This window comes from Malania oleifera, chromosome 9 (genome assembly GCF_029873635.1).
Source record: "Malania oleifera isolate guangnan ecotype guangnan chromosome 9, ASM2987363v1, whole genome shotgun sequence".
Taxonomy (NCBI): Eukaryota; Viridiplantae; Streptophyta; class Magnoliopsida; order Santalales; family Ximeniaceae; genus Malania; species Malania oleifera.
In genome coordinates this window covers 12,004,326-12,076,414 of record NC_080425.1, presented here as the reverse complement: position 1 = coordinate 12,076,414, position 72,089 = coordinate 12,004,326, and the positions used below count along the sequence as shown (strand labels likewise).

The window sequence follows — 72,089 nt, the reverse complement described above, 5'->3', positions numbered from 1 at the left end:
CATATATGTTTTACTTTAATTCTTATGTGTGTACATATATATATATATATATATAGATATCTTATCCTATTATTTATTTTATGAGCTCAATTTAGTAACATTTAATTAATTCAATTTAATAATATTTAATTAATTATAATTAATCTTAATTTAATTTATTTTATTTTTTTATACTATTCCTTTTATTTGTTTATTTAATTAATTGATTTAATAATGTTTAATTAATTAATTGATTAATAATAATGATTAATTTTTTCCCGATTACTACACATAGTCTTATGGTGGTTTATACGAATACACCATTCTCTTTGTATAACCCTATCCCACTTCGGTTCCTTAATATGTGCAGTTCGCATGATTTGTTTTTTTCGTGCGTTAAAGATGCCTGGATCAGGAATAACTCGGCCTCAGGTCTTTTGAAACTTACTATTTGTCTTAAGAGTCTAAAGTTGCTTTACACGCATGGAATAAAAATGTCTTTGGGAGAGTGGGAGAAAACCTACAAGTTCTCAAGGAAAGGATGAAATCTCTAAAAAATCAGCTGTAATTAGGTTTTTCCGAGGAGGTTGAAACTAATGACTTGACTACAAAGTTAGAGATTCAGGTGTGGGAGAATAGGGAAGCATCTCGCCTAGGACAAATTACGAAAAAAAAAAATGGTTGATTGAGGGGGATCAAAACTCTAAATTCTTCCATTCAGTTATCAATCAGAGGCGGAATAAGGGCCGTATAGGTCATATGGTTCTAAATGATGGGAGGATATTGGAGGGTGCGGAAGGAATTCATAATGAAGCAGCTACTTTTTTTTTTTTCATAATTTTCTCTCAGAGGCTTCAGTCGTTGAACTTTGTGATCTCTCTGGGTTAATTCAAAGGTAGATTTCAGATGCTAATAATAATTTTCTTTGCACCGATCCGATGGAAGAAGAAGTTAAAAGAGCAGCGTTCTCTATTCCCAAAGAAAGCAATTCGGGACCAGATGGGTTTGGCTATGAATTTTATATTTCTTGCTAGGACATTTTTAAAAAATATGTCTTTGATGCGGCAAAGAATTTTTTTTAGGGCACTCCTCTTTCCAGGTTCTTTTTCTCTTCATTTATTGTTTTAATTCTGAAGGTGGACAATCCTTCTAACTTTGATAAATTCTAGCCTATTAGTTCGTGCTCTGTGGTTTACAAAATTTTTTCCAAGATTATTGTTTTTAGGCTAACTGAGATTGTTGATAAGTTGGTCTCGCATGGGTAAGGTGCTTTCATTCCCGAATGTAGTATTTTTGAGAATATTACGTTTGCTCAAGAAATGGTTCATTCTTTGCACACAAAAATAGCTGGTGGCAATGTGATGGTAAAACTGGATATGACTAAGGCTTATGACATAGTGAATTGGAATTTTCTTCTAGAGATTCTCAAGGTTTTTGGTTTCTCTGAGAGGTTTTGCAAGCTCATAAGAAATTGTGTGGAGTCCCCGCGGTTTTCCATTATGATGAACGAAACTTTTAAAGAGTTTTTTCAATCGACTAGAGGCTTGAGGCAAGGTGATCCACTTTCTCCTTATTTATTCATCATAATGGAGGAGGTTTTGACAAGGTTGCTTAGGAAAAATTATGAGACATGTCATATTGGATAATTTAATCATCCAATTAGGGTCCCTTTGGTTTCGCATTTGATTTATGTGGATGATATTCTTATTTTTGCAAATGGTGGGAAAAAGCCTATGAGAAATTTGGTTTACACTTTAGAGATGTATGAGAAGTGGTCAGGTAAAAAAATCAATAAGACAAAGTCTGCATTATTCCTTTCGAAATACATTACTCTTGCTTGGAAACGTGGTTTATTAAGAATCACGGGTTTCATGGAAGGTAAATTCCCAGTTATGTATTTGGGTGCACCTTTGGTTTTTGGAAAATTGTCTTCCAGGATCTTAGAGCCTCTTGTGGAGAAAATTAGGAAGAAAATTGTAAGGTAGAAATTTAAGTTGTTCTCACAAGGTGGAAGATTGATTTTATTAAGACATGTGTTGTCTGACATGCCAATACATTTGATGTTGGTTATTAATGTTTTGTAGGTCACATTTTCTCGCATCAACTCTCTTCTTATTAATTTTTGATGGGGAGAGGTGAAAGGTAAAAGGAAGATTCATTGGCGCTCTTGGGAGAAAATTTGTAAACATACCTCGAAAGGGGGTATGGGTTTGAGAGGTCTTAAAGAATTCTAAAAATTGCTTCTCATGAAATTTGCCTTCAGACTGCTCACTTCTAAAAATCTATGGTCAGGTTTTTTCAGGGTTAAATATTGTATAAATGATCATTTATTAATAAGGAAGAGGAGGCCAAATGACTCTCGGTTCTAGAAATCAATGATGGCCACCATTCCAAAAGTTATGGATAATGTTAAAATTTTAGTGAGAGGTAGGAACTCTAATTTTTGGTTCAATAGATGGCTTACATCAGGCCCGTTAGCTATGAGCACTGAGGATATTTCGAACAAGAAGCCATGTATTAAGGATTGCTGACTGAATAACAACTGGAACTCTGATTTATTAATGGAATTGGTTGGGGTCGACAGAACAATGGAAATCTTGCATAATGTGCCAGCTAGTAAAAGTGGTCAGGATATATTCATCTGGAAGCCTGCCTCTGAAGGCAATTTCTCTACAAAAATGGCATGGGAGGCAGTGAGGAGAAGAAGTGATAATTTTGAGTAGAATGACTGGTTTTGACATTCTCTATTGCCTAGAAGAATCTCAATGTGTTTATGAAAAGCCTAGTTTAGATGCTTGGCAGTAGATGATAGAATTTAGACCAAAAGAATATCGATGGCTTCTTTCATGCCCCGAACCCGAAAATAGGACCTGAGGGTGAAAATATAATCTAACCTGTCCTTGTATCATACAAATCATCACAAATACAGTACAAAAGATAAGGGTCCGACCCCGTGGGGTTTCCAGGCACCCTAAACACATCCAATCATAATCATATACACAGCGGAAAAAGTCATTCTATATCAACATATGCAGCACCATACCAGAATCTATACAAGAGCAGAACATGGCTCTAACAAAACGTACAAACAGGGTGCCGAAATACAACTCAAAATGGCAACCCAACAAAACTACAGTCCTAACACTTACCCAAGTGCTAACGCAGTACACCGGTCACTATGCTTCCTACATCAGGACGCTAGTTCCGGTTACCCGAAGGACCTATAAAAATGTACGTACAGTAGGGGTGAGACACCTCTCAGTAAGGAAGAACACAGGTTATATCGGTGTGTGGCATTTGAGTGTTATCATGATAAAACATACACGCAGTTAAATGCATTCCAGTACTAATTTACACAGTGCATACACGCACACATACGGTGGCCATTTATATGCAGCCCTGTCACAATACATACACATGATCAGTAATCCTTAGTGTCGTCACACTCTTCGGCCCGAAGCCTACCCGCGACATACGGTGTTGGCCTGTAGCCAACCCGCGAACACGGTGCCACTGGCACATGGCTAGTCCCCAACTCCTATGGCATCGTACCGGCGCTAAACTAGTGGATCCACACCCTTTGGCCTGATCTGCCGGAATAGGCTTATGCCCTCGGATATAGAGCCAAACACTCTTGCCTACATGGCAGGCAATAACACGCCCTCGGATATAAAGCCGAACACTCTCAGTAGCTGGGACAATTTCGGAACCGCGTTCCTACTAGCATTTCAACATATCACACACACATACATGCTCATATAACCAAACAAACCACACTCATTTGGTAATCTAAATCATGGTTTTCCAAACAAATACAGTTTAAAAAAAGTAAAGGCACGGTCATCCCAATATCACAGTATAAATCACACATATACTCGATTTTCAACAAAACTCGGGATTTAGCCCGTCGCCCTCTTTTCCCCAAAACTCTAATAATGAAAAACCCATAGTTTTCCCCGTTAGATCCCCCCAAATGAGTAGCCAAAACACACACAGGACCGTGGACCACAGTTCCACCGAGTCTGATTTCAAAAATAACCAATGTAAACATAGTTCCCCTTACCTTAACCCTGTAAGCAAATCCCGAACTCCAAGGTCCCTAAACAGTGAACCGAGTTTCAAAACCTACAAATCATAGTATGGAATATGTTCACAAGACAGTTACCTACAAATCTACCATATCAAAATTAAAAACCGAGCCTTACCTCAATTTTACGCAGAAACCCGAAAATCTTTGAAACAAGATTCCGATACGTAGAAGTTGTAGAGAATCCTTCCATGATCCTCGTGGTAGCTTCCGTTTTCCGATTCCGTCAACGATCGGCAAAGAATTTTAGAGAGAAGGAGTAGGGAGAGGTTTAGAGAGAGAGAGAGAGATAAAATTCTAAGTTTGCTTAGCTTGGAAGAAATGAGAATTTCCTTTTATAGCCCTTTGACTCGGGCAATTTCCAATTTTGCCCCTCTTTTAATATTTAACCAATTTTTCATATTTCGGGTTCTTACAATCTCCTCTCCTTACAAAAATTTCGTCGTCGAAATTTGTCATCTCATATTCCTAGATTCATACATATAATCAAATACATAGACACAACTCAAGAGCGAACTGGCGATCATCACAGCGCAGTCCCATTATACACATACACATAGACACAACTCAAGAGCGAACTGGCAATCATCACAGCGCAGTCCCATTATACACTTACACATACATACCCTCACTTATGGCGAAGGAATACCATGGTTACATATACAACAATCTCAGGAGTTCACAATACTCACACTCCCGACGACAAACCACCTATCCTAACCCATAGTAGGATCATGTACAAGTGCTCAAAATAACTGTGGATACTTCTGGCGTATTTCTATTTCTAGTTCCCAAGAAGCTTCCTCAACCTCGTGGTTTCACCACAATACCTTCACTAATGGTATCTCTCTGGTATGAAGCTTCTGAACTTTACGGTCCAGAATCTGAACAGGTATCTCCTCACACGCTAAAGTATCCCCAATTTCCAATTCATCATAACTAATAACATGTGAAGGATCCAACACGTACCTCCTCAACATAGAGACGTGAAACACATCATGGACCCTCGAAAGTGTTGGAGGTATTGCAACTCTGTAGGCTACCGGACCCACTCGCTCAAGTACCTCGAATGGTCCGATATATCTCGGGCTCAACTTGCCCTTCCTGCCGAATCTCATCACTCATTTCATCGGAGCAATACACAAAAATACCTTACCTCCCACTTCGAACTCTAAATCATGGCGGCGAACATCTGCATAACTCTTCTGCCGACTTTGAGCTGATCTAATCCTCTCCCGGATCAAACCCACCTTCTCAGACACCTGCTGCACAAGTTCAGGTCCTAACACTTGGCGTTCACCAACTTCATCCCAACACAAAGGAGATTGACACCTTTGATCATACAAAGCCTCGAATGGTGCCATCCCGATACTAGATTGGAAGTTGTTGTTATAAGTGAACTCCACAAGTGACATAAACTATATCTAGCTACCACCAAAGTCTAACACACAAGCTCGCAACATATCCCCCAATATATGTATCGTCCTCTTCGACTGTCCATCAGTCTGGGGGTGGAATGTTGTACTGAAAGTAAGCTTCGTCCCCAATGCCTCCTACAAACTCCTCCAGAATCGAGAGGTAAATTTCGGATCTCGATTTGATACAATGGACACCAGTACTCCGTGCATTCTCACAATCTCATGCACAGAAAAATTTGCTAGCCTACTCAAAAGATAGCTAACCTTCATCGGTATGAAATGAGCAGATTTCGTCAATCTATCCATGATCACTCAGATAACATTCTGCCCGTGAAGCATTGGTGGCAATTTGGTCACAAAATCCATGGAAATATGCTCCCATTTCCACACCGGAATAGGCAAAGGCTACAACGGCCTTGCCGGCCTCTGATGTTCAGCTTTCACCTGCTGACACATTAGACACTACTCCACGAACTGAGCAATCTACCTCTTCATACCAGACCACCAGAAAGTCTTGCGCAAGTCCCGATACATCTTTGTACTACTAGGATGTATCGTATACATAGAATGATATGCCTCCTTTAGAATCGTCCTTCTGATCTCATCATCGTTCAGAACACACAAACTGGTCCCAAACCTCAACACACCTCCTTCAGAGATGTTAAACTCTGTAGTCAATCCCTGTTGTACCTTTTCCATAGCCTCTGCCAACTCTGCATCACTAGCCCGTGCGGCTTTTATACGCTCAAATAGGGTCAGTTAGACCACCAAACCAGCAAAATAAACCTGATGATCACCAACCACCAACTTTATACCTGAGCTCTCCAAATCCCGTCTGATGTGACACTGAGTTACAACGGCAAATACAGCTGTAGGTCCTGACTTCTGACTCAACGCATCTGCCACTACATTTGCCTTCCCCGGGTGATAACTGATCATGCAATCGTAGTCCTTGATCAACTCTAGCCATCGCCTCTGACTCATATTCAACTTCTTTTGCGTAAAAAAATACCTGAGGCTCTTATGGTCAGTGAAGATCTCACACTGCACCCCGTACAAATAGTGTCGCCAGATCTTCAGCGCATACACAATAGCAGCCAACTCCAAATCATGCGTAAGGTAGTTCTTCTCATATTTTTTCAATTGCCGAGAAGCATACGCCACTACCTTACCTTGCTGCATAAGCACACATCCCAGGCCTTTTAAAGATGCGTCGCTATAAATCACAAACCCACCATCCCCCGAAGGAATGGTAAACACTGGAGCAATAACCAGCCTGTGCTTCAACTCCTAAAAGCACTGCTCGCAATCACTGGTCCACTCAAACTGTACTCCTTTCTTGGTCAAATGTGTTAGAGGTCCAGACAGTTTAGAGAAACCCTCTACGAACCGACGATAGTAACCCGCCAGTCCCAGAAAACTCCAAACCTCCTGTGCATTCTTCTGCCTTACCCAGTCAACTACAGCTTCAATCTTGCTAGGATCAACTAATATACCATCCCCAGTAACCACATGGCCTAGGAATGCAATCTGACTCAACCAGAATTCACACTTATTCAATTTAGCATACAACCTCTTCTCCCGCAGAATCTGTAATACTAACCTCAAATGTTCAACGTGCTCTTCCGTACTCCTCGAGTATACCAGAATGTCATTAATGAATACCACTACCAATCGATCTAGGTACTCATGGAAAACCTTGTTCATTAGATCCATGAACACTGCCGGTGCATTCGTTAACCCAAAAGGCATGACTAAAAACTCGTAGTGGCCATATCTGGTTCGAAAAGCCGTCTTCACTACAACCTCCGCTCTAACCCTCACCTGATGATATCCTAACCAAAAATCGATCTTCAAAAAGACCCGCGTCCCTTGCAACTGATCAAAGAGATCATCTATACGAGATAAAGGATAACGATTCTTCACAGTTACCTTGTTAATCTCACAGTAATCAATGCACATCTGCATCGACCCGTCCTTCTTCTTCACAAATAGTACTGGAGCTCCCTAGGGCGAAATACTAGGTCGAATGAATCCCATGTCCAGTGATTCCTACAACTGCTCCTTTAACTCCCGAAGTTCTACTAGAGCCATCTGGTACGGAGTTTTAGAGATCGGCGCCTTACCAGGAAGCAACTCTATCACAATCTCCACCTTACGATCTGAAGGTAAACGGGTAAATCATCTGGGAACACATCCGGGAATTCACTGACTACCCGAATATCCTTGAGTCTCAACTCATCCCGCGGTGGTTCCTCCACACAAGCTAAGTACCCCTGACATCTGTCCAAGAGTAGCCTCCTCGCCTGTAGTGCCGACAAAATCTATGGCGCTGAACACACACACGATCCCACGAACTCATACTCCTACTCCCCAAGAGGTCTGAAAACTACCACTTTTCTACGACAGTCGATCACGGCATAACTGGAGAACAACCAGTCCATCCCCAGAATGACGCGAACCCTAACATGTCATATACCACAAGATTCACCGGTAACAGCTTTTCCTGAATTTCCACTGGCAGTCTATCAACATCTTTCTACAGAAAGATACACTCCCAGATGGCGTAGTAACAACTAATACCTCATTCATGTCTCGGGTCTCAATCCCACATCGTCCCACAAAATTTACAAATACAAAAGAATGGGTTGCACCCGAATCAAACAGAACAGAAGCTTTATTCGAAAGCAATAATAAGGTACCTGTCACCAAGTTACCTAACGCTCAGTGTCCGTTGGAGTAAGAGGGTATACTCTAGCTGGAGCTGTATTTGTCTAAGCGGTTCCCTGAGGTATCTGATTACTCCCTCGGTCCCCACTAACTGCAGGCATGTCTGGCCTCAGTGCTTGACAATCACGAGACATATGGCCTAGTTGGCCACAGTTGTAGCAACTACCCCCAAATGACCAGCACTCTCCCTCGTGCCACCTTTGACATCTGGTACAATGACCACTGGTCTGGCTCATCTGAGAGTCCTGGCTCTCAGTATTCTAGCAGTAACATGAGCCCTTGCTCCTCTTCTTCCACAATCCCTGACGAGATCCTATCTGAGAACCAGAAAGTACCGTCCTCTTCCTCGATTCCTGATCCACCTCGTCCTCTCAGATACCAGTCTCGATCACCATGGCTTTATCCACCAACACCGAGAGACTTGTGGATCTGAAGCATATCCACTAGCCTGCGGATATCCTTCTTTAAACCCTTCTCGAACCTCCGAGTCTTCTCATACTCGCTTGAGATCATACATGGTGCAAAGCGGGACAGCTTGATGTATCGAGCCGCATACCCTTGCACCGTCATAATCCCCTAAGTCAGCGCAGAAAACTCATCTGCCTTCGCATCTCGTATGGAAGTCGGGAAGTATCTGTCAAAGAACACCTCCTTGAATCGGCTCCACGTCATCTCCTCAGGACTAGCTCTCTGCTTCTCTAATAGATTCACCATAGTCCACCATCGACTTGCTTCCCCAGACAGCTGGAAGGTAGCATAAAGAACTCGTTGCCATTCCGTGCAATGCAGGACCTCCAAGATCCTCTCAGTTTTTTCCATCCAGTCCTCTGCTGTCGTCGAGTTAGGTCCTCTAGAGAACGTCGGAGGATGCATGCGTGTGAACCTCTCAATGGTGCACCCCATAGTAGTAGGAGAGTGCTCGTGTCTCCTCATACTCAGCCCGATCTCCCGCAATAGCTATCTCGTCAAACGTCGAGGCACAAAAGGAGACTCATCACTCGCAGTCTCCTCGAAGCCACTTCCTAGGTTATTATCCTTAGGCTCCATTCTACAACACAATAGGAATCTATCAGTATCCCTATAACACATACAGTTAATACAATGATCTACACTAATCGTGTTAACTACTTCCTACCAGATCTAGGTCTGTCCTATCACACCAACACGAAAGTCATCAATGATCTGCCTTACTTTTACTGGAATCGTCATCCCAGGAAAAACACGGAATACCGTCGACAATTCCTGGTCTAGCAACTGAACAACCCTCAACCAACTCTACCCATATCCACATCCTATACTCTGGTATGTACTTATAACTAAGCCTAACCAAGTCTACAAGATCTAGTAACCTGGTTAGCTCTGATACCAAGTTGTCACGCCCCGAACTCGAAAATGAGACCCGAGGTGAAAATATAATCTAACATGTCCTTGTATCATACAAATCATCACAGATACAGTACAAAGGATGAGGGTCTGGCCCCGTGGGGTTCCCAGGCACCCTAAACACATCCAATCATAATCATATATGCAGCAGAAAAAGTCATTCTATATCAACATATGCAGTACCATACCAGAGTCTATACAAGAGCAGAACATGACTCTAACAAAACGTATAAACTGGGTGCCCAAATACAACTCAAAATGGCAACCCAACAAAACTACAGTCTTAACACTTACCCAAGCGCTAACGCAGTACACCAGCCACTACGCTTCCTACACCAAGATGCTAATTCCGGTTACTCGAAAGACCTGTAAAAATGTACGTACAGTAGGGGTGAGACACCTCTTAGTAAGGAAGAATACAAGTTATATCGGTGTGTGGCATTTGAGTGTTATCATGATATAACATACACGCAGTTAAATGCATTCCAGTACTAATTTACACAGTGCATACACGCACACATATGATGGCCATTTATACACAGTCCCGTCACAATACATACACATGATCACTAATCCTCAGTGTCGTCACACTCTTTGGCCCGAAGCCGGCCCACGACATACGGTGTTGGCCCGTAGCCAACCCGCGAACACGGCGCCACCGGCACATGGCTAGTCCCCGACTCCCATGGCATCGTATCGACGCTAAACTGGTGGATCCACACCCTTTGGCCTGATCTGCTAGAATAGGCTCACGCCCTCGGATATAAAGCTGAAAACTCTGGCCTACATGGGAGGTGATAACACGCCCTCGGATATAGAGTCAGACACTCTCAGTACCTGGAACAATTTCGGAACCGCGTTCCTACTAGCATTTCAACATATCACACATACATACATGCTCATATAACCAAACAAACCACACTCATTTGGTAATATAAATCATGGTTTTCCAAACAAATACAATTTAAACAAAGTAAAGGCACGGTCATCCCAATATCACAGTATAAATCACACATATACTCGGTTTTCAACAAAACCCGGGATTCAGCCCGTCGCCCCCTTTTTTCCAAAACTGTAATAATGAAAAACCCATAGTTTTCCTCGTTAGATCCTCCTAAATGAGTAGCCAAAACACACACAGGACTGTGGACCACAGTTCCACCGAGTCTGATTTCAAAAATAACCAATATAAACATAGTTCCCCTTACCTTAACCCCGTAAGCAAATCCCGAACTCCAAGGTCCCTAAACAGTGAACTGAGTTTCAAAACCTACAAATCACAGTACAAAATATGTTCACAAGACAGTTACCTACAAATCTACTGGATCAGAATTGAAGAACGAGCCTTACCTCGATTTTACACAGAAACCCAAAAATCTCCGAAATGAGATTTCGATCCATAGAAGTTGTAGAGAATCCTTCCACGATCCTCATGGTAGCTTCCGTTTTTCGATTCCGTCAACGATCGGGGAAGAATTCTAGAGAGAAGGAGTAGGGAGAGGTTTAGAGAGAGAGAGAGAGAGAGAGAGAGAGAGAGAGAGATAAAAATCTTAGTTTGCTTAGCTTGGAAGAAATGAGAATTTCCTTTTATAGCCCTTTGACTCGGGCAATTTCCGATTTTGCCCCTCTCTTAATATTTAACCCATTTTTCATATTTCGAGTTCTTACAGCTTTGGCTTGTAATTGCTATGTGAAGAGAAGTCAAGAAAACATTGATCACATTCTTTCTTTAGGTGAGGTGGTTTCAGAAGTTTGGCGTTGGGCTAGTGTGGTGTTGGGGATTCCTTTCCAACGGTTTCTTCCCTAAAAAAATAGAATTGTAAACTAGTTCCACTATGGTCAAAAATAATCTATTAAAGGTATTTTAATCGGTCTAATTCCGTGTTTGATTATGTGGTGCCTCTGGAATCGAAGATGCAAAGCGAGAATGGAAGGTGTTTATCAAAGTTCGAATTAGACATGGAGAAGTGTTCAATACTAGGTTAGTTCTTTAGCTAAGAACTCTAATTTTTTTCGAAAATTGAAGATATTGGACATTACGATTTTGAAAGAGTTTCAATTCAGCATCAGGGAGTTTGTGCCAGGCCTTGAAAAATTATTTCGTGGGTTAAACCCCCAGCAGGGTGGATAAAACTTAATTATGATGGGAGATGTAGGGGCAATCTAGGTACTTCAGGAGGTGGAAGAATTATTCGGGACTACCATGGCATGGTGAAAGTGGATTTTTCAAGCTATTTTGGCAATGTTACGAATAATAATGCGGAATTAAAAGCAATTCTGGAAGGAATTCGTTTATGCAAATGACTTCATTATTTTAATGTGATTATTAAAAGTGACTCGCGAATTGTTGATTGACTTCGAAAAGATAGATGTACCTTGTGGTATCTTTGAGATTTTTTGGAGGATCTCGTGGCGGAACTACAAGGAGTGAACTTCATGGTGGTCCATCAATATAGGGAAGACAATAGTGCAATTGATTTTCTTGCTAGAGAAAGAGAAATGGGAAATAATGTCATCTACGAAGAACAATATCTTTTACTACGTTCTTTGAAAGGTATCATTTTGATGGATAAGTTGGGTCTCACTTCCTTTCGCCATTAGTTTATCCTCTCGATTTTTATTTGGTTGGTTTAAATTTTTTTATTTTAGTTTATTTTATTATTTTTATTTTTGATAGACTTGTTTAGATTTGTTTCTTATTTAACTTTGTTTGAATTTATAGTCCTGTTTTGGATGGTTGGTTGTTGTTGTTTTTGGGAGGCCTTTAATTTTTTTATTTGTAATCTCTCAATGCTTATCTTATAACCATGATATTTCTTCGTCAAAAGTGAAGGTATATCAATAAATAATCAGGAGGTGTCGCCCTTCTTTAGTTTTTTTTAAAAAAGTACTCTCTTTTTGACACTGTTGGGCTTTTGTGGAGTTTAGTTGTATTTTAATTTGAATGCTGACCCGACCCTTATTTAATTAGAGATTTTTATCCTAAGGTTTAGTACATGGAGTGAAGGCTTGGGCCGTACAAGCCGTACTCGTGGTTGCCCCAGGGAAAATTTTTGGAGCCCATTCGGAACGGAACCCTAGGCGCAACATATAAAAAGGATTGCTTTCGGATGATTAGGTTTTGTGTGGTCGTACTTGCGAGAGCGCGAGAGGGAGAGCATTGTATCGCCGCACTCTCTGTGTTTTCTTTCTGATAATATTAAAATCTCTACAACTCTGTGGACGTAGGCAAAAATTGCCGAACCATGTAAATATTGTCTTGTGCGTGTGATTGATTTTTCTTTGACGTTATTTTTCTCTATTTTGTTTCTTATAGGTTTCGGGAATTTGTTCTTTATTCCCAACAGACACATTATCCAAATTTCGTTTAATTACTTAAGGATAAATTAAAGGACAGGAATAGGTGATCCTAAAATCAAGCAATCAATCAGGAGTTTTGTGACATTTTCTAAAATATCAAGCATTATTCATATGTTTTCAACAAATCTTATGAGAAGTTACTACATTTTATACTATCTAGATATTTACTCTTGTATTTTTGTGACTTAGGGGTCTCTGTTTCTGTTTTGAAATCTCTGAATAGAGATTGAGACTTTAATGATCCAAAATTCTGTGAATTTGGGTTGTTTAGTTATCCTTTAAAATATTATTAAAGTGTTGGTAGGAGAATCATGGATATCTCTAACGCTAATTTGGTAAACCACAATTTAAAAACTTTCCTGACATTTTTGTCTCTTAACACAAATTATAAAAGCCCATCTCTCCTACAATGAATGACCGAAATCAGTCTACTCAAAACTCTTACTTCTCTTGCCTCTTCATTGCTACAACAGCACCGGTAATGTTATAATTGTTCTTCCTATATTTTCTTTGCCCCTCCGATACAGGTATTGACTTTTTAAAAAAAAAAATGATCAATGATGAGACTTTGTCTTAGATTTTTTAATAAGCCCAATGTCTTAATCTGCTTAATATTGTTACTGCCCTTGAAGTCCACCCTTTATTTAATGGCCTAACTAAGCTGGCAACCTCCACCTCTCAACTACATTTTCATGCTCTCATTATGCCCATTTATTTGTCTTCATGCCAATTTCAATTTCGATTCAATTGTATCTTTGTAGACATTATTTATTAGAGTGTGACATTGATTTTTTCTTTTAGCCAAATGAAAAGATGTATTGTTTTGAAATGAAGCAAAATTTAAATGCAGAAACTTGAAATCCAATTCAACGTTACCTACTTTTATTTCTTGCAAAAACTCTAGACTTCAACTCTTGAAATGTTAGGAACAATCTTTCATAATTTTCTTTTTGTTATAATATGGAATTGCCAAATTATTTTGATAGTCTTTAAATTAATTAAATTTTATTATATTGTATTTGAAAATATGAAATTAAATTTGTAAAACAAAATTTGCAGTATTTTATTAAATAAATACAACCTTGAATTTCAAACTCAAACAATACCAATCCCATCATACTAGGCTGAAGGTTGACAAATTACATTAAAATTGTTGTTAATTTTAATTTTTATAATTCAATTTTTTTTTTTTTTTAGGAAAAGGAAAGGAAATTTTCAAAGGATTTATATTTTCATTTTGGTTATAAAGGAAAGTGAGAAAGAAAATAAAAATATACCAAATTTATGAACAAAATTTTGATTTTACATATTATTAATATTTAATTTTTTAATTTTTTTTCATACAAAAATAAACTTTCATTTTTGTTTGTATGTAATAGAGAAGGAAAATATAAGCGAAAATGAGTTTTTTCCTTATTTTCTTTTACTTTTTTTTCTCAAATAAAATTCTTGATCCAAAACGAATTGGTTCGTTTGTATCATGAATTTTTATGGAAGAAAGAAAAGGAAAGGAAGACAAGTAGGAAATTTATTTTCCAGTATATTTTTTTAATTTACTAACTAGTATTAAAAATGAGAATTTGTTCTAATATAATTAAAAATTAAGAAAAATTAAATGTTTATGATGCTTCAAATAAAAATTTTATTAATTGATTTGGTATTTATGATTTTTTTTTAACTTTTCTTGACAACTAAACATTAAAAAAAAAAATTCTACCATATTTTCCTATCCTTTTCCTCAGATTTTTCAAGTTCCAAGGAAACATTTAGATTAAAAGTCAGAATTCTGTATTTCAAATAAATATTTCGAATTGATAACTATTTTTTGGTGTAGGAATTTTATATCACGGGAGTAAGAGTCAAGTACATTTTGTTCCAGTCTGAAAAATCTAAAATAAATCATGGTCCTCGCCGTACAGTGAATTTAGAAAGACGAAGTAATATTATTGGAATTTTTATATTAGTGGAAAAGTTATTGGCGACGGCTCAAATGGGGAGTTAGGATGTGCCTAAAAATATTTACCTCAAGCAAAGTCACGGACGCAGACAAATTCAATAAAGCCCAGCCGATCCGGATAACGACAGCCGTCAGATCATTAAAATCTTTCGTCGTATAAAGGGGTAAATTGCCATCATTGATTCGCACCGCAGCAACAGACAACAATTTTCACTGCGTCCCTGCGGTGGCCAAGTCTGCCACACAAAATTACTGTGGTAATTTTTGCAATTTGCATCCCCTGTACTTAGAGCGTTAATTCTTGAAGCCAGCATTCACATAAGGTAGTAGCACTTGAACTTGGCACTAGAAAAAACTAGGTATAAGCTTGAACAATGTGAAATTCTTCGCCTTTGATGGTAAAACTCTAAAAAATCCAACACTCTACGGGTCATTAGTCGGAGTCTTGTCTATTACACTATTACTCATCCTAACATAGTCTATGTTTTTCACATTATTAGTTAATTTACTTTTTCTCTTTACAAACATTATGCAGTCGTTCTTCATATCCTTTGCTATATTTGAGAGACTATGTTTTATGGTCTTCACTTTCATACTACTCCTCTATTGTTGGAGCCGAGGAGCCTCGTCAGAGCCCTAGCAGAACTCGTGACCCCCGTCGAACCACTCTCCTAGCCGTCAAGCCTCCCAACCTTGTTCATCGGACATATCAGGCCTGCTCAACAACAACATTGGAAGCATCTCCTTCGTCGAAGCAGCCTATTCTTCGTTGAAGGGTCGACTTGAAGCTCTTCTCCAAAGCTCTGCGTGGGTGATGACGAAGCCGCGACGGCGACGATGATGACGACGAAGAAGCTGCGATGGTGACGGTGACGACGACGAAGAATCTGCAATGGTGATGGGGACGACGACGTAGCGCGAACAACGACGTCTTTGTGAACTGCTAGGAAGCTCTCGCGAAGGCATCTTCATTACTGTGCTGCCGAGAAGCTCTCGCGAAGGAGGGTTAGGGTACCAAACGAAGCGGCGACTGTGACGGAGACAACAATGACGAGCAAACCTGTGACGGTGACGATGACGTAGCCCAACGGCGTCTTCGTTACTGTGAACAATGGGGAAGCTCTTGAGTTTCTTCTTTCGCGAAAGAGGGTTAGGGTACCAGCGTCAGCTGTCGCGATGTCTCGGAGCGCTGGTACCCCAGGGTCAGCGAAATAAAATGCATATGTTTAAATTTTCGGGAAAAATAGGAATGGAATTGCCACTAACCTTTTAGTGTGGTTAGAACACATGATTTCTGCCCAATTAATGGTAGAATCGATTTGCATTACCAAAGCAGGGATCGAGAGTTCAGTTACGTGAGGGGAAGGTATTAGTACCCCCTACACGTCCGTTCTTATGAACGGTACCTAATTAATTAAAAATTATCCCATAAATTAAATTCAAGAAGCCTTTGAAATTATTCCCTTTGTGAATTTATAAAATGCGCATGCAAACAAATAAATCACACAAATATTTATATAATATACATATTCCCTCAGAACTAAGGTACGTGAAGCCCGAAAGCTCATACCCCTTTTTGAAATTATAGGGATTAAAATCAAGAAAATATTTTATAAAAATAAAACATAGCGATATAGATATAATAAAAATATAAAAAGTTAATGCAAATATATGATACTAAAAATAGCTCAATTCATAATATTAAATATAAACATATGATATAAACCAAAATAATAATAATGATAATAATATGTATTTATACCGTAATAATTAATATTATATATACTAAAATATCAATAATAATAAAATGCTATAATACCATATATAAAAAAAATACCCTAATAAATACTACCATATTAACATACCAAATATATAATATAATATATAATACTAAGAAAACCATAATAAATAATATCATACATACTAATATACTGAAAAGAAAACCATGATAAGTTATATAATACCATAATACTATATATATATATATATATATATATATATATATATATATATATATATATATATATATTAAAATATTAAAAATACTATAATAAGAAACACCACAATAAACATATAATACTGTTAGAGTATATGTAAGAGTGTGTGCTTGAGTGTGTGTAAATGAGTGTTTTAGCTTGTGTTAGTGTGTGTATCTGTGTGTGTGTGTTAGTGTGTGCTGTGTGCGTGAGTTAGTGTGTGTAACAGGTGTGTGTGTGTGTGTGTGTTAGTGTGTGCTGTGTGCGTGAGTTAGTGTGTGTAACAGGTGTGTGTGTGTGTGTGTGTGTGTTAGTGTGTGTTGTGTGCATGAGTTAGTGTGTGTAACAGGTGTGTGTGGGGGGGGGTGTGTTGGTGTGTGTTTCAGTGTGTGTGTGTTAGTGCATGCTATGTGCGTGAGATAGTGTTTGTGCAGGTGTGTGTGTGGATGCTTGTAGCAGGTGTGTGTTGCAGGGTGTGTGTTAGTGTGTGCTGTGTGCGTGAGTTAGTATGTGTAAAGGTGTGGGTTTTAGCATGTGCTATGTGTGTGAGTTAGTGTGTGTAAAGATGTGTGTTAAAAGTGTGTTGATGTGTGTGTTAAATGTGTGTGTTAAAAGTGTGTGAAATTAGGAATAGCTTCCCAAAAGGGGGGGTGAATTGGCTTTTAAAACTTTTGTTTTTAGTTCTTTTTAAAGTCCTTAATTTCTTTTAATATTTAACCAATTCTTTTACTTGTTTATCTATTTTGTCAATTAAACAAGAACTAAGTAAACATTCAATCTTCAACCACAACACTTATTGCTTAACCAAACAAATAATCAACTTTTCAACCAAACCAATCAATTTACCATGATGATCAAACCAAACAATCATAAGAATTCTCAGCTTGTGTGTAACCCTGTTGTTAATATAAATTTGAACCAAGCCCTGTATATATGAATTTGTTCGTTCAATATAATATTCAATGCATCATCCAATCACTCTTTCCAAATATTTAGAATCCAAATAAACCCTCAGTTAATTTATCTTTGGGTGTTTAACCAAGTAACGTACTCCTGTATGGTTTTCGAAAAGAATGGTTCAACCAACATACTCCCTTTTGGTTTCCGCATTCCAAATAAAAAATTAAACTTAAAGTTTACTTGATTTTCAAATCTATGTAGTTTATATGATTTTCAAATTTAAACCATCCACGCAATTTAAATATGTACTAAAAATAAAGAATAGGGAAAGAGAGAGTGAGACAGAGATTTTTACGAGGTTCGGCTTATACCCAGCCTACGTCCTCGCCTTTGGAAAATCACCAAAGGATTCACTAAACCTGTTTCGTTGACAGGTGGAACAAAACCTGATTACAAGTGATACCCCACACTCAAACATTCCTTCACTTAGGCTAGAGCCTGCCTCTCCAAACGATGTCCCCTCGTTCGGTCACTCCTTTAGGCTAGAGCCCGCCTCTCTAAGCAATATCCCCTTACTTAGCCAATGATCCAAACAATCCTTGGAATGTCAAAGAACTACAATAAACACAAGATAAGATCTTCGTACAAGTATACTCTCTTAAAGAGCAAGTTAGTACAATTTTAGCACTATATACTTCAATGTAAAATATCAATATGAAATAGAATGAAGCTCAAGTGTAGAATTCACCAATATCCTTCTTAGATGAGGATTAGTAGTAGGAATTAGAGGAGGAAGGATTAGCACTTCATAATATCTTAGTAAAAGAGTTTTGCAATGAGTGAGCAAGAGAACTTGTAAGAACAAGAGTGCTTTCAGCTTCACAAACAGATTTTTCAATTCTTAGTGTGTTTTGATTTGCAAAACCATATATTTATAGGCTTTCAAACAAGTTTGCTTGTTGCTAAAGTTTCCTTAGAGAATTTCCCAAGTTGTTAGAAAATTTGGAGCCAAAACATTTATTAATTAAAATTTAAAATTTTAAAAAAATTTGTCTATTGAACAGTGTTCAGATGACTGAACTTTTGGGTTCAGTCATCTGAAGTTGTTTCGCCTCTTTAAAAAATTCAGCAAAAAATCTTCTAATGACTGAACTTAATCTTTGGTCGTCTGAAATTACACTTTGGTTGTCTGAAGTGGTTTTGTGTGTTGTTCAGTCAGCTGAAGTTCCTCCCGTGAACAGTGTTCGGTTGGATTATAGTTGTGACCTTGTTTTAGTATTTTGGACATGAATTTTTTTTGTATAACTCCAAATTAGGTTTTCTTGGTGTCAAAAGAAAGCTAAGAGAAAATCCTACAACTTTCATGTTGAATAAATTTTAAAATAAGGAGATTTTGATAGAGAAAAATTCACCTCAATGTGGATGTATAAAAACTGACAGCATTTGAAAAAACTCTTTTTGGTGCTTTTCATTCCAAAAATGATTCTAACCTTTTTAAAATAATTTTTGGCCTTATAAAAATATTTTTCAAGTATTTTAAAAGGTATCTAGGTCTAAGAAGTTAACTTAAGAGTTTCATAATATTTCAAACAATATTTTAAACATTAAAGCACTTATATGAGACTTCTAAGACATTAACATTCTAAATGCTCAAGTCTTCATGCTCGCTTTGGCTCTTTCTTGGTCTTCAAGCTTTAATATTCTTTGAACTCTCTGTAATGACCTCAAAATTCTTATCATTTTTCATCCATTTTTTTAAAATATATAGATATATATACAATAAACATTCCTACACAGCGGAAATATAAATCATAAAACCATTTATACATAAACTGTACAATACCAAATTTCAGAATATACAGACCATACAAAATGCCCCTCCAGTATCATCTACTCAAAAAGATATACAATTCTGACAAAAACTCACCCTATAACCAGGGTGATCTGAGCTACACTCTACTCGTGAGCCTGATCTGCTCGTCTCACTGGCTCACCTGAAAAATGTTAGAGTAATGGGGTGAGTTGACGCTCAGTAAGTGGAAATATGCTATTGCTAGTGTGTGGCAACTAAGTTAAGAGTACTTAAAAATAGCAATTGATCTGAAATGCAATAAATAATTTGTAAAACATATCTTTCTTTTTCAATTTAAAATGTACTATATCGTCTGTATTTTCTACTTTTCATACTGATAATATCATACTATACTCATCATATACTGTAAAATTGTATACATATAGATATAAATGTACTTATTTCCTGGGACTCTGTACGTCATGATTTGACCCCTCATGACAGGGTTGTGCGGCTCGTAGGCGGGACTCTATCTGGTTGGCCCCCCAGATAAGTCATCATACTCTACACTACCTCAGCCCAGCCAAATTGCATCCTCTTCTAAGCTCAGGACTGGCTACTACCTCGTCAAACCGGCCCCCTCAACCTAGTGTACTGGGGAGCTGCATACTCTTCGAGCACGGCTGACGGTACCCACATACTATCTGAGATATGTAGATGCACTCTATCTGTATCTAGAAATGGTACCATGCTCTATAATCTGTATCTATCTGTGTATCTTTCCTCAGGGATCTGATACTATATACATATATACATATATACTCTTTTACTGTTTTCATTATGTTTCCAAAATTATCATAACTCTATCTTTCTGTGTACTGTGTCTGTAGCATCTTGATGCTACCTCTGTATATCTATCTATGTATTCTATATATGTACTTTGTCTGTATGTTCTATATATTATGGTAATAGGAAAACATGGCATGCTATAACACTGTATATATATACTGTTCTGAGTATCTGTATACATGTATATGGATATATCTATATATCTGTTTCATGAAACCATTCATATAAAAGTTGTATAAGCATGTACATTTATCTGTGAATATAAATCCATATCTATATATTCTGTGTAAACCCATATACTGGAAAAACTATGTAAATTTTATGTACTGTCAATAACTGTGTATTCAGTATAGTATGATACATCACAAAACTATATAAATTCTTTATCTCATGAAAATCTACTCAGCCACACAAGCATTTAACCCATATTCTGTATAAACTGTATAATAAACTGATATGAATATATGTTTATAAATTCTCTAATAACTTTATAAAAATTCCTAGCATAACATATTTCCCTTACCTCAACTTTGAAAAGCCCCTATAAAATCTGGCTTTATACCCGCAGGATTCCTAATCCAACATCCTGAAAACACAATTCCCCATAACAAAACATCAGTATTTCTTAGTCTACATCATTTTCTATAATTGCCAAAAAGTCAAAAACTCAATAAAAGACCTTACGCTGAATTTGGGATGAAATCTAACTTCGTTTTCTCGACGATTCGCTCTGGCAAACTTGTAGAGAATTCCACCAGGAGCATCGTGGTAGTTTCGGATCATCAATCCGGCAACTGGTGGGCCGAAAACGAAGAGAGAAGGGAGAGAGAGTTGTATAGAGAGAGAGAGAGAGAGAGAGAGAGAGAGAGAGAGAGAGAGAGAGAGAGAGAGAGAGAGAGAGAGAGAGATTTCTTAAAAATGAAATAATTCCTGGATCTTTGTATATATATAAAATAGGGGATTTCGTCGACGAGCCCGTTTGTCGTTGACAAGACCCTGTATTCGTCGACGAAATTTAGGTTGCTTCCGGACCCCTCTCGGTATTTTCTCGTCGACGAAGCCCTGTGTTTGTTGACGAAATTGTGAAGACCTTCGTCGACGAAATCTACGGCCTCCTTCTATTTCTGTATCTATTTTCTCTCACTCTTATTATTAAAATGTTATTATTCTTCGGGTCACTACACTCTCCCACTTTGCTTTTCTTTGGCTATTTTGACTTTAAACATTCCTTGGCTTTCAACAAATCATGCATGACCTCATATTCTTCAAGGTTTAATATATCATCTTTAAATCCGTGCTTTGACTCATTTAAGTTTCATTTGATCCTTGTGAGCACTTTGACCTTACTTTCTCATATATGAGCCTTGAAATATCATTACTCACACAAATACATTAAATTTCAATTGTTTGTTAGCATCAAAACAAGATAACAAGATTTTAAACTTTGTAAGGCCAACAGTGTGTGTATAGGTTTTTGTAAAAGTGTGTTGTTGCGTGTGTTGCCGCGTAGGAGTGCTCGGCTAGAGTTGCTACAGGCTGGGTTTAGCCGCGAGTGTGAGAGAGAGATTTTCTTGCTCATAGCTGGGGGTTGAAGGTGGTGCAGGGTGGCTAGAGATGGGTTCTGTGTGAAGTGTCGCGACTGTACCTTTTGTTGCTAGGCCTTTGCGTGTGACTCTCTGTGTATGGCTGTGTGTATGTGCTTGTGTGTCGTGAGCTATGCTCATGGTTGTCTCTGGTTCCTCATGCGGCTGTTTTGTGTGTCTACGGATTGTGTGGATAGGATAGGAAGAAGATCAGTGAGCTGGGTAAGTGGTGGCTGCGCTAGAGTGTGGTTGTGGGGTGATGCAAGGCCGGAGATGTTGGGGCTGTGCAAGGGAGGTAGCAATGTCGTGAACTGTGGCTAGGCTGGGTAAGGATGTGGTGACGGAGGAGAGAGGGAGCTCTGAGTGGTGGTGTTTCAAAGAGATGATGGAGATAGAGAGAGGCTGCGGCTGTGAATGGAAAAGAGAGAACCAGAGTGAGACTTAAGTTTTTTTTTTTGCCCCCGGTTGTGAAGGCTCCCCCCCTCCCTATATTCATCCCCTAGCCCACTTTTATAACACTTCAAAACCCTAAAAGAAACCCTTATTCCCTTTGGAGAGTGATGCCCTTTTTCTTTTTCTTTTTCTTTTTCTTTTCTTTTTTATTTTTTATTTTTTTATTTTCTTTTTATTTTATTGCTAACATGAAGTCAAAAATAAAAATAAAAACATATACTTGATTTAAAAAATTCAGGGACTCAATCAAAATTTCTAAAAATGAAAGACTCAACCTAAAATATCAGAAATCAACTTAAAATCAGACTGATACTCAATTTAAAATAAAATAACTGGGACTCAATAAAAATAAATTAGAACTCAATTTTGAAAAGACTCACTTAGAAATAACTGGGACTCCAATTTTGAAATAAAACGAGAATCAATTTTGAAATAAATTGAGACTCAATCGGATCTTTCCATTCCCAGGAATACAAGGTCAACTTTTTAGCATGTCGAGTCTTCTCAGAATGGCTTGGATAAAATTGGGGTGTCTACAGTTGCCCCTCTTTGTAGGCTTTGTTGTTTCCATGTAACAGTAGGAACTTTCCTATGTTATTTGTAGCTACAAGCCTGCAAAGATAAAAGACACCTATTTTAACCAGGTCAAACAACTGCCTAAAGCTTTCAGATCAACCAGATGCAGTTTGCTTTTTCCAACCAGGGATGAGAAAATTTAACTTGTGCAAAATGGGAATGTGGCACAATTTTCTAGGAAGTTAATGGTTGGTGGATTTTTAGTTAGAAGTTAGTAGGTGTTAGTGGTTAATAGCTATCATAGAATCTTCGAAAAATAGTTACTCCATTGGGGATGATCAATCAGGTGTAAGATCCTGAGATCCTTTGGACGACAAGTACTCAGGTGTAGGGTCCTGAGTCTTTGAAAAATGGTTACTCCATTGGGGATGATTAATCGGGTGTAGGGTCCTGCGATCCTTTGGCTACTCGAGTACTCAAGTATAAGATCCTGAGTCTCTATTGATTGCTCGAGTGTAGGATCTTGAGGACTCCTCAAATGTAGGAGTCTAAAAGTCTGCTGATTGCTCAAGTGTAGGATCTCAAGGACTCCTCAGATGTAGGATTCTAAGAGTCTGTTGATTTCTCGAGTGTAGGATCTCGAGGACTCCTCAGATGTAGGATTTCGAGAGTTTGTTGATTGCTCGAGTGTAGGATCTCGAGGACTCCTTAGATGTAGGATTCTGAGAGTTTGTTGATTGCTCCAGTGTAGGATCTCGAGGGATTCTCAGATGTAGGATTCTGAGAGTCTGATGACTACTTTATGGGAATTCTGGACCAATGGTTAATGATGGCTTGGGTGTAAAATCTTGGTTAGCAAGGCTTTTGAGGAGGACTTGTGTCGGGTGTAGGAACTCGATGACTTAGGAAGTGACTACTCAAATATAGGATCTTGAGAGCCTGATGAATTGTCTAATTAAAGATTAATGCTTGGGTATAGGATCCCTAGAACCAGATGAATTGTTGAACAGATGATGAATGCTCGCGTATAGGATCCCGAGAGTTAGATGAATTGTCGAATTGAAGATGAATGCTCGGGTATAGGATCCCGAGAGCCTGATGAAGTGTCGAATTGAAGATGAATGCTTAGGTATAGGATCACGAGAGCCTGATGAATTGTTGAATTGAAGATAAAAGCTCGGGTATAGGATCCTGGGAGCCTGATGAACTGTCGAATTGAAGATGAATGCTTGGGTATAGGATCCCGAGAGCCTGATGAATTGTCGAATTGAGGATGAATGCTCAGGTATAAGATCCCGAGAGCCTGATGAATTGTTGAATTGAAGATGAATACTCGGGTATAGGATCCCAAGAGTTGGATGAATTGCCGAATTGAAGATGAATGCTCGGGTGTAGGATCCCGAGAGCTAGATGACCTAATTTGGTCTTAAAGGCTAATGCCCCAGTTTCAAAGTGGATGCTAAAATTTGGACTAGGGTCAATTGCCCCAGTTTTGGGGTGGATGACTTGGCTAAGACCTGGGCCAGTTGCCCCAGTCTCAGAGTAGATGTATTGATTTGTACCCAGGCTAGTTGCCCTAGTTTTAGAGTAAATGACTTGGCTAAGACATGGGCCAGTTGCCCAGTCCTGGAGTAAATAAATTGATTTGTACCCAGGTCAGCTGCCCCAATTTTTTAATGAGACATGGATTGCTTAGTCAAGGATGACAAGACAAGTGTGAACGAATGATGCTATGAGGTGTATGCATGTTGCTACTTATGATGTTAGAATGCAGGGATGCACACATGCTGTTTGATATGATACTAGAACATAGGGATATGTATGCATGTTGCATGATATGACATGTATGCATTCTTTTTTTTTTTTTTTTTTTTATGCAATTGAAATGCATGAAATGTAAAATGATGCATCAACTTTCTTTATCCAATGTGCTTGTAATCAACAACTCAATCTCTAATTTTGGCTATATTGTCTCTGAATTGGTTTCCCTGAAACTCAACCTAAAACTTGCCCCAGTTGAATGGATCTATAACTAATCTTGGCCCTATTTTCTTAATGGAGGTGGTCGACTTGTTTCAAATGAAACTCAATCACAAAATCTGCCCCTGTTGAATGAATCTACAACTGATATTTACCCTGTTTTCATATTCCAATATGATAAAAAGGTGTTTGAAAGGGTTCCACTAAAACACAAATTGAAATTTGCCCAAGTTAAATGTAACTGCTTACTGTCATGTTGTTAAATTCCTCTTGAATAAGCAAATCTCTGAATCGGCTCGTGTGAGACTTATCATGACGTTTGCCCCATTTAGATTATTCTATGATTGATTTTTTCCATCTTGCGTTTTCTAAACAAGGACCTTCTTTGGATTGCATCCTTAATGTTTTAAAATCAATTTAAAATTTAAATAAATAAATATGCAATCGGGTAACTTAATCTCATTAAAGATGTGAATGGAATGTGCAAACTTTCTTGTTTTTGTTGGACTTTCTGTGCTTGTTTAACAAGAAACAATTTTACCAGTACTTTGATACTGATGTAACTTTGCTGCTAGCTTAGAGAATCATATCAATGGGCAAACCCTCCCCTTTTTTTTTAATGTTTTTTTTTTTTTTTTTTCATATCAGCCTCCTAACCATAACTCCTCCAATGTATCACCATTCAGAGATTCTTTCTTGCGTTGTATTCCATGACTTATTTCAAGCTTCCTATCATGGATTAGAACTAGTGTCTTATTAAGTAGTCTGATCAATATTCCAATCTCAAAGTGGACTTTAAGACACGGGACAAAATGTAGGCTAAGGATTCAGGTTTCAACAAGAATAAGGAAACTAAGGCTCAAAAATCGCTTCCCTGAATGATATCTTCTGCCCCAATTTGTGACAAAGCATTTGCAACGTATTGATCGAATTTTTCATTTGAACAAGATGCTTACGTACGTTATCAGGATCAGTTCATTACGTAGTTCAGACTCAACATTGAGTCTGACAAGTCATTTGAGACAATAATGTATACCAATCTGGTTAGAACTTTCATTTGAACCGTAATATAGGCTAGGGGTATGGGTTAAAGAAAGAAAGACTTAAATAAGGTTCAAAATTTATCAATCTCATCACGGGTATTCGTTAGTCAAAGATCACATATGTAGTATGTCCCTTATTTCTTTCTTTCTTTTTTTCTTCTTTCTCTTTCTCTTTTTTTTTTTCTTTCGCTTTTTCATCATCTTCTTCTTCTTTTACCGCAACTTTTGCTTTTCTTTTTATAAAGGAATCTTAACTTCATTATCATTTGAATTCCATTTAGGACTGATCTTTTTAAAACTGCCCTAATGTGGGGTGTGATCCTTTGACGGGTTAATTAAGAATTAAATTTTTTAGGGTAAAAAAAGACTTGTAAGAGATTTCTTCTTTGACTTTCTTTTGGGTAGCAGAAAAATGGTCTGCCATCATTTTGGTAGTGATCATTGCCTCAAATGAATTGTCAAACACTAGGAGACCCAAACCCAGGTTGAATTTCTAATGAATTGACTTTTAAGAAAAGATTGATTTAATATTCAGGCTCAACTTGATTAACAAATGGTAAATCAATATTTGGTTCTTTTTAGGGATACTGGTCGACCAAAGTTGATCAGAATATAATCATTATACCTTTAAAACAATAATCATAATTTAGATAATAAAGACTGGAGACTTTTGTTCATCGATTTCATCAAACAAATGTATGACAAAACTTGATAAGTAATTTCTATATACTTCTCCTACGACTCTTCATCATTTTGAAATCCACATCCCAACCAGGCTCTTGACAACATCTTGAAGTGGGGGTCTTCTAGCTTGGAGGCTTTTCCTTCATTTTTTTTTTTTTTTTTGCCCTACTGAGTAGACTCCCAAAACCAACTAATGGCTCGCAGTCGTTTGTACTAGCAAAACCATTTCCTATGTCACTTACACAAAATGCAAGCAAAAAGATAAAATTTGGCATAAGGTGATGCTCCAAGGAGGATGAGATGAGATGAGATTGAAATGCATTTTTATCTTATTCAAATTCAAAATAATTTAAACAAAAAGGATGTTTGGATGTATTCCTTTTATTATTACCCTTAGGTAATCAAAGACATGATTGACTTTCCATCATCACTTTTGTATCATGTGAGCTTACTTCTGTAGTTGAATACCAACCAATCTTCCAACGTGATGACATTTATTACATCCCTACTGTTACCATGCAACAGGTTCCTATGATCTTAACCTTTCTCTATAGAGAGATCGTCTTGCTCCACTCAATGCTGGCATTCTAGATCTCAATTCTACCACCTTGGCCCATGGTTTTATAGACAATTGGAGTGTGATTATTGACCCATTGAAGATGACTATGCATGCATGGATATGAAATTATGCATGAATTGCATGAATGCAATGCAACCTAAATAACCACTTTCGCCGGAATTCTGGAAAATCCATATTGACTAATGAAAGGTTTCAATAATTAAACCGACCCCCGATGGATATGTATTTTCCTTTGATGACCCAAAACAATTTGACCTTATCCTCTGGGTATTCAATTCCTTCCCCAATCATCCCTTTCCCTGGTGATGGATTCAAGCCCGGGTTTGTTCAAAAAGGAGCTGGGCCTGGTTTTTGTCTGAAAAGAATTGGGTATGGGTTGTTTTAAAGGTGGGTTCAGGCCTAGATTTGTTTAGAAAGAGTTGGTGTAATGACTTAAAGAATAATTGTATTTAAATAATAAGAGAAAGGGAAATGGGAAATAGAAACGGAAGGAGGCAGCAGGCGCGTTCATCAACGACGTGGCACTATGAGCTCGTCGACAAGGGTGCATTTCGTCGACGAGAAGATATCGAGAGGATGTTTTGGGCGACTTTGAATTTTGTTGATAAAGGGGAGAGTTCATCAACGAATTTTCTCTTGACCTCGTCGACGAAGCCCATGGTATAAATAGTGCAAATCTCAGATTTTTACGCAGAAAAATTAGCAAAAACACACACTATCTCTCCTCCCTATGATTTCTCTCTTCTCTCTCTTTGATTTCGGCTCCGCTATTCGCCGAATCGACGATCTGAGGCCACCATGCGCTCCTGGGGAAGTTCTCTCCAAATCTACTGTAGCGGATCGTTGGTGGGGCAGAGTTGAAATTCATCCCAGGTTTAAGGTAAGACTTTTATGCAAAATTTGGTCTTACCGTAGTTATAGGAAATGATATTCACGGAAAAATACTGAAGTTTAGTTTTAGGATTTGTCATTTTTAGGGTGTTGAACAGGAAACCCTGCAGGCGCAGGACCAATGCATTTAAAGGGTTTCTTTTCAATTTCAGGTAAAAGAACAAACTAAAGCAGTTATTTTCCATGCAAATTATTAGTATTTATCAGCAAATTAATTTTTAGGAAAGCATGTATTATATTTGTATATCATGAAGAAAATGCATTTTGAGAAAATATTGCTATTATGTTGAAATGTATATATATGTATGAAATGCCAAAAATTATGATTTTAGAATATAATGTATGGTTTTATACAGTAATGTTTGGCATGAATATTATTTTACGTGGAAAGTATTATGATATGGTAATTTTATGAATAAAGTATGTTTTCAGGAATTGTGAAATATTGCAGTACATTATAGTTTCAAAATACATGATAAATGAAATATTTATTCAGAATGATATGTATGAAATGTTCGGCGCAAGGCCGTGATTGATAGCCGGCGCAAGACCATTTTTTATGTATGATTTCGACGCAAGGCTGCATTTATGAAATGTTCGGCGCAAGGCCGCAAATATAAAAGAAATCGGTGCAAGGCCGTATATATGCATGTATGTTATTACATAAAATGTTATCAATCCTTTTATGTTAAATAAGTATATTATCATGTATTATATGTCATCAAAACCCGGATGATAGTTTAGTTCAGTTACAAGAGCACGGTACTGTTGCTATACAAATCATATATCTATGTCCAGACTTGTGCTAACCACTCGACAAGGGGGTGGAAGATGGATAGTCGATGTTGCTTTTAGTGTAGAGTTGTAGACGTCCACCTTATAGTTTGGACCAGGGTGTGGCGGGCGGGCCCATCATACTTACAAACATATTTTACTCGGCAGTGGTTGGCTAGCCATTGTCGGGTCCCGCCTTCAGGCTGCACAACCCGTCATGGGGGAGGGTAATACATGACATCAGTTAACTATTCATCCTGGGTAAATTTTCAGTATTATCAGTTATACCAGACATTTCATGATCAGTACGAATTATTAGAAATTATAAAAGTATATGATTATTCAGTATGCTATGATGAATGTTTTCAAGTATATGTGAAATGTACTATATATGTATAATTGCATCAAATATTCATGTTGCCACATAGCTGTATTTAATTTATTTTTCATTACTGAGAAGTGTCTCACCCCCGAACATCAAATAGTTTTTAGGAAACCCAGAAGGACCGGCAGATCGAGGCCACCGTTGAGTCTGTTGTGCTACCCTGTTAGGAGGGTAAGTTTGAACTAGGATCAAGAGATTTTGATGTGGGATCCTAGGGATATTTTTGTATTTTTGGGAGTTTGTATATAAACACAATGTTTTGGATTATGACTCTGGTATTATGTATTTTATGGTTTGAAGAATGTGATTTAAATTTACTACTGCTTAGGTTTCTACTGTGAATGTTAGGTGCCTCTATTACCCATGGGTTCGGGTTAACTTTATTATTAAATATGTTCTATTATATAATTAGATTAGCAGGTCGTTACAGTTGGGCTTGGATTATTTAAAAATATTGGCCCGAATTTTGAGGTGATAGAGCTGAAGCTCACTTTTGAAATCTAGGTTTGGCTTTTTTTAAATTCAGATATGGGCCAGGTTGTTTGCTTAGAAAAAGGTTGGAGCCGAGTTTGTTTTAAAAAGAGTAGGACCTGAGTTATTTGAAAAAGATTGGACCGACCCATCTTTTAAAATGCTTAGCCCAAGTGTTTTATTTTTTTGGAAGAATGGGTCGTGGTCTCACTATCGAGTTTTTCCAGAAAATTGGCTAAATGTTATGCATGTCTAAAATGGATTCAAAATGTGTGACACGAACAACACAAAAACACATATATAAAAAAGACTTGATTACATAATGTGAAGAAGGATATAGCTTTTGTCCCAACCCCAGGTAGATGACTTGCTAGGAGTTATCAAGGCTCCATCCTATGGAGGGAATCTTAGGGGTGATCATGTGTGGTTAGGTTCTAATCCTATTGATAAAAGGTTCCCAATCTGACCTTCATCCTCTCCCAAAAGGGGTTTTGACAAAGTTCAAACTGAACGGAGTGGTTCGCAGGTCCCCACAAACCCTGCCACATGGGGACAAATGGTATTACACTCCTTTCTAATCTTAGCAGGTAAAGCCCAGGTAGAAGGCGTGTGAAAGTGTGTGAATTCTAGTTTAGCCTAATCCCGCTATCCTCACATTTATTTACATGTTATTTCAAATATACATGGAAACAAATATTTACAATTTAATCAACTATACCCAAGCATCTATTCAAACCTACATACAATCAAATCTTCAACCTACATACAATCAAATCTTCAAAGTTATACAATCAAATCTTCAAAGCTATACAAGCAGATATAAAAACAAATCGATCTTCACATGCTTATTCAGACAATGATGGGACTAATTATTCACAATCAATGAAAGATATTTACATGCTTATTTAAACAAATATTCATAATTAATGAAATATATTCACAAGCTTTATTCAAACAAACAATGAAACAAACATTCTCATTAAATCAGGGATATTTTCAAATATGAAAACTAAATATTCACATTAAATCTAGAATATATATTTACAAATATAGTGACAAATATTCACATCAAATCAAGGATCTTCACAAATGTGGAAACTAAATATTCACATTAAATTCAGAATATTTAAAAATATAGTAACAAATATTCACGTCAAATAAAGGATATTCACAAATGTGGAAACTAAATATTCACATTAAATCTAGAATATTCACAAATACGGTAACAAATATTCGCATTAAATCAAAGACATTTTCTCATATAAAAACTAAATATTCACATTATCTCAAGGATACTTATGAATATTCACATTAACTCAAGGATATTTACAAATATTCGCATTAATTCAAGGATATTTGCAAATATGGAAACATATACTCACACTAAGTCAAACATATTATAATTTTCTCAAACCAATTATTCAAATATGGGAGTATATTATTTACAAAATAAAGTGAAGTAATTAAAAGACTTAATAAACTTAAATTTGGGATAATTCTTAATTAATTACTCACTCGACTCTCTTGATCATCCCCAACGGAGTCGCCAAACTATTGTGATGTTCCGGAGTGCGGGTGTCCCGGGGTCTGTGAAATAAAAAGCATATGTTTAAATTTTCGGGAAAAATAGGAATGAAGTTGCCACTAACCTTTTAGTGTGGTTAGAACACATGATTTCTACCCAATTAAGGGTAGAATTGGTCTGCATTACCAAAGTAGGGATCAAAAGTTCGGTTATGTGAGGGGAAGGTATTAACACCCCCTTACACGTCCGTTCTTACGAACGGTACCTAATTAATTAAAAATTATCCCATAAATTAAATTCAAGAAGCCTTTGAAATTACTCCTTTTGTGAATTTATAAAATGAGCATGCAAACGAATAAATCACACAAATATTTACATAATATACATATTCCCTCAGAACTAAGGTGTGAAGCCCAAAAGCTCATACCCCTTTTTGAAATTATAGGGATTAAAATCAAGAAAATATTTTATAAAAATAAACATACCGATATAGATATAATAAAAATATAAAAAGTTAATACAAATATATGATACTAAAAATAGCACAATTCATAATATTAAATATAAACACATGAACATACGGCATAATAATAAGTATTTATACCATAATATGTAATATCACATATACTAAAATATCAATAATAATAAAATGCTATAATACCATATATAAAAAAAATACCCTAATAAATACTACCATATTAATGTACCAAATATATAATATAATATATAATACTAAGAAATCCATAATAAATAATATCATATATACTAAAATGCTAAAAAGAAAACCATGATAAGAGTGTGTACTTGAGTGTGTGTAAATGAGTGTTTTAGTGTGTGTTAGAGTTTGTGTATCAGAGTGTGTGTGTGTGTGCGCGTGTGTGTGTTAGTGTATGCTGTGTGTGTGAGTTAGTGTGTGTAACAGGTGTGTGCGTGTTAGTGTGTGCTGTGTGCGTGAGTTAGTGTGTGTGACAGGTGTGTGTGCCCGGGGGGGGGGGGGGTGTGTGCTGGTGTGTGTGTTGTGTGCGTGAGATAGTGTGTGTGCAGGTGTGTGTGTGGATGCTTGTAGTAGGTGTGTGTTGCGGGGTGTGTGTTAGTGTGTGTAAAGGTGTGGGTTTTAGTGTGTGCTGTGTGCGTGAGTTAGTGTGTATAAAGGTGTGTGTTAAAAGTGTGTTGTTGTGTGTGTTAAATGTGTGTTAAAAGTGTGTGTATAAGTTTTTGTAAAAGTGTGTTGTCGTGTGTGTTAAAAGTGTGTGTTGTCGTGTGGGAGTGCTCGGCTGGAGTTGCTGCAGGCCATGTTTAGCCACGAGCGTGAGAGAGAGATTTGCTTGCTAAATGCTGGGGGTTGAAGGTGATGCAGGGTGGCCGGAGATGGGTTCTGTGTGAAGTGTCGCGGCTGTACCTTTTGCTGTTGGGCCACTGCGCGTTACTTTCTGCGTATGGCTGTGTATACGTGCTTGTGTGCCGTGAGCTGTGCTCACGACTGTCTCTGGTTCCTCCTGCGGCTGTTTTGTGTGTCTACGACTTGTGTGGATATGGAAGGAAGAAGATCAGGGAGCTGGGTAAGTGGTGGCTGCGCTAGAGTATGGCCGTGGGGTGATGCAAGGCCGGAGATGTTGGGGCTGCGCAAGGGAGGCAGCAATGTCGTGAACTGTTGCTAGGCTGGGTAAGGATGTGGTGACAGTGGAGAGAGGGAGCTGCGAGTGGTGGTGTTTTAAAGAGATGATGGAGATAGAGAGAGGCTGCGGCTGTGCGTGGAAAAGAGAGAACTAGAGGGAGACTTAGGTTTTTTTTTTTTGGTCTCCGCTTGCCCCCGGGTTTGAAGGCTCCCCCCTCCTTGCATTCATCCCCTGGCCCACTTTTATAATATTTCAAAACCCTAAAAGAAACCTTATTCCCTTTGGAGAGTGCCGCCCCTTTTTTTTTTTTTTATTTTATTGCCAGTATGAAGCCAAAAATAAAAACAAAAATAGATACTCGATCAAAAAAATTGAGGGACTCGATCAAAATTTCTAAAAATGAAAGACTCAACCTAAAATATCCGGACTTAACTTAAAATCAAATTGATACTCAATTTAAAAATAAAATAACCGGGACTCAATAAAAAAAAAAACTAGAACTCAATTAGAAATAAGCGGGACTCCAATTTTGAAATAAAATGAGAATCAATTTTGAAATAAACCGATACTCAATCGGATCATTCCATTCCCAGGAATATAAGGTCAACTTTTTAGCATGTCGGGTCTTCTCAGAATGGCCTGGGTAAAATTAGGGTGTCTACAGTTGGCGACGAAGAAGCTGCGACAACGAATTTGCGACGGCGACGATGATGATGAAGCTGCAATGGCGACATAGTTTCACTGTGACGGCAACGAGGTAGCGAACGACGTCTTCTTTATTGTGAACCACTGGGAATCTTGGGGGATACCGCTCTCCAAGGAGTTTGCAATCGCCATTGCAACTTAGGTTCATTTACTCTCTCCATTAAAATTTTGGTTTTTTAACAATATGGAAAATAGGTAGCCGCTAGCCACGGTCGCGCTGCCTCCGGTAGCTATTACAGGAGGGTTGAGGGGAGGTGCCGACGGTGGTTCATGAGTTGCGAGGAGTGGTTCAGAGGATGATATGGTCGAAAAGGGGGAAGGTTTGTGGAAACATTGAAGAGGCTAATTCCATCTTTGAAATTCAAAATCCCTTTGAGGACGCTAGAACTGATTAATGGGGAATTATGTTTTGTTTTCTAGAATGTGGAGATGAAAAAGGCAGCTGAGGATATGAAGTTTGCGTTGGTGCTTAAAATTTCTTTCTGCAAGACCATCTATCAGTGTCCTTCGGAGGCATATTATCCAATCTTGGGGGCTTTCTGAAGTTCCAATGATAATTTTTATGGACAACTATCATGTTTTTGTTACATTTGGTAAATGAAAAGGACTACATTCATGCATGGACACGAGAAGGAAGATGGGTGGCAGGGTGCTAATTTCGGCTATTTAACTGATCTGTGAATTTTGATGTCAACAAGGAGCTAACCATCGATCGCACCACATTGGATTTTCTTACCAGGTTTGCCTTTACATTTATATAGACTGGACTGTTTACAGAGTTTTGCCACTAGATTTTGTAGATTTTTGGGTATGGATAATGCCACATTATATAGAACACGAGCCACTGGTGCAAGATTGTATGTTGAAGTGGATTTGCAGAAGGATCCTGTGGAGGGTATACTGTTGCTGGTAGGACAAACGCAGAGTTGGCAAAGGGTAATATACGAGAAGAGGGGTTTCTATTATAATAAATGTTGTAGGCAAGGTCACACTGATGTGGTATGTCGGTTGGAGTAAAGTCTAAGGATAAAAAGAAGGTAGGTATGAGGAAGGAGGGAGATGAGATCGTTTGGAAAGAAGTGGGTAGAAAAGAAAATGTGATATTAGAAGAGGAAGGTCCTATTTTGCAGATTTAGGATCAGAGGGTGGAAGGGAAAAAGAATGAAGATGTAAGTGATCCTTTGAATGTGAATGAGAAACATAAAGAAGTTGTGAATGAAGTTAATAATGCGGGTACACATAAAATGGATGAAGTGAACTTGGTAGAGAAGAATAGTGGAGAGAAAGTCGAATGTTTTCAAGATCATAAGGCAGGGGCGTTAGGGGTGTAGGTAGAACTAGATGATTGTTCTAGGACTGCCCAGGAAATCAAAGTTTTTGATGAAGGGGAGGGGGGGGGGGGAGAAGTTGAAAATGGTAAGGATGGGGAGGAGGTTCTGGTGGAGGAGGTGGATAAGAAAGAGGGGGAAGAGGAGGGTGTGGTGTGTAGGGATAATTATCATGTGTTATCTGAGGGAGATATGAAGGTTTGCATTGATACGTAAAAACAATATTGCTCTGATCTAGGTAATGTGTCAGTGGGTGTATCAAAAAGAAGAAATAAAGAATATGGGCAAGTGAAAAAGTCTAAGAGGACTAAGGCAGTGCCCCAAAAATTGAACTTATGATTGACAAAGTTTTGTTATGGAATATAAGAGGGTTGGGCACCTATACACATTTCTGAACATTGTTAAACTTATTGCTAAGCTCTTGTCTGCAATTTCAAAGCGTTTACATCATATTAAAGTTTGAGCTACATTGATTTTAAAAAGGGGTTCTAACAACTATTGTGCAAACAACTTTGGTATTGAGGTTTGGTGATCAAACTAAGTGTTTGCTTGTTCTCAAAGAGTTTTTCATCTCAAAAAGTTATCATTGAATATTCAGCTTGAGAAGGTGATCTTGAGTTATTATCTGTATATATATATATATATATATATTTGTGAAAGATCACTACTTGAGAAAAGCTCTTGTTTAAAACTAAAATTTTGAAGAAAATTTTAAATATATCTTCATTCTGCTATTTGATTAGTGTAATAAGTATTTGATTGCAAATCCTAAGAACCTCTAAATACATATTATTGAGGGATATTATTTTTTAAACATAGTGTTTAAATCTTTACTATATTCAAAGCTGTTTATTTATTCAAAGATCCAACATTATAGATTATTGATAGTAAGAATATAGATCTGCGCATTTTCAAAGATTATTTTTTAAAGGATCTTGTTTTCTAATCTTGTTTAAAGTATTCTGAAATCGAACCTTATTCTTTCTCCAAAGCATTTATTTATAAAATCATATTTAAGAGATATTGATTTAAAGGATTGATTTGTAAAGCATATCATTCATATAACGATATCATCATTACATACATATTGAGCTTCAAGTTTGATCATATGAATATGTGTTAGGTTTTTCATTGTACTCACTAGCTTTGTTAGAAGTAATACTGAGTTTTGTAGATTTGAAATTTTATATTGTAATCACGGTTCGGGTTGTGAACTGGGTGAGGAGGAAGTTGTATCTCTTGTAAGCAGCGGATTGTAAGGGAAGCTCTGTTCCTGTTAAAGGAGCAAGGATTTAGTGGAATCCTTGAGTGTGTTGCTCAATGCGAGGACATAGGCCGGGTTGACTAAACCTTGTAAAATCATGTTTGCCTTCTCTTTTTCCTTATCTTTTTAATTTCCGTTTGCATTTCATTATCATCTTTTGCATGTTTGTATGTTGATTTATATTATACGCACTTGATAATTAATTGGGTAAAATAGAATTTATTGAGATAATAATTTGAATTAATTTCAAGTCCCTACAATTAATTTGTTAGATATTGAAATAGGGACTAAGTGGTAAAATAAACTTAAAGATTTTTAAAATGCCCAATTCACCCCCCCCTCTTGGGATTACACCTGAATTAACATTACCTTTGTATATGCTAAATGTTATCATATTGAGAGAAGAGAATTATAGGAACAACTTCAGGGGATGTCGAGTTTTGATGTGGCTTGGGTTGTTATGAGAGATTTTAATCTAATCCGGTCAGATGAGGAAAGGATGAGAGGTTGACCTCGCTTGGGTTCGTCTATGGCTATATTTAATGGTTTGTATTAATAGATGTGGATTATTGGATCTCAGATTCGAAGGAAGTCAATTTTCCTGGTGTAATGGCCATCAAGGATTGACAAGAAATTGAGCGAAACTTGACATGGTGCTGATTAATAATACTTTTTCTGTAAAATACGGTAAGGCCAAGGCATCATTGTTGAAAAGAATTACTTCATATCAATCATTCTTTTATCATATTACAGCTGGGTGCAAGTATGGAGAGGTATGGGCCAGTGTCTTTTAGATTTCAGAACATGTGGACGTGGCATGAGAATTTTTTGAAAATGGTTGAATCATTTTAGAGAGAATATATAGTGGCAGATTTAGGGTTTAATTGGTGGGTAAATTGAAAAGGCTAAAACAAAGGCTTAGGGTGTGGAATAAATAGACTTTTGGTCATGTTGGTGGTATCATACAAGAGTTGGAAAAAGGGTGGAAAAATATGAGATGTTTTGCAGACAGAGTACTCAAAATCAGTTGAAGAAGAGTTTCTTGTTTCTAAGGCTGAATTGGAGGTCTGGAATAGAAGGGAAGAGACAAGGCTGGTGTAGCAAGCAAAGAAGAAATGACTAACTGATGGTGACCAAAATTCAAAGTTCTTCCATGCGGTGATTGCGCAAAGAAGGCGTAACTCTTGTGTGAATTCAATGGTGCTTCCTGATGGTTCGATGTTGGGAAATATGCAGATGGTTCATGATGAAGCTATGAATTATTTTGAGAAATTCTTGGGGCAAAATTGTTCAGTGCAAAGGCCAAACTTGAACAGTATTATCCAATTAGTAGTTTCTGAGGATTCTATAAGATAGCTGAAGGAAGAACCGACGAAGGAGGAGGTATATGCAGCTATTTTTTCTATTTCTATGGATAGTAGCACAAGATCGGATGGTTTTGGGTCTTCTTTCTATCTTACCTACTAGAAGATTATTAAAAATGATGTGATGGAAGCGGTAAGAGCGTTCTTCAAAGGTGATATATTGCCTCGATATTTTTGTTCCTCTTATATAGTTCTTATTCCAATAGTAAAAGATCCTCAGTCTTTTGATAAATTTTACCTGATAAGCCTTTGTAACATAATCTATAAAATCTTCTCCAAAATCCTTGTTGGCAAGCTATCCTTAGTGATGGGTGATTTAATTTCTCTTGAGTGAGGTGCTTTTGTGAAAGGGAGGAGTATTTTTGAAAATATAACACTTGCTCAAGAGATGACAAAATTATTACATAGGCGGGTGAGAGGAGCTAATATGATGCTAAAACTTGACATGAGCAAAGCATATGATCGAGTGGAGTGGTAGGTGGTAGATTAGATTTTCCATACTCTTGGTTTTCCAGATTGTTTTTGTAAGTCGATTCAGAATTGTATTTCTACTTCATGGGTTTCTGTTATGATGCATGACACTTACAGGGGTTTCTTCAAGTCAAAAAAGGGTTAAAGGCAGGGGGATCTATTGTCCCCATATATTTTCGTCATCATGGAAGAAGTTCTTTCTATATTAATTCAAAAGAAAACGACTGAGAAGCGGATTTTACTATTTGCGCATCCGATTGGTGCACCTATTATATCACATTTAATGTACGCGGATGATGTTGTTATTTTTTTTAATGCTGGTAAAAACTTTATAAGTCAGTTAATGGAGGTGATCAAAGAGTATGAAAGCTGGACTAGCCAAAGGGTGAATAAAGATAAATCATCTATTTTTTTTTTAAAGAAGTTGGGTGCTCAGAGGAAGGGAGAAATTCTACAAGTGACTAGTTTAATTGAAGGTAAATTTCCTTTTACATATTTGGGAGTGCCGATCATGGATGGTAAATTGAAGGACTATCATTTTGACCTTTTAATTCCAAAAATTAGTAAGAAAATTGAGGGTTGGAAAAGTAGACTGTTGTCTCAAGGAGGTCGTCTAGTTTTATTGAGACATGTGCTTTTGAGCATGTCACTGCATCTATTAACTGTTCTAAATTCCCCGAAGATGGTGATAAAAAAGATACAAGGTATGTTTGCATCTTTTTTTTCTAGGGATTTAAGGATGGGAAATAAGAAATGAAATGGAGGGCTTGGAAGAAATTATGTGTTCTTGTGGAGGAGGGGGGCAAAGGAGTAAGAGACATTTTGGAAGTGTAACAGTCGTTGTTTATGAAGTTTGGTTGATAGTTATTAACACAAAATTCTTTATAAGCTAGATTTTTTAAAGCTAAATATGTTAAAGGATGACATATAACTCTTTGCAGGTCACATGGATCAGATTCTTCTTTTTGGAGGAAAAATTTTGAAGTGTATGCCTAAGATGTTAAGTAAATTTAAGTGGAAGGTTAGAGAAGGAGATGTAATATTATAGTATGATAAATTTCTAATTTCGGAACCTTTGTTTTCAGAATTTTCAATTGGTGCACATTCACATTTCAGATTAAAAGATTTTGTTATTAATAATGTATGGGATGTGGAAAATTTGCAAAAGATTCCGGGTTTTAATAAAGTAGAAGAAGTGATGAAAAGAGTTGAGAAACTTCGAAACTCTTTAGACATCCTGCTATGGCTCCCGAAAAAGAATGACTGCTTTAATACAAAGTCGGCATGAGATGCTATCAGAGTTAGAGTTTCAAAGTTTGATTGGGCAAAGTGGGTTTGGAACAAATGGTTATCGAAGAAAATTGATATTTTTATGTGGAAGGTTGCTTTTGAGTGCTTAAGCGTTGATGAAAAGGTGAGAAGGGTGGGGGTATCACTTGCGTCGGCATGTGATTGTTGTGAGATGAGGCAATCAGAGGATGTGGAGTATGTTTTGAGTAAGGAGATCTTGCTGTTGATGTATGGAGGAAGGTTTTGGTGGAGCTAGGTATATCATTCCTTAGGCACCAAACCTAGAAAGAAAGAGTCCATATGTAGTTTAATAGGGCTTCCAGATACTCTCAATTGGGAACATTGATGGGTTTGATTCCTTATTTAGTAGTTTGGAGGTTGTAAAGACGGAAATGTGTGACTAGAATGGAGGGAAAATTGAAGAGTAGTACAAATGTGTGGATATCCATTAAGAATTGGGGTGGGGGTTTTGAGTGAGAACATGATAGTTATGACTCATTTAAATGATACTGATGTTTGGATATTGCAGAATCTAGAGGTGCAGATTGTGAATAAAAAGAATAAAGCTATGCAAGTTGTGAGATGACTAAAACCGAGGTAAGGGAGGTTGAAACTAAATTTGGATGGGAGCAACTCGAGAAACTTAGGGCCGGCGGGTGGTGGTGGCATCCTTAGAGACTGTACATGTTCTTTTATTTTTGGTTTTTCAAAATATTTTGGTTCGTGTTCTAATAATGAAGCTGAATTGAGAGTAGTGATGGAAGGAATAAAGATTTGCAAACAATTGGGTCATACCAGTATTGACATTGAATGTGATTCAAATATTGTAGTAAATTTGATAAGATCCAGTAAATGCTCTTTATAGTATTTGTGGGATTTTTGGGAGCAACTTATTGGTGTATTGGAGAGTGTAGATTTTTCGATAAATCATCTCTATAGAGAAGAGAATAAAGTAGCAGATGCATTGACTCGACAAGGTGCCATGGGGAGGAATAGTTTGTTTACAAATATTAGTCAACTTCTTAAAGTTATCAAATGTTTGTATATATTGGATAAGATGAGTACGACTTATATGAGATATGTTTAGTTGGTTTCCTCTTGGTATTGGTATATGATTGTTTTCTTCTTTTATTTGGTTTGATGCATGAAGTGTTTTATTAGTTATTTGTAAGCCCCAAGTGCCCTTTTGTTTCCACGGTATTCCTCTGTCATAAGTGAGGGTTATTAATAAAATTAAGAAAGGAGGTGCCACCCTCTTTTGCCAAAAAAATAAAATAAAATATTACTCCTCTTTATCTTATGATGCTAGCTAGTCAAATGCCAATATAATATTGGTTATTACTTCTTTCTTGGAGATGCCTTGATTTCATGGCGCAATAAAAAAAAAATACTAACCTCTTGATCTAATACTAAAGCTACATATCACACTCTTCCTAACATAGCTTAGGAATTTTTTTTTTTTTTTTTCGGTTGGCTTCATTGCTTATTACAAACTATGTGCGTTCATCATTCTTCAACCACCAATGATGTGTCCACGTGCGCAACAAACACATTTAGAATGATTATCATTTTATTTGGAAATAGGGCTCTACTATCATATATGGTAATTTACATCGTATAAAACTGTATTCATTATTCATTTCATAAAACCATACATATCTCTGCTACATATCTGTTGGATAATGACTCAGTAAAAACCGGCATATCATATCATATCATTTTTCATATCTTATATCTCATATCTTGACATATAGCCATTACATTTCAGTATTTCACAAAACCTGCTCATGTCATGGAAATTAAAAACTATACTCATGCCACATAATTTTCATCAGTTAATTCATAAATAAGACATCTGCTTGATAAAGTAATTTCTGTTGCTAAAACTGGGGTATGAATATCTCCAAGTTGTTATTTTATTAAATATAGACATATAGCTAAATGTGGGAAATGGAGAAAATCAACCCTACCGCTTTAGTTAATTTTAAAATAAGCTTATGATTCAAAATAACGATTTTCCAATCAGTGAAGACGTTCATAAGCACCTATGCTATAGTACTTTAAAATATCATGCCTAAATTTACATGGTTGGTTTCAAAAATAAAGTCGATTAACCGAACTCTAGGCCTGGAAACCCTCGAAAAGCCATAACAAAATATATAAAAAATTATTTTAACATTCCATTCAGTTAAAACTCTTAAACATAACTGACATAATATAATCCCCTCACCTGATTCCTAGAAATGACCCGAGACGCTCGAAAACTGAACCAAAACTTTTCCTCGAGTTCTAGAATCTACTCCACTAGACTAGTAGAGATTTGTCCCCTGATCCTTATGGTATCTTCTGATCGTCGAAACGGGCAGCGAATGGAAAACAATCGAAGAGAGAGAGAGAGAGAGAGAGAGAGAGAGAGAGAGAGAGAGAGAGAGAGAGAGAGAGAGAGAGAGAGATTTTTAGAATTCTTAATGAAGAAGCAAACAAAGATCCTATTTATAGCCCCTCCACCTGGTCAAATTCTTTGACGAAATGACTCCTTCTTTGACGAGCCACATAAGGCCGTTCGTCAAAAAACCCTAAGCCTGATATTTTCCGAACGTTCTGGATCTCTTCATCGACGAGACTCTGAATTTTGGTGATGAAGCACAGAAGGGCCTTCGTTGACGAGAACATTGGCTTTGTTGACGAAGCTTGCTGTTCCATGTTGGAATTTTCCTTTCTTTATTATTTAATTCTGGGGTTCGAGTCTCTACTGTATATGCCTTACAATGTTCAAAGTTCTCACAACACCATCAAACATTTTTATCTTAACACTTTATGTGCCAATGATCTTGCAAGATACATCATTACACATAAGAACTGAACCAGAATTTACTAACCTGTAAGTGCTGAATCACTCCTTGTTTGGAGTCATATGGTAAGAATAAGCCGAGTTAAGTATCCAAGAGTCTGTAAGGTTATTCATCCCCGATGAAACTGAAAGAACATCACCATCGTTGCAAACTAAACCTCCTTCTTGAACCGCATTTGCTGATTTCAAAATCCCCTCATACTTTTCAGCATTTCCCTTCTTCCAATCCGGATACTCCAATTTAACGTGCCCCTTTTTACCGCATTTATAATACTAGATTTCCTTTTTATTCTTGGATTGATTGCTGGGTTTCTGACTTGACCCACTTTTGAACTTCCCACTGCCACACTCATTATGATAGTTCACCACAAGTCCTTCTCCTTCATCACATATTTTTAGCATTTGATGAAAATTCAGCAATGCACTTGTTACCTCTTTTAGATCAAGAGTCTCTTTTCCCCACGTAAGAGTGGTAACTAGATTTTCATAGGTATGAGTCGATGGCAAGGAGTTTAGCAACATCAACGCCTTATCATTTTCATCAAACTTAATATCAACTCTCATCAAATTACTTATGATTTGATTAAAGACATTAATATGTGGATCTAAATTTGATCCTTTAACTAATCTTAAGCCAATAAAGACATTGCTTAAGAAAAAGTTTATTATTGAGTGATTTGGACATGCATCGACTTTCTAACTTTCGCCATATAGCCCTGGAGAATCCTCCTCCATTTCACGATAGAGAACTTCGACGGCCAAACACAATCGTATTATAGAAGCGGCCTTTGCTTTCAAATCTTCCCATGTTGCCCCATCCATTCCTTCGGATTAAACATCAAGTAAAGCCTTAGTCATTCCTTGTTGCACAAGAATATCCTTGACTCTCTTATGCCATAAACCAAAATTTTAGATTCCATCGAATTTGACAATGTCAAATCTTGCAGAAGATGATCCCGATGCCATAACAACAATCGCTCTGATACCAATTTGTTGTAAATAAGAATCGGATATAGGATGTACAGCGGAATAAATACTCAACAAGCAAATCAATCACAACCAGTGAACAAGAAATAAAAAGTATAACAATAAGATTTACATGGTTCGCCAAAACCTATATTCACAGAAGCAATGATAAAAGAATTTCACTAATGAAATATCAAAGTACACAATACACTATACAAATGATCACTCTCATTGTCAATACACGCCTAGAATGACATATATAACAGTCCCTCGAAGGTTTCTCTCTAATTACCCAACCACTCCAATGTTCAAATTCAAAATTAAAAATTAAAAATTAAAAAAAAAAAACTACTCGTAGCTGAGAACTACTCATCGACGAGAACAGAGATTTGTCAACGAAACAAAGAAGGACGCTCGTCGACTAGTCTGTCCACTCGTAGACGAGCCCATTTTTCTGCTCCCACTATTTGAGAAACTTTGAGTTGTTTTTGCTCTCTAGATCTCCTCGTCGACAGGGATAGGACACTCGTCGACGAGTCTCTGCCGCTGCTCTGCACCAAGAACACATTCACATATTTTTCCTCCCTTTGTTTATAAACCCATGAAATATAAGAGCCATACTATAAATAACAAATTATAAGAGAATGTAAAGTTTTTCATCTAGCTTTCGTTGGTGACCTAATCTAAACGTGAATTTCTGAAAAATCATACATCGATCCCATGCAAGTTAACTCTTGGCAGTACTGAGCCCTCCATCTCAAAAAAATCTGTAGGGTAGGACCCTAAAACGGGGAGCACACATGCATGCACACCCGGCCCTCTCCTGGCCTCCAACTAGTATACGCCCCCATCCCCCAACACTTCAACACTAATTAAAATTCATGAAGAAGGAAGAGTAGATGAGAGATGAGACGCATGGGTGGAGACACAGCCCAGCCCGTGGGCCGGCGGGCTAGCCATGATGGAGCCATTATGCTTATATGGACAATTACACCATGCATATCCATCCACAAGGACCACAGCCACTTTCACGAGAAAGTCTCGTAACACAGTCAGTCCAGTATGGCCAGCTGCCTACTTCCATTCACCAGCATTTAAAGCCGCACCCCCTCCCCCATCCCCCCCGCCCCCCTCCCCTCCCTCCCCCATCCAACCACTCACCTCTCATTAACTCTCCTCCCCTTTCCCCTAATATTAATCCCCACGCGCGTCACTCACTTTACAAATCTCTCTCTCTCTCTCTCTTACTGATTTATCATAACTTAACCACCCCACTATACGGTACTGCTTCTTGTGCCACTTCACAAATTAACCGGCGGAAATGAGCTACGAAGGCCCATTTTCCGGCGACTGCGATGCCGGAAAGGGTGGTGATCATCATGAGCCGAGGCCGGAGAAAGGAGAAGGGAGTAATAATGAGAAACCCAGAAAAGTGGCATTCCGCAAACTATTTGCATTTGCTGATGTGTACGACTACTTTCTAATGGGGATAGGATCCGTGGGAGCGTGCATTCACGGTGCATCAGTCCCCGTTTTCTTCATCTTCTTCGGGAAGTTGATAAACATCATTGGAATTGCTTATCTCTTCCCTGCCTCCGTTTCTCACAAGGTCGCCAAGGTATATAATTAAATACATCTATCTGCAAATTAATTAACCAGCTCCGCGAACAAATGAAGTGTACTGCACTTAACTATATAAATACGTATGGTTAGATATCTGAACTGTCTCTTGTTTTGGGAGCATTCCGCGGATCGATCATATTGTTTTTTTTAATCGAACTCTTTAATTTGATTCATTCCTTTTTTTTTTTTTTTTTTTTTTTTTTTGTTTTTTGCGTGCAGTACTCATTGGATTTTGTATATCTCAGTGTGGTGATATTATTTTCGTCGTGGACTGGTATGCCGCCTGAACTAATTAAGTATTTAGTTAATTTCCTTGAATATATTAGAATACAAATATAATTATATGGTAATTTTGGTAGCTAGTGGTATGTATGTATATAACGTGAATATATGCATGTGTGTAGAAGTGGCGTGTTGGATGCATAGTGGGGAGAGGCAAGCGGCGAAAATGAGGATGGCATATTTGAGGAGCATGTTGAATCAAGATATTAGCCTTTTTGACACTGAAGCTTCAACCGGCGAGGTTATTTCTGCAATTACCACTGACATTATCGTGGTTCAAGACGCCATCTCTGAGAAGGTACTCTGTTTGCGGCTACCTAGCTAGCTTTCCATTTACATTTTCATTTTCCCTCTGTAAATCCAATTGGGGTTTGAATTTTGATTTTCTCTTTTTCGAAAAGTGAGGACTTTGGATTCGTCCTTCCCACTTTTTGCCTCATTTTCGAAATTAAAAAAATGGATATTTTTAATTTTAAATTCCGGAAAAGATGGTTTAAAAAAGAACATGAGGCTAAATGTATATATTTACATGAAACTTAAGATTTTTGAACAATAAACAAACAACTGAGAAAAGGAAAATGCGTGGAAAAAATTTAAAGCAGGGAAAAAGGGGAAAAGGAAATGAGAAATTGAGTTTGGAAATGGGTAAAGTGAAGTCAACAGGTAAAATGTTTGCACATGTAGGTGTGTACTCTGGGCCCTGAGAAAGTGCCCAAAGGAATTAACTTCGCAGACCCTTTGGGCTTCCTTGCCAGTGCTCTCATTAACTGCACCGTGCCTCTTTTAGGTGGGTTGCATAATTGCATTGCAGATCTGCTGTTTAATGGAGGAAAGCTATTCAAGTTCTCAAGGTGTGAAAACATTTATAGTATTATCGATCATGTTCCGACTTTCGTATGATTATGAGGATATTGGGGTTGGGTTAATGAGATCCTATATTTCATTTGAGTGAAAAAAAATTCAGGTTCAAAACTTGATGCAAACTTGATAATTTTACGAATATGAAATTCTAACTTGACTAGATTAAATTTTTGATTTAATCATAAAGTAATATTAATTTATAAGCTCAATATACCTTGATTAGATTCCTGAATGGTATCAATAAAACTTGAACTTCTTATTTAAACCGCTCGAACTCAAATAAAATGGAATCCATGATGATTATGCTATGAATGGTCAAGCTTGTTTGAGTATGGCTTACGCCCAATGTAGACACGGTCACTGCATTTAACTGCATTCTTTTACACCCTAAGGCGTTGTCAGAGAGTAGTAATTGGAAAGCCAAAATGTTGTCTAGAAAACGGAGTAGTATTTTAATGTGTTGGGTTTTATGGAACCTAATTGCGTTTCATCTGAATCAGACTCTTTTTTAATGAGAGGCCTAAGTCGCAACACTTATGAACTAAGTAGTCCAAGCCATTGCCCCCAAGAAAAATTTTTTGGGCCTGTTTTATAATCCATTTGGAACCGTTTGCGTAGCATATAAAGCGATTATTTTTTTGAGTGATTAGAGAAAATCATTACGTTTCGCGCGAGAGAGAGTATTATTATAGTGCTGCAGTCTTTATGTTTTCTTCTTAACTATAAAATCCTTACAACTTTTTGAACATAGATAAAATTATTGAATCACATAAATAGTATAATTAATTTTATTTTACGTGTATTTTTTTTTTCTATTTTGTTTCTCAAAACAAATAGTAAAGGAGCTAGGGACTGGGGCACTAAGCTTTAGCCCTAAAATCGCCCACACATGTACGGTTTTACCATACATTTTGTACGATTTTGTCACATGGGTTGAGTTAATGGAGTGATCAACATCCCTGTCTCCACAGCACTAAATTTTTTCAGTGCTTTTTTCTTTTGGGTAGTCATTAATCAAAGCAAATGTCGAGTTAATTACTCAGTTTCATTGATTTTTCTGGTAATTACCCAAATTTACAGTGAAATTTTATTCTATAATCTCACTCTCTCTGTCTCATGTTTCATGTATGTATGAATGCATGGAGTCTGAAGATGTAATGGTGGGTGATGGTGATGCAGGTGGGGAACTTCATACATTACATGAGCCGTTTTGTGGCAGGGTTTGCAATAGGGTTTTTGAGTGTGTGGCAAATCAGCCTGGTCACACTGTCCATCGTCCCATTAATCGCCATCGCCGGCGGCGTCTACGCCTATGTCGGCACCGGTCTTATTGCCCAAGTTCGAAAATCCTACGTCAAGGCTGGAAACATTGCTGAAGAGGTCTCTTCTCTCTCTCTCTCTCTCTCTCTCTCTCTCTCTCTCTGACTTGGGGTTTGTTGTCAGGTAATTGGAAATGTTAGAACGGTGCAAGCATTTGCGGGAGAAGAGAGAGCAGTAAAATCATACAGAAGAGCTCTCCGGAATACTTACAAGTATGGGAAGAAAGCAGGATTAGCCAAGGGCCTGGGACTAGGCACACTGCACTGTGTCCTTTTTCTTTCCTGGGCATTGCTTGTTTGGTTCACTAGTATTATTGTTCATAAGCACATTGCAAATGGCGGAGAATCTTTCACCACCATGCTCAATGTTGTTATTGCTGGCCTGTAAGTGTGTTCTTTTCTTCACTTCATCTAATTTTCATGATGTGTGAATACCTTCTTTGATTTATTCAGTTGCACGGGTCAAATTATGTTTGATGAATACTTCGTAACCAAAACTTGATCCAGTTCCTTAAGAGTTGATTTCTAATTTCAAAATTTACCCTATCTTAAAGAATACCAGGAAATTTTTGCATCCGGAGAGACTCAAAACGGTCTTGTCCAGACTAGAATGATACGTTGGAATGGGATGTCTAAGTTTCAAAATAGCATATTTTAAGTTTTATTTTATTTTATTTTTTTCCAACCAAAGAGATCGAAATTGTTAATTGATTGTGTTTCGGATAGGATGAAACATAGAACGTTGTTTTCTTGATTTGATAACATAAAACATCTTATTTATTTTCAATCATTCATGGAAGGGTCAATCACTCTGATCTAAAATGTTGTACTAGGAGTGTAAATTTATGCCTTCAGATACTAATAGGAATCAACATAATAGTAAACGAACATCCTAGCCAACACATGGGGATTAATTTATCCATTCATGAAGCATAATAGAACATCTCATTTCAATTCGTAGCTTAATAAAAGCATATCTTGTAGGACTTGTTACCAAAGCATATTTATTCATAGTGAAGCTTTTGTTGTTGTTGCTGTTGTTGTTGAAGCTTTTGTGTCTATATTTTTACCCCATGACCAGCTTGTTTTGCTTCTCAGGTCACTGGGGCAGGCTGCTCCAGATGTCTCTGCATTTATCCGAGCAAAGGCAGCTGCCTATCCTATTTTTGAGATGATTGAGAGAAACACTAACAGAACTAGCTCTAAAACTGGTCGGAAACTAAACAAGATAGAGGGCCACATTCAATTCAAGGATGTACGTTTTAGTTACCCTTCTCGCCCTGATGTTATTATATTCAATAAATTCTGTCTTGATATTCCTTCGGGGAAGATAGTGGCTCTTGTGGGAAGAAGTGGGTCTGGAAAGAGCACGGTTATATCTTTGATCGAGCGCTTTTATGAGCCTCTTTCTGGACAGATACTCTTGGATGGGAATGACATCAGGGGGCTTGACCTCAAGTGGTACAGGCAAAATATTGGGTTGGTTAATCAAGAGCCTGCACTTTTTGCTACAAGCATTAGGGAGAACATTGTCTATGGAAAATATGATGCAACCCTTGATGAGATCACACGTGCTGCAAAACTTTCAGACGCTATTTCTTTCATTAAAAACCTTCCTGATAGATATGAAACTCAGGTATGGTTGAATTTATGCACTCTCCCAAAGAGTTAAATGTTACTGTGCTGATGCAAATCTGGACATGAGAAACAGCAGCTTCAAAGAAGAGTGATTTGTAATGTTTTCCTAGATTGTTTCTAATTCTTTTTAATGTTTATTGCTTTTCTTAATTTTGCAATAAGATGGGTTGATTTGTTAGAAATTCTGTTTTTGTTTCTTTCTACTTCTTTGAAACTGTTGGGTCACAGCATGCAGGGAAAGAGACAATGGAATAACAAATATGATTTAAATTGGTTCAGCCTTGGCCTAATCCTAGGAATAAAGCTTCAATCACAAAGCCTAATCATCCACTCTCTCTCTGCCTCAAATCCCAATCCCCATGCATGCATGAGCACCTGCACATAAAGTATCTCAAAATAACCACTCAAGCATAGATTTGAACCACCCTTGACAGAAACTAAGTGGATCCTAAAAACGAAGTGATGCGAGTGTATATTTCTTGGGAAATTTTAATTCGTTTAAAGCTTTTCTTTAATATTATGAAGAATGTTGAACCTATCTGCTTCTCGATACCCATGGAAACAGTGAACGAGGAACTGGAAAATGAAAGATTATTATCTACTAATGATCTGCATGGAAATTTAATATTACAATTGTAGAGAAGTTTGGAAATTTATATTCTGTTTTTATTCCAACGACAACTTGAGGGGAAATTTTCTTGTACAGGAGTCATAGTAAAAGTAAAATTTGCAGGTTGGCGAGAGGGGCATACAGTTATCTGGTGGACAGAAGCAAAGGATTGCAATATCACGTGCAATAGTGAAGAATCCATCAATACTACTACTGGATGAAGCTACTAGTGCACTTGATGCTGAGTCCGAGAAGAGTGTGCAGGAAGCACTAGATCGTGTAATGGTGGGACAAACAACTGTGGTGGTTGCTCACCGGCTTTCCACCGTTAGAAATGCAGATGTGATAGCTGTTGTTCAAGAAGGGAAAATAGTTGAGACTGGGAACCATGATGAGCTCATTTCAAACCCAAACAGTGCCTATGCATCCCTTGTTCAGCTCCAAGGAGCAGCTTCTTTACAGCATCACCCCTGCCAGGGAACTACCATGGGACGGCAACTTAGGTGATCTGATTCATTCCCAATCTGCAATTTATTTATTTTTTTTGTTTTTTTTTCACTGTGGGGAAAATTTGTTACATTTGTGTTCTTTGTTATTTGGAGTAACTGGATATCAAAAATGCTTCTTGGAAGTCATTGACATTATAGTTGCAGGAAACTTAATGTCCATCGGTTCTTCCTAATGGAAGCAAAGCAGGTCACTTTTGTAGTTATTTATTGCATTGAGAGCCAACATTTTCTATGTTAGGATTTGGGGAGTCCATGGGTGGATTTGATATACATGGATGAACACCAACTTGACCAAAGAGCTTAAGCTTATTGGGTCTTGGTCAAACCATGTATGTAAACATCCCTCTTTTGCTCTATCTTTCCAATATGGGATACACTCACAATTAGAATTCTCAACAATCTCCACTTCACTTGTGAATTCTAAACAGACCCCCTTAAATGGAAGCCATCCTCCTTGGATAGAAGTCATTACTTGTCAATGCAACCAACTGGGAGCCATTACCTAACCATGGGAATGGGCACGAAATCATGGGATTCCACTCATTGCCGCTTCTCTTCCATGTGTCTACATTTGCTAGAACACATGCATAAACACTCGAGCCTAATTCGAACTCTACTCCTTGAGTGGAAACTGTATCTCACTCTCTCCTCTTTAATAGTTGCTCAAGTTGACCTTATCTCTGCATCTTACATGCCTCAGATTGTATTCCATGTGCCTCCAAACTAATCCTACTTCCCTCGTTTTGATCCTATTCAAGTCCATCCACCAGACCTAAATGACCTTTATTGGCCTCTGTCACACACTTGATTTTTCAACTGTTAGCACGTTAGGAGAATTAACTTCACACCTTGACTTTACAATGTCGCTCACCCAGAGTTAGCATTGGTGGAGTCCTTATGGGCACTTGATATATATGGGTAGGCAGTAGGCACTAACTTGACCCTAAATCTTGAAACCCTTGAGTCCGATCATGTATATAAGCACCAATCATCTATTTAGTTTTACCAATGTGGGACAAAGTCACAAATAAATTCTTAGTAATCTTCCCCTCGCTTGTGAATTCTAACCACTCCCCTCATTTGTGAGGGGAATATTGTTGAGAATTCCACTTATCACTTTGTCTAACATTGGGAAAACAAAGTAGATGATAGGTGCTTATATACATGGTTGAGCCCAAGACCTAATAGGCTTAAGCTTTTGGGTCAAGTTATGCCTTCCCATATATATCAAGTGTTTATAAGGATTCCTCTGGCTTTAACAAGTGGTATCAGGGCTACTGATTCATAATTCTAGGCGAGCAACATCATAAAGTCGAGATGTGAAGTTAATTCTTTTGATGTGCTAACAGTTGGAAAACCAAGTATATGACCGAGGCCAATAAGGATCATCTAGGGATGGTGGATGGATTCAAATAAGATCAAGACATGATGGTGGGTAGGATTTGTTTGGAGGCATGTGGAATGCAATTAGAGGCACGTGGGGTGTAGGGGTAAGGACCACTTGAGCAATTGTTGGAGAATTGGGCTTGCTCCCATGAGGGGAGATGGTTTCTGCTCAAGGGGGAGAGTTCAAATTGGGCTCGAGTGTTCATGCATGTGTTCTTGCGGATGTAGATATGTGCAATTGGCTGGTTGCTGCCATCTTACTCATCTCATATCGCAATATGGTGGAGAATAACAAGATTATAATTTTACAGTTGCACATGCCCAATGGTGGATCTTGGGGAGAGGGGGGGGGGGGGGGGAAGGTTCTATCTAAGAATCCCTTAAGAAGGCAACCCTGGTCTAATATGTTCTGGGATCTGGTGATAGCAAAGGTATCTAAACTTCTAGATGGGTGGAAGGGCAAGTTCATCTCCCTAGGATCTCTCATTACTTTAAGGCATGTATCTCCTTGATCCCTTTGTAATTTGTTTCATTGTTTAAGATCCTAATGGGGGTGGCTCACAAGCTTGAGATCATTATGCGGGATTTTCTTTGATTAGGGGTGCATGAGAAGAGGGATCATCTTGTGATTTCAGGATTAGTTGGTAGGGGCCGTTGGCTAGGAAGGAGGATTGGTTGGGTCTTGAAAATTTGGTGTCGAAAAGCATTGCTTTGGTGGGTAAATGGTTATGGATTTCCACTTGGAAACTAATTCTCTTTGGCAGGGTTATTAAATGTAAATTTGATTTGCAGACAATGGGTGGGATGCCAATATTATAACTAGAGTTTTGCATGAAAGTTGTTGGAATTCATCTTGCAGGTAACTTTGTTCTTCCTTTTGATCAATATAATGTGGGAGATGGGTGTAGAAATTTATTTTTGGAAGGGTAATTGGATTGGGAATATTTTCTGGTCTATTGCCTTTCCCTCCATTACCCATCTCTCTTTGCATCCTGATGCTCCTATCTCTTCCTTTCTTGTTATGGATGGCTCTAAGGTTTCTTGTGATTCGACATGATCTTAATGATAGGGAGGTGTTGATCTTTTTCTCTCTTGGGGTTGTGGAATTCTTTTTGTCATTTTCATCATTGGGATGTTAGGGGATGTTTGGATAAATTCAGGTATTTTCTCTTGTAAATCATTTTATGCTCATCTAAACAAGTCTTTTCTTTCTTTTCCTCTTGTGAACGGATTGTGGAGTGAGTTGCAATTCTCAATAGGGTTAACACCAATGATCTGCTACAGGCTTGAAGACCATGCATGGCTGTATCATCAGATGTTCATGCTATGTTTTATGGTAGTAATGAGGATCATGCTCATCTACTGTTGCTGATTGGAGTCCTTGCTCTAACCTTGGAAACCTTCTTTCTCGGAGTTATAAAATATTAAAAATTAATAATAAAATCCCACAAGTGATCAAGTTATTGAAAGCCTAGAAAAATACTCTTCTTGGAATTGTAGCCTAAGCAAAGCTACATTCAGGATGTGAACACGTTTATTATTTGTTTTCTGCAGTACATTATTGCTGTTCACATTAAGCACCCTAAATGTGATGAATATTGGTTAAAAATCCTTTTACCTGAATTTGACAAATTTTTTGTTATTTTTTATTTTTTTTAGTATGAAGTATTCACATGAATTATCCCATAGAACGATGAGCTTTCGTGGAAGTTTTCGGTCTGACAGAGAATCTGTGAGCCAATTTAGTACTGATGGTGCAGAGACTGCAGAGTCCAGACGTGTTTCAGTAAAAAGAATATATTCCATGGTGGGTCCTGACTGGATTTACGGAGTGTTTGGCACCATTGGTGCACTCATTGCTGGTGCCCAGATGCCTCTGTTTGCTCTTGGGGTCAGTCAGGCTCTTGTATCATATTACATGGACTGGGATACAACACGGCATGAAATCAAGAAAATTGCGCTCCTCTTTGCTGGGGGTGCTGTTGTCACTGTCATCGTTCATGCCATTGAGCATCTCTGCTTTGGAATCATGGGAGAACGCCTCACACTTCGTGTGCGAGAAATGATGTTTTCTGGTAAAAAACAAATCATAATTGCGTTGGCTTTGCAACTCCATTGAAAAGAAAGAAGTGATAATTTTTTTGTGCAGTATCCCATTTAATTGTAAATTGTTTAAAAGAAAAATTGTTCTCCAGTTGGGAGTTTGAAATGATTGTTGTAGACCCATAAATTTCCTATATTTGGTTGCAGCCATTTTGAGGAATGAGATTGGATGGTTCGATGAGACAAACAACACAAGTTCTATGCTTACATCTCGTCTAGAAACTGATGCAACTTTGTTGCAAACTATAGTTGTTGATCGTTCCACAATTCTCATACAGAATGTAGGCTTGGTTATCACTTCATTCATTGTTGCCTTCCTTCTGAACTGGAGGATCACACTTGTTGTCTTGGCCACATATCCATTGATCATTAGTGGTCACATCAGCGAGGTTTTCCTCTCGTCACTATCTTCAGTTTTACATGGAAAGAAAAAAAAAAAAAATTCCATGAGAAATGTACTAATTTCTTTCCCACATTGCTTCAGAAACTCTTCATGCAAGGTTATGGTGGCGACTTGAGCAAAGCATATCTCAAAGCTAACATGTTTGCTGGTGAGGCTGTGAGTAACATTCGAACTGTTGCTGCATTTTGTTTAGAGGAAAAAGTCTTAGACCTTTATGCTGGTGAGCTCGTTGAGCCTTCCAGGCGTTCATTCACTCGTGGTCAGATTGCTGGCATACTTTATGGCATCTCTCAGTTCTTCATATTCTCAGCCTATGGTCTTGCTTTATGGTATATCTTTAGCTCCCAAATTGCTATCTTTGCCTTGGAAAGTGTGGGTCTGATAGTTTAGCTTCTCACCATGCAGCATTGTCCAATATGGTGACTTTGAACATGGATCCCAACACTGCAGAAAATTCTGAGTAGGAGGCTGTTACATTTATCTTAAACACAGAATTCTAGTGTAGACTGTAGATCAGATCTAAGTGGCTTATTTGAAGAGTCCCTTTTATATCATTCTTTTTTTCCACCCTGTTTCAGTGAACTTTCAATGCTCAGTCTGAACTTCTTTTGTAGGTATGGTTCTGTTTTGATGGGGAAAGAGATTTCTGGCTTTAAATCAATCATGAAGGCATTTATGGTTCTGATAGTCACAGCATTAGCTATGGGTGAAACGTTGGCAATGGCTCCGGACCTTCTAAAGGGAAACCAGATCGTGGCATCAATCTTTGAAGTAATGGACCGAAAAACTGAGGTCATAGCAGATGTTGGAGAAGAACTAACGAGAGTTGAAGGTATAATTGAGCTAAGAGATGTCCGGTTCAGTTACCCTTCGAGGCCTGAGGTTGTTATTTTCAAAGATTTTAATCTTAGAGTGAATTTGGGCAAAAGCATGGCATTAGTGGGTCAAAGTGGCTCTGGGAAAAGCTCAGTGCTTTCTCTTATACTTCGTTTTTATGATCCAATATCTGGGAAGGTGGTGATTGATGGTGAGTTCTTTGGACAATTTTCATTTGAGTTGCTCATATTTATGGAAATGAATATTCCTAAAAAAAATTTTGAACTTTCTTTAGCAAACCTTAAAATAGAACTTTGAATATCCTGGTAGTTTGTATATGACTTTGTTATTTGAATCCAGGTTGATTTGTTCAATTTTGTTGCTCATTATTTTTTCCCCTAAACTTGTTTAATGAGATCACATAAAATCTGCCAGGGAAGGACATCAAGAAACTTAAGCTCAAATCCCTTCGAAAACACATTGGCCTAGTCCAACAAGAACCGGCACTCTTTGCAACATCAATCTATGAAAACATCATCTATGGAAAAGAAGGAGCCTCAGAAGGAGAGGTAATTGAAGCAGCCAAGCTTGCTAATGCACACAGCTTCATCAGTTCCCTTCCCGGGGGATACTCAACCAATGTTGGTGAGCGAGGTGTACAACTATCTGGGGGCCAGAAGCAAAGAATAGCCATTGCCCGAGCTATTTTGAAGAACCCAAAAATCTTGCTACTAGACGAAGCCACAAGTGCTCTAGATGTAGAGTCTGAGCGTGTGGTGCAACAAGCTCTAGACAGGTTGATGAAGAACAGGACAACTGTGATGGTGGCACATAGGTTGTCCACCATTAAAAATGCAGATGAAATATCAGTTATACAAGATGGGAAGATAATAGAGCAGGGGACTCACTCTATGCTCTTAGAGAACAAGGATGGACCATACTATAAGTTGGTCAATTTACAGCAACAGCAGCAACAATAGCTGCAGTAATAGCTAGCATTAATATAATCAGATTACTCAAATGATTTAAGTTAGGGTACATTGTTTCAATACTACCTGTTTACCCTTTTTTGGGTTCATTTTCTTTCTTTTTTTTTTTTTTTTCTAAATAATAAAATGTGTTGGAAGATGATAACCACACAGATTTGAAGATGTACAAAAGAGAAGCCGCATTTTTTCTGTGCTATGTTTTGTTCCTATTCTATGTAACCCTTGTTTGGTTTCTGAGACAAAGGAGGGTCTCAAAGGAGGAAAGGCTTGAAAGGCTAGGTAAGAGAACTTGAAATCTAACAAGGAAATGAAAACAGGAGTTTACATTTTACATTGATATTTGTTTTGGTTTTGAGAAGCTGGAAAGGGGAATTGGCTATATCCACATGTAGCTGAGGTTTAGTGAACCATTCATATCTCCATTATACAGATCAGGTTGAATGCGCCTTTCAACCGACCCTTAAAAAGAAATATATATATATATATTAGTTAGGTTCTCTTCAGTTATGAAAAATATTTTTTATTTTTAAAATAGTTATAAGAAGAGCACATTGTTTCCAGTATTTTCCCTTATTTTTAAAGTTCTTTATATAAATGTTTAGAGAACTAAAAGTAAAGAGGCATTTTTGTGTGAATCTTTAGAAAATAGAAATAGATAATGAACATGGATCTTTACCACAATGTCAACTTATGCAACAGGGCCATCTTAAAAACTAAATATCTCGTTGCCACACCTCATCGATAAACTAAAACCATATCATATTATATGCTGGTCATGCTTCCTATTTTTTAAGTTCATTTACTTCATTAAGGCGTCAAACTAGCCAAAGTTTCATAATACTAGATATGTATCCATTTTCTATTATTGCGCGTCCTTTCTATTGTTCTTAGTCTTAGACTTCGTTGTCTCGTATCGTCAATGTGAAAGTTTCAAACTGTAGTAAAAAAAATTTACTCCTTTTAATTTTTTGTTAAAAAAAAATATATTCAATAAAAAGTTTAATTTTTGTTATTGCAATATAGAGTCCTCTTCAGAGGAAACCAAGTTAGACAAGTAAAGCCCACTAAGAAATTTTCTAATGAGATCATAAGATCTTTCTTTCTTTTAACCTTGCCCCTCTTCTTCTTTTTCTTCTTCTTCTTCTAGTCTTTGACTGTTTATATATATATTCTTTCATCTAACAGAGTAGTCAATTGAATGAATCTAATGAGGTAAGAAAGGTGGAAACTTTGTGGGAAATCTTACCGCCCTTTATCTACTCCCTTTACTGTATGAGAGGTGTCATGTCATCATTCTAAATCCATCTGTATAAGAAACCTAGCTTGATCTAAGAATTGAAAGCGTCAAAACCTTAACTGAGATTATTGAAAAATATATATTTTTCTTTTTAATATAAAAAATTGAGCTGAGCCTTCCTTTTGGAGCGTTCTGCCTTATCCAAGGGAAGGGAGGATGGAGAATGGGCTGCTCTATCCCTCGTATCCTTTACCTCTATTTGACCGTATCATCTTTAGTGACAAAGAGTTTGTTGCTGATCGTCATTGTCATTAAATTGTGTGCAATTATTTGTTAAGCAACAATTAAAACAACGTACACTAATAATTTGACGCAAAATTTCATATTAAAAATATCAAGTTTAAATCTTGAGATGATGTAGCTAGGGACATTAAGACTCAGTTTGGAATTCAGAAAATATTTAAAAAAAAATAAAGGAAAATATCAAGGAATCCACCATTTTTATGTTTGGTTATCAAGAAAACTAAAAAAGAAAATGAAAAATATATCAAATTCATGAATAAAATTTTGATTTAACGAATCATTAATTTTTGACTTTTCTTAATTTTTAGTTGTATTTAAACAAACTTTCACTTTTAATAGTATTTCATGGAGAAAGAAAATATAGTGGAAATGAATTTCCTCTTTATTTCTTTTCCTTTCCTTTTCCCCAATAAAATCCTTGATCCAAACACACTATATAAAGGATTGAAAAAAGAACAGAATATCTCGATTGTATGGCAATACCCAATAGAATAATAGCATTGTTGAATAAATCAATAGCAGCAAATGTGTTTTATTTTCTGCCTAATTTGTAGGAGTAAGTTAGCATGATGTTAATGGTGCAAAGGAGTTGTTTAGCATGATGTTAGTGGTAGCTTGATGTTAGTGGTCCCTAAAAGTTGTTTAGTATGATGTTAGTGGTTCCTAGGAGTTGTTTAGCATGATATTAGTAGTAGCATGAGGTTAGTGGTCCTTAGAAGTTGTTTAGCATGATGTTAGTGGTAGCATGACGTTAGTGGTGCCTAAGAGTTGTTTAGCATGATGTTAGTGGTAGCATGACGTTAGTGGTGCCTATTTTTGTGCTTGTAACTGTTTGTTTTTAGCCTATATAATGGTCATTTCCTTATCAATGAAGTAGTAGAATTTTCAATCCAACTTTGTTTCCCCTTGTTTTTAAATTTATCATTTTCTTCTTCCATTTTACATCAGTGGTATCAGAGCCAAACTAGAGTTCCACAATGGCTTCTAAAACTTTTGTGCAACCAGCCATTCCATGCTTTGATGGTCACTATGACCATTGGAGCGTGCTCATGGAAAATTTTTTGAGGTCCAAAGAATATTGGACAATTGTTGTTTCTGGGGTAGCAGAACTAGTAGCAGGTATTGTGCTGACAGATGCACAGAAGGTGGAGCTTGCAGGGCAGAAGTTGAAGGATCTCAAAGTAAAGAATTATCTCTTCTAGACAATTGATCATTCCATCCTAAAAACCATTCTTTGTAAAGAAACTTCCAAGCAGACTTGGGACTCTATGAAAAAGCAGTATCAGGGGACAAAAAAGGCAAAGAGGGCACAACTGCAAGCACTTCGAGGCGATTTCGAAACTTTACACATGAAGTCTGGAGAATCGGTGACAGATTACTTCTCTTGGATAATGGCAATTGCAAATAAGATGAGAATTCATGGTGACCAAATGAAAGATGTCACTATCATTGAGAAGATTCTTCGTTCAATGACAACAAAATTCAACTATGTTGTTTGTTTGATTAAGGAATCTAAAGACACTGACAGCATGTCCATTGATGAATTGCAGAGTTCTTTGTTGGTTCATGAGAAGAAAATTATTCAGTAAGACAATGAGGAGTAAGCGTTACAAGTCTCGACATCAAAGGGAGGAGGTTATAAATGAGGAAGAGGTAGAGGTGGCAATGATGGTAGACACTCAAATAAGAAATATGAAGATTCTGATTCTCAAGGGAGAGGAAAAGGCCATGACAACAACAACGATCATTCAACGCCTTCCAAGTTAAAGTCAGCAGACAAATCAAGAGTTGAATGCTACAAGTGTCACAAGTTTGGCCACTACAAGTTAAAGTGCCATACTAATCTAAGGAGAGATGGTGGAAAGCAGTCCAATTTTTCTCAGAAGGAAGAAGAAATGTCTTTGTTGATGGCTTGTCATGTGAAGGAGGAAACCCACAAGAAATTCTTGTGGTACTTAGACACTGGCTGCAGCAACCATTTGAGTGGAAAGAAGTCTGTATTCTCTGAATTAGATGAAGTTTTTCGCGATGTTGTGAAGTTCGGTGATGACTCTATAGTCTTTGTTATGGGAAAGGGAAATGTAGCAATTCAAACCAAAAAAAATATTATTCAAACTATTTCTAACGTTCTTTTTGTTCCAGATTTGAGAACAAAAAGGGATATGGAATCTCTATAAAAAAAAATGGAGTCTGCATAATTGAAGATGAGAAGTTGGGCTTGATAGCTCAAGTCAACATGATAGTCAACCGAATGTTTCCATTGTATCTCCATGACACCGCTCACTCATGTCTTTCTGCAAGATTGGGAGAGAAGGAATGGCTTTGACATTTTTTCTATGGGCATCTTAGCTTTGGTGGGTTGAAGACTTTATAACAGAAGAATATGGTGACAGGTCTTCCTCAAATTACAGCTCCTTCTGAAGTTTGTAAAGAATGCGTTGTTAGCAAACAACACCGTAATCAATTCCTACAAGGGAAATCATGGAGGGTGAATGCTGCACTGGAGCTTGTTCACTCTGACATTTGTCGGCCAATAACTCCATGCTTTAATGGAAGTAAGAGATATATACTTACTTTCATTGATGATTTTAGCCGTAAAAGCTGGGTCTATTTTTTGCAAGAGAAGTTTGAAGCCTTTCTAGCCTTTAAAAGCTATAAAGTGCTGGTTGAGAAAGAAGCTGGTAGTCCCATAAAAATTCTTCGCATAGATTGTGGTGGAGAATATAACTCACATGAATTTGCAAGTTTTTGTGAGACTCATGGAATCAAAAGGTAGCTTACAGCAGCTTATACGCCCCAACAAAATGGCTGTTAGAATTAGTGTATTTCCAAGAGGAGGGGTGAATTGGAATTTTAAAATTTATCTCCTAGGTTAAATGAAATACCTGTATAATACAACTTAGGGTCTTTCTATGCAATTCCAAATGTGCCAATAATATAATGTGCAGAAATTTAAATCAAGCACATCATTCACACCATAACATACATGTGCGGTAAATATAAAGTGTAGAAATATAAACAAGGCACATGATATGTTATCAGCGTTTGGCTAACTGTGCCTACATCCCCGCCTCTAGCTCACAAGCCCAATGATTCCACTAAAGGTTCACTTAATGGAATGAGCGGGATCGATTACAATCAGGTCAATTAGCACAGGGCTAACCTCAACCTTTACAACCAGGTCAATTAGCGGGGCTGACCTCAACCTACACCTTAATAGGATGGTGCACCTAGCTTTCCTAATCGGGTCTAAGCCAATCCAGGGCTATTTCATAGGGCTAGTCCCCCTCTTCAGGCCCGTGCCTAGAAATACAACAGTATCTTCACAATCAATGAAATTGGTACAGTGATTGTGCTTTCATGTAAAGCAGATATGTTCCTAGTTAAGCGCAATCACATACACCACCAAATGATATAATGAAGTAAGCTCAATGTGGTTTAAGATATCTACTCTCAAATGTATTTGCAATCGTTGTAATCAGTGCGTGAGAGTGCAATCAATATGATCTTTGTATCACAAATATATTCAATCTAAGTGCTCAAACAAAGATATTAGCCAAACAATATATATATTTCAATTAGCAGATTTTCACAATCGTATGATGCTCAAGTAGTGTGTAGGTTTGGTTTGCAAAAAGAGTTTAATCTTTGTATTCAGCGAATGATATAAATCAATGAATGTTGCAACAAAGATGTTTATCACATAAACAAATATCTCTTCAAAGATTTATCAAGATAGAACACATTTAGATATTTGAAAGTGATTTGAAAAGAATTTTTGCAACCAAAATCAAATATGAACTTTTCAAGATGTTACAATAAGTATGCAATACTAAGAGGTTCAATAGAAGTCTTCTTAGGAGAGATATATTAATGAAGTCCCCTAAGAATACTTAAGGATTTTCTCTCAAACAAAATCGTATCAATCAAGCACAACACATAGGAGAGCAAACCTATAGAGCAATCAACACTCAAATCAAACTTACAAAAGATTTTTGGCAATAAGAGAAGGTAAGTATGAGTGTATGGAGCTTAGAAATGAGTATTATGGATTTGGGGAATTTCAAAGAATTTCTCCTAATCAAGATTGCTAATCCTTTACTAATTATTCCAAATGAGGGGGTATTTATAGACTTCCTTAGAAATATAACTATTAAAGACATGGTTGGAATAATTAGAAAAGTTTTAATATTATTTAATTAAATTAACCCTATTTAACCGAGTTAATCGCGGTAAAAAATTAGGACCAACCTGAGAGCACTGGTCGACTAGGGTAAGTTTGGTCGACCCAAGTTCTTGGGGTTCGGTCGACCGGGCAAGAAATGAACCACAATCTCGATCGACCGGACTTGTAAGTCTGAAGCCTTTTTGCAAGGTTCGGTCGATCGGGACTAAAATGAACTAACTCGGTCGGTCGAACGAACTTGTAAGTCCAAAGGCGATTTTTCCTTTTTGAAAGGTTTAGTCGACCGGGACCATTTCAACTGAGCCAGTCGGTCGACCAGACCATTGAGATCCCGTATGTGGGAACTCAATCAACTAGGTAATTGATATGTATTTTAGTCTTGGTCGACCAAGTGGTCAAAATGTTGACTCCTGAGGAGTTCGGTCGACCGGGGTCAAATGAATTATAAGAGTTCGGTCGACCGGGCTATAGTCAACCTATTGACCCAGTCCTAGTTTGGTCGACCAGGTGATATTGAATTGGAAGGTTCGGTCGACCGAACATGCATGTTTTGTGCATTCGGTTTTGTTTTAAGCATTCAATCACCCATTTCAAATGATCATTCATATACGTGTAAGAGTGAGTGTCCTATGGTCATTTTAGGCCTTTTTGAGTGCACTGAAAAAATCCAGTGTCAGTCAACCTTCGGTTGACCGAAGGGTATTCCCTAAGGTCTTTTTATGGTCTGTGTAGGTACCTAAAGTCTAACTAGGGTCGATTTTGAGCATACCTACCTACCATGCATAATGCAAATTATTACAAGCCATAGGAGTGCATAGTCCATAATTAATTTACATCCCAGAATGACGAAATAAAATAATGAATACAAGTACATAGCACAATTCTTCATTCTTTGGCACGAACATCGCATGCCATCATGATATGTCTTTTAGTCCGAAAGCGCGCACAAGGTGAACCTGCATGCAAGTCTTAGTACAATCATCAGTACTAAGAGTATTTGTCATAATAAAAATTGGGTGTGACCTATCAGGTCAACAATGGTGTTTGTGAAAGGAAGAATCGTACTATTCTAAATATGGTGTGAAGTCTTTTAATAAGGAGTTGTATTCCAAAGAGCTTCTAGCCCGAAGACGTTAACTAAAGCATTCATATATTGAATAGAAGTCCCAAACTTGCTATTTAAAATAAGACACCAGAGGAAGCATGGAGTAGACGAAAACCACCTATTAATCACTTCAGAATTTTTGGGTGTGTTGCATATGCCCATATTCCAAATCAAAAGAGGAAAAAGCTGGATGAAAAAAGATAAAAATGTATTTTTCTTGGTGTTAGTCATTAATCAAAAGCTTATAAGCTTTAAAATCCTAACACTAAGAAAATACTTATCAGTCGAGACGTTGTTTTTAATGAAGATCAAATTTGGGAATGGAGCAAAAATGTAGCTGGAGAGCCAATTCCAACTAGTTTAGATGGAGAAATCTGGTGATGAAGCAAACTAGCCACAACAACACCTTGATCCATCAACTGATGCATTTGAGAATCCTTAAAATGAAACTCCTACAGCCTCTAAAGTCACTCCAACAACACTAGAATTGAAGTAGCAGCTGAATCACGTTCTCATCCTATTCGAAAGAGGCCAGCATGGATGTTAGATTATGAGGTAACTGGAATTGATCAATCTGAAGACCAAATCACTCATTTTGCTCTATTTTCAAATTGTGATCCTACAATGTTTGAAAGGGCTGTCAAAGAAACAAAATGGTAGAAGGCTATGGATGCTGAAATTGCAGCCATCGAAAATAATGACACTTGGGAGTTATCTGATCTTCCAGAAGGGCACAAGGCAATTGGCATGAAGTGGTTTTACAAGACAAAGGTGAAGGAGAATGGTGAAGTAGACAAGTACAAGGCACGCTTGGTGGCCAAAGGCTATAAGCAAGAGTACAATGTTGATTATAAAGAAGTCTTTGCTCCAGTTGCAAGGCATGACACAATCAGATTGGTGATTGCATTAGTAGCTCAAAACTCATGGCCTATCTTGTAGCTGGACGTGAAGTAGGCATTCCTGCATAGAGATTTGAAGGAACTGGTATTTATCGATCAACCTCCTAGTTATGTGAAATCTGGAAATGAGCATAAAGTGTATAGACTAAAGAAGACTCTATATGAATTAAAACAAGCCCCACGAGCTTGGTATAATCGTATAGAAACTTATTTTTTGAAGGAAGGATTGCAAAAATGTCCTTATGAACTTACACTTTTCATAAAAGTTGAGGATGGAGGGAAAATGCTCATTGTTTGCTTATATGTAGATGATCTAATCTATACTAGAAGTAATACAACCTTGTTTGGAAGCTTTAAGAAATCCATGATGGTTGAATTTGAAATGTCTGATCCTGGCATGATGCATTACTTTCTTGGCATAGAAGTGTTGGAGTCTTCTACTGGCATTCTTATTTCTCAAAAGAAATATATAGGAGAAATCTTGGACATGTTTCAGATGAAGGATTGTGTTGGCCTAACTGGACTTTTCAATTTTGTTTTGATGATAACAAAGTGAAGGATGCTTTAACATGTGATGTTGAGTAATTTGATTTAGATAAAAGGACACGCACAGTTGATAAGCTAAAGTTCAATGTCAATCTAGTGGAAGCTCCTCAGAATATTGAAGTCAATGAAGGACAGATAAAGAGGTTAAAGGCAAAGCAAATCTTAAAGTCAAAAGTGAACCTCGAGGGTCTGAATGAGGCTGAAGGACTTAGTAATTAAGGAGACCATGATTAGAAGGATTGTTGTATGTACTTCAAAGCCAAAAACTATCTAGATATGTGAAGCTCTTATAAATCAAAAGAAACTAAGAAAGACTTGTTTTGAAAGATCTTAAAATATGTTTTTGTTAAAAGGTCTCAAAGGAAGAAATTTTTTCAAAGTAAAAAGGAAAATACTGAGAACCAGGAGACTGCCCTATATAGGCAGGCGACTGCCATAATTTAAAAGAAATAATTTAGGAAGCAGTAGGGTTCTAGGAGACTGCCTGAGCACTGACAGGGGCATGGGTGGTCAAGTGTAACAACCCAAAGAATAATGGTATTTAAATAAAAAAAAGAAAGGGAAATGGAAACCAAAAACAGAAGGAGGTAGTCGACGACGTTGCATTTTGGAAAGGGTAATCTCGAGGAATTTTTCAGCTCCTCGTCAATGAATATAGGGGACTCATCGACGAGGGTATAACAGGAGCTCGTCGACGAGGATAGGATTCGTCGATGAGAAGATACCGAGAAAGGATTTTTGGAAGCCTGAAATTCGTCGACGAGGGTTGGAGTTCATCGACGAACTTTCTACAGGACTCGTCGACGAGGTGATGTGGCTCGTCGACGAATCCCGCAGTATAAATAAGGTTAAATGAGAATTTTCAGTCATTTTCCTGCCCTGAATCTCTCTCTCTCTCTCTCTCTCTCTCTCTCCTCATACGGTTTCTCCTCCTTCTCACTAAGATTTTGGGCCGGATTTCCATCGGTTTGACGATCTAAAGCCACCACAATGCTCCTAGGAAAGTTCTCTGCAAGTTTGCCAGAGCGGATCGTCGGTGGGGCTGAGTAGGAAACCATTACAAATCTAGGGTAAGACTTTCTACTCAGTATTTGGTTAATTGACATTTATAGGAAGTGATATACGCGTAGAAATACCGAACTTTAGTTCTGGGGAATGCTGTTTCTAAGGTATTGAACGGGGAACCCTGCGAGTACGGGTCATATTTTCTTAGGGGCTTTTTAGGAATCAGGTAAGGGGATAAACTAAGCTAGTATTTTATGAAAAATATATATATATTGTTATAGCATTTGTTTTCAGGAAAATAAATATATTTATATATGATTTATATTTGGGAAAATATTGTTGAAAATGATCGTATGTTGAATATGCGAAAAACCTGTTAGTGTGGCATGAGTAGAAAATGTTATGAAATACTGTTTTCTGGGAATGTGTTAATGATACGAATTTTTATAACGGGAAAACTGGAGTATGGTTCGAGATTTTGATATATTTGCCGGCGTACGGGCCGAGCTATGTGTATGATTTGCCGGTGCACGGGCCGAGCTATGTGTATGATTTGCCAGCGTTCGAGCTAAGCTATGGATATGTTTGCCGGCGTATAGGCCGAGCTATGGAAATGACTTGCTAGCGTACATGCTGTGCTATGATTTTCTGACATACGGGCCGAGCTATGGTAAAATGTGAAATACTGGCGTACGGGCTGATGATTTTTCATGATATATGTAAATATGCAAAATGATATGATTGATCTGATAATTAATGATATGAGATATCCATGTATCACAATTTCAGTATATGTTATATGATATCAGAACCTGGTTAGCTTGGTCTAGGCTAGCACTTGCACGGTACCATTGCTATGTGTTCGTGGTCATCATGATCATGATATTTATGTTAACGCCACTGTACGGAGTGGTGTGAGATTGAATGGTCGATGTGGTTTTTAAGAAGTGTGTGAGAGCCCCTGGTGTACGGACCAGGTCTGGCAGACCCATCAGACTTACAGACTGTACTTTTGACTTGGCAGTGGTTGGCCAACCATTGTCAGGTCCCGCCTTCAGGCCACACAACCCAGTCATGTGGGGGTAATACATGACAACAGTTAGCTAACCTACCAGGAATGTTTTTGTATTATTATTATTATTATTATTATTATTATTATTATTATTATTATTATTATTATTATATGAGATGAAATATGCTTATGAAAATGCAGTATGTTCTGCCATGTTTTGATGATATATATGTTTTCCTAGATTTGAAAAAACAGTTACTGAATATGTTCTGTATGGTATATGTATAACACAGAATACTCATGTTGCCACACACTGGTATTAGTTTATTTCCCTTACTGAGAGGTGTCTCACCCCAAAATTTTATAAACTTTTCAGGAATCTTAGATAGGAGAGCAGGAAAAGCCCCGCTAATCTAGTGCTGTTTGTCTACCTTTTTTGAATGGTAAGTTTTAGGAGGGACAATTGGATTTTGTGGAGAATGTCCGTAAATTTTGTTTTTGGGATGTATATACTAAAATACAGTGGATATAGTGACTCTGGTATTTATGGTAATGTGATGGATATTTTCGTATTTATAATATTGTGATTGTATGTTTCCTGCTGCTTAGGCTTTCGTTACATGTTCTGATGTATCCCTCGTACCCACGGGTCCGGGCGAATTATGATCTGCTGAGTTGAGTTTTGTGATTTTGTAAAATAAAAAAAAAATGTGGAAATTAAGCAGGTCGTCACATCAAGTCAGACGACTGCCAACCTTCTAGGTTTTCAAAATTGTTCTTTGGAAAAATTTTGAATTTCAAAATTAATTTAATAATTTAATTGAGTGAGGAAATTGTTCCTTGGAAAAATTTTGAATTTTAAAATTAATTCAATAATTTAATTAAATGAGAAAATTATTCTTTGGAAAAATTTTGAATTTCAAAATTAATTCAATAATTTAATTAAATAAGGAAATTGTTCTTTGGAAAAATTTTGAATTTCAAAATTAATTCAAGAATTTAATGCTATCTAATTAAATAAGGAAATTGTTCCTTGGAAAAATTTTGAATTTCAAAATTAATTCAATAATTTAATTAAGCGAGAAAATTAATCTTTGGAAAAATTTTGAATTTCAAAATTAATAATTTAACGCTACCTAATTAAATTAGGAAATTATTTTTTGGAAAAATTTTGAATTTCAAAATTAATTCAATAATTTAATGCTACCTAATTAAATGAGAAAAATATTTTTGGAAAAATTTTGAATTTCAAAATTAATTCAATAATTTAATGCTACCTAGTTAAATGAGTAAATTGTTCTTTGGAAAAATCTATAAATACCTCATTTGGGCAATGAAAATGAGAGGATACACAAGAAAGATAAGCCTAAGAGATGAAACAAGAAAATACGCTGAAATTCTTCTTGTGCTGAAATTCTCCTTGAGTTCCTTTACTCACATCATTTTTCTGGAGAAAAACTATACGTTTTTGGTGGATTAAAAAATCAAAAGCTTGGTTCCGAGTTGCATTCCAATTTTTCTTTAGAACCATCGGTGACTTCTAAAACTTTAAAGCTTCACATGTTCTATTTAGTCTTGGTGTTTTGAAGTACAATTTAGAATTTAATTTGTACACCTTGCTCTGAATTTTGAGAGCATTTTTTGTACGTAGATCTACTTCTATCTTCTTGTACTTTGAACGATTCAAAGGTTTGTTGGATCATTGGACCGAGCACAGGTCGGTGCTTGGAGAGGTTTCTCTTCCTGAAAAAGAGAGTAAATTGTGTAAGGTTTTTGTTCTACCTGGAAGGAACAAGATATAGTAAATTCCTTAGGTGGGTGACTTAAGGCGAGGATGTAGACTGGGTATAAGCCGAACCTCGTAAAAGTGTTGGCGTCACTCTCTTTTCCTTACTCTCTTTTAATTCCAACAATGATATAACCTGTGTGAATGCTTTAATACTTTTAATTATAAAGCAAACACGCATTAGAAATTAAGTAAACCCAAAAACTAATTTGTTCTTGGGCTTGCAGAAACTGAAAGGGAGTACGTTGGTTATTCGATCTTTTACGAAAACCGAAAGGAAGTACGTTGATTGGTTAACATCCAAAAACTTATTAGGTGAAGGTTTAATTAAGTTCTGATATTGAAAAAGTGTTTTGATGTCGTTGTAATATTCAAACTCAAAAGACAACAACAGGAGTTGTATATTCATATACAGGGACTCTAAATATTCCAATTGATTTTTGTTGTGTGGTTGTTGTGTTTGAATAGTAAATTAATTGATTGTATTTGTTGATTGTGGATTGATTAGAGAAAATAGGAGTTTGTCTGGATTGCCTTATTAACAAAAATACAAGTAATCCTTAAGAGGTTGTGAAAAGGGACAAGAGTTCTCAAAAAGAATCAAAGAAATTTTTAAATAACCCAATTCACCCCCCCTCTTGAGACTACACCTTAGGTTTCAGATTGTAATCTTGTGAATACACTATAGTGACTTAAAGAAATTATGGTATTTAAATAATGAAAGAAGGGGGGGAAAGGAAATTGTAACTTTAATATTTAAACAGGGTCTCGTCGACGAATCCAGGGGATTCATCAATGAGAACACATGAGGAGCTCGTCGACGGGGACGTGTCTCGTTAACCAGGAGATACCAAGAGGATTTATCACAGTTCTGAATTTCGTCAACGAGGAGTGAGCATTTGTCGATGAACTTCCTTCTTGACCTCATCGGCGAAGTGACGTGGCTTGTCGACGAAGGCTAGAGTATAAATAGGCCCAAATTTCATTTTTGGCCAAAAATTCACGCATAGACTTTCCTTTCTCTCTCCTCTTTGGTTTCCCAACCTTCTCTCTAGATTTCTAGGTCTGTTTTTCGTCGGATCGACAATTCGAAGCCACCACGATACTCCTGGGGAAGTTCTCTACAAGTCTTCTGGAGTGGATCGCTGGGGGGGTTAGTTTGGATTCCATGTCAAGTTTAGGGTAAGACATTTTATTTAGTATTTGACTTTCCTTAGTTGTAGAAGTTGTAGTAGTCAAAAAAATACTGAAGTTTTGTTTTGGGAGATGTTGATTTCAGGGTGTTGAACGGGAAACCCTGCGAGTGCAGGACTGGTATTTTTAGGGGCTCTTTACGAATCAGGTAAGGGGATAAGTTAAGCTAGTTTTTTTCATGAAAATGTATGTATAATTTTATAGCATCTAATTTTAGGAAAATAAATATATATTAGCATTATGTTTGGGAAAATACTGTTGTAAATGAGGATATGTTTTACATATGTGTAATACCCATTTTCTGTGGCATGAGTAGAAATTATTATGATTTTCTATTTTTTTGGAAAAATTTTAAATGATACAAAGTTTTATTATGATATACCGGTGTACAAGCTAAGAGTTATAATATGATATCTCGGCGTACGAGCTGGAAGTTTTGATATGATATGCCGGCATATGGGCCAAGGGTTTATGTAATATGCCAGCATATAGGCCAAGCTTTAAATATGATATGATGGCGTACGGGCCGAGAATTTTATCTGATATATAATACGTTGTACGGGTCGTGAATGATAAAATATTAAATGTCGGCGTACATGCCAATGATTTTCACGTTATATATGCAAAATGATATGATGATATGAACTTGGCAATTATTATTATGAAATAGTCATGTATCATTGTTTGAATATATGTTATATATTATCAGAACCTGGTTGGCTTAGTTTAGGCTTACACGAGCACGGTACCGTAGCTATATGAACACGATCATGATATGTTAGTGCTACCGCTAGCCATAAGGAGCAGTGGGAGGATGGCAGTCGATGTGGTTTATTGAAGTGTTGGCGCCCTTGGTTTACAGACCAGTTGTGGCAGACCCATCGTACTTACGAACTTTTGCTTTTGATTCGACAGTGGTTGACTAGCCATTGTTGGGTCCCGCCTTCGGGCTGCATAACCCAGTCATGAGGGGGTAAAACATGACACTAGCCAGCTAACCTTTCAGGGTGTTTTTCTATTATTATTATATGAGACGAATTATGTTTATGAAAATCCAATATGTTCTACCATGTTATGATTATATATGTTTTCCCAGATATGATACATGTAGTATCACCAAATATGTTTATGTATGGTATTATGTATAACATGAATATACTCATGTTGCCATACACTGGTATTAGTTTATTTTACCTTACTGAGAGGTGTCTCACCCCAAATTATATAAATATTTCAGGAGCCCTAGATAGGAGAGCGGATAAAGCTCCACAGAGATAGTTTACAAATGATATCCCCTTTCTAAATGGTAAGTATTTTGATAGGGTCAGATGAATTTTATTGGGAAGTGGCCCTAGGACTCTTTTGGTTACTTGGGTTCATGTATATTTTCATGTTGGATGTAGTAACTCTGGTATTGTGTGGAAAGGTATTTCGATTTGTATATGATAACATGTTTCCTACTGCTTAGGGTAATGGAATGCATGACAGGTTTCCCCTAGTACCTTTGGGTTCCAGGTGGATGATGAATATCCAAAAATATTATATGGGTATATATATAATTAATAATATGAAAATTAAGCAGGTCGTTACAGTTTGGTATCAGAGCTTAGGTTGCTAGGTTCTATAGACTTTAGAGTGCAGCAGAAACGATACCAGAGTATAAGGAAAATGATTTAAGGTTTTGTTCTATAGCCTAGATGTAGGACTTCCGTGGTGGTTTCTTTATTTTTCTTGGGGTGACGATTTCAAGAAAACCATAGTAAACTATTGTCGGGTTGTGTTCCTAGAATGTAGGACTGGGGTTAGAGATAAGCTGAGAATGTTAAGATAAGAGGTTAGGTTAGACAGGTAAATTATAAGGATAGGGTTTCTAAGTTATGTTTACTTTTTTTTCAGGATGGATCTAGGAGGAGGTAGTGCCCATGCGAGCGGAAGTGATGGAGTAGGGCCCTCGAGTGTAGGCGGGACTGATTCTAATGCGGTACTACACAGCGTGGCTCAACAGGTTATGATTGAAATTGCTAGGAGCTCTAGAGAGCAGGGTGGTTCGTTTGCAGGTCATAGGTGCACAATAGAGAAGTTTACGAAGAAGAATCCTCTGGCTTTTTTAGGAGGGGTTGATCCTGCAATCGCCAAGAATTGGATACAAGAGATCGAGAAAGTTCTAGCTATATTGTAGTGTACGGAGGAACAGAGGGTCCTCTTCGCCATTTATAAATTGACAGGGAAGGCTGAGAGGTGGTGGATTGTTGTGAGACTTCTGGAGCAGTAGAGGACGACACCGATAGCCATGACGTGGGACTGATTTAAAGAGTTATTCTTTAATAGGTATTTTCCAACTACTGTCAGGGAAGCTAAAGTGCAAGAGTTCCCGAATCTGAAGCAGAGACAGCTGTCGGTCCAGCAGTATGCGGCATGGTTTACAGAGCTCTCTCTCTTCGCTCCATATATTGTTCCTGATGAGATAAAGAAGGAGAGACAATTTGAAAGAGGATTGAGGCGAGGTATATTCAAGAAGGTGGTGGTGCTGAAGATATAGGACTTGGCTGAGTTAGTCAACAGAGCGGCCTTGGTTGAGGTTAGCGAGCATATGGATGCAGAGGAACAGGGGAAAAAGAAGAGATCTGCATCTTCAGGCTATTAGCAGGGTCCTAGGTAGGGTCAATGGAGGAGAGGAAACTATGGCAAAGGTCGGAGACAGGAGACTGGGGATCGTGAGGTTCGGACAGTGCAGAATCCTCTTGTCTGTCAGACTTGTGGGAGAGTGTCGAGTAGGGAGAGTTATTTGCTATCATTGTGGTAAATAGGGACATCTGATGCGAGACTGCCCTACACCGCCAGATGCTGCTCCTGCTCCTAGACCGTACCGATAAGGCTATCAAGCGCCACGTGGAGGCCAGTAGAGGAATATGGCCCCATCTAGAGTTTTCGCTCTGATGTCGGGTGATGCTAAGATAGCCGGTGACGTGGCGACAGGTATGGTTAACATGCTTTCTTTTAAAATTATTATATTATTTGATTTAGGAGCCACACATTCATTCGTGTCTATGGGGTGTAATAAATTGTGCGGGGTAGAAACACAGTTGTTAGAGACTAAATTGTTAGT

At 37.5% G+C, this 72,089-nt stretch overlaps 1 protein-coding gene across 2 annotated transcripts; it reads left to right on the top strand.

Moving 5' to 3' along the window:
• Nucleotides 1-44,296: 44,296 nt before the first annotated feature.
• LOC131164302 (ABC transporter B family member 2-like) lies at nucleotides 44,297-55,906 on the top strand. 2 transcript variants are annotated; one of them, XM_058121394.1, is made up of 12 exons: nucleotides 44,297-44,789; nucleotides 45,014-45,068; nucleotides 45,199-45,374; nucleotides 47,117-47,317; nucleotides 47,381-47,640; nucleotides 48,355-48,892; nucleotides 49,628-50,007; nucleotides 53,059-53,474; nucleotides 53,650-53,891; nucleotides 53,987-54,234; nucleotides 54,520-54,932; nucleotides 55,157-55,906. In XM_058121394.1, exons 1-12 carry the CDS (start codon nucleotides 44,493-44,495, stop codon nucleotides 55,699-55,701), a joined length of 3,771 nt encoding a protein of 1,256 aa, XP_057977377.1. In that variant the 5' UTR covers nucleotides 44,297-44,492; the 3' UTR covers nucleotides 55,702-55,906. The 2 variants fall into 2 exon arrangements, with proteins under 2 accessions (XP_057977377.1, XP_057977379.1); XM_058121396.1 differs by lacking the exons at nucleotides 44,297-44,789; nucleotides 45,014-45,068; nucleotides 45,199-45,374 and adding an exon at nucleotides 46,851-46,997.
• The last annotated feature ends 16,183 nt before the right edge of the window (nucleotides 55,907-72,089 follow it).

Excerpts from the sequence above, each read along its gene's own strand:
- LOC131164302 (XM_058121394.1), top strand. The coding sequence starts at position 44,493 with ATGAGCTACGAAGGCCCATTTTCCGGCGACTGCGATGCCGGAAAGGGT. Across the intron at positions 47,318-47,380 it reads CTGGAAACATTGCTGAAGAG|GTAATTGGAAATGTTAGAAC; the intron begins GTCTCTTCTCTC and ends GTTTGTTGTCAG. Across the intron at positions 53,892-53,986 it reads TTAGTGGTCACATCAGCGAG|AAACTCTTCATGCAAGGTTA; the intron begins GTTTTCCTCTCG and ends ACATTGCTTCAG.